Here is a 58,944-nt window from a genome sequence, read left to right on the forward strand (position 1 = left end):
TAAGTTCGGCGCGTAGCCATATGGGATATTATGAGGATTCCCAACCTTCAAGTTTGGCGCGTAGCCATACGGTATATTATGAGGATTCCCAACCTTTAAGTTTGGCGTGTAGCCATACGGGATATTATGAGGATTCCCAACCTTGAAGTTTGGCGCGGAGCCATATGGGATATTATGAGGATTCCCAACCTTTAAGTTTGGCGCGAAGCCATATGGGATATTATGAGGATTCCCAACCTTTAAGTTTGGCGCGGAGCCATATGGGATATTATGAGGATTCCCAACCTTTAAGTTTGGCGCGGAGCCATACGGGATATTATGAGGATTCCCAACCTTGAAGTTTGGCGTGTAGCCATACGGGATATTATGAGGATTCCCAACCTTGAAGTTTGGCGCGGAGCCATATGGGATATTATGAGGATTCCCAACCTTTAAGTTTGGCGCGGAGCCATATGGGATATTATGAGGATTCCCAACCTTGAAGTTTGGCGCTGAGCCATATGGGATGTTATGAGGATTCCCAACCTTGAAGTTTGGCGCTGAGCCATATGGGATGTTATGAGGATTCCCAACCTTTAAGTTTGGCGCGTGGCCTGACGCGCGCATGCACGGCGATGGAGTGGTGACCAGTGAGTGCGCGTGCATGGCGGAGGTCTCTTGCGCAAAACCCAGATGGTGGTTTCCGTGGCGGCACATGCGCGGCTGCGGAGTGAGAATCCGCTGGCGCGCGTACATGGCGGCGGAAGTCTAGTAATTTCTGGATCTGCAATTTTAGAGTCAGATCTGCAACTTTAGACCTAAAATCCAGGTCTGTAATCTAGACCTAGATCTGTAAATCAGATCTGGACAGATCTGAAGCCCGGAGCAGATTTAAAACCATCACAGATCCGGAGACCTGATCATTCGAATCAGGCCGTTTCTTATTGCCCAGATCTGGAAACCTCTTTTTAGATCTAAGGATCTTTTTGAGCTTTAATAGAACAAGCCTTGAAGCCTTTTTCTGTAAACTTCCAGATCTGGGTGTTTCCTGGGAGAGATCCGACAGCCGAGATGAAGATCGAAGGGCAGTTCGTTGCCGTCCCACGGATGGCGCCAAAGTCGAAGCACGAAATGAATCTAACCTGATCCATGACGATGTTTCCACGGATTTTCGAGATGAACGAACCGCGTCTTGATCTTCTTCATCAGCTGCGCCTGAGACCTGCAATGTTGAGACCTGCAATGTTGAGACCTGCAATGGTTTTCGGGGGTGTGGAGGTGACTGCTAAGATATCCTGAGGATTTCTTGTTTACAGACATAAAAAGTGGTGGTGGCTCTTATTGAGCATGACCCCTAACAAGGAGGTGGAGACCTCCTTATATAGAGAGTCTCATGGCCACCATCATGGTACCCTAATGGGCCTAGCCCAATTAGGGTTACCTCCACAAAACCCCCTCAGCCCAATAACATTGTATTAGTCCATATAATAAAATAAGCCAAACATAATAGATTTAGGGTCGTAGAACCGGGTTTTAGTACCATACCCCTACAATTAAAACTCGTGAAAACCAGTTTAAAACACTAGGTTTTTAACTTTTATTTATTTTTAATTCTTATTATGTGTTATTAATCTTTGCTAAAATTTTAAGAAAAATATTAGTAGTTGGTGAAACGAAGATCATGTTCAATTCACGTTGTTTAATAATATGCTCAATATCCAATCTCAGCGATCGTGATAATCGTGTACTTGTTTTTATAAATAAAATTTTAACAATTCATGGGCTGCAATCAAAGTGAAAGAGGACGATTATCATTAAAATAAGAATATTGTATCTTTTAGATGAGTCATGTCTGCCCAGAGTCACTGTTCGTAATAAGTGAAAGGAAATTCTTAATTAAGGTGAGGATGAGAATTGCACAATCTAATATTGTATAAAGTCAAAGTTATCATGGTGTATGTAATTTATGTAAATATGAAAAACGAACTCGATTTGGATACGATCAATTCGTGCACAACTTTCATGTGGAGCCAAATTATTATCCTCATGACTGAACCGACTTAAGTTAAAATTGATCATTTTAATTTTAAGTTAAAATCGAGTTAATCCCTTTACAAATTGCTATGTGAAAATTTGAAAGGGTCACGACTTGTTAGTAACAAGCATCATGTTTAAAATACATCATCATGGCGTATTTGCAAATATTGGGAACATTTTAGGTTAGGTTGATAAAGGATGGTTTACAGGGACTATTATATATAAGAGTTAAGTGCCATTTTAGTACTCGTGGTTTGTTTAATTACGCGACTTTAATATCGGTTTTGAATTTATTGCAAATGGCTACCTTACTTTTCTAAAACTTGCAATTTTAGTACTTTTTCTAACATCGTCTATTTTGTTCGTTAAGTCAGAGACAAATTAGTAATTTTGATTATTTTATTTATTTTCTATTTTGAGCTAAGTGTTATTTTCATACTTGTGCTTTGCTCAATTATGCAATTTTAATACCTTTTTTTGAATTTATTATAACTGAATACTTTGATTAATTTTAAATAGATAGATAAACCAAAAAAAAAGACATATTACAATTAAAAGGTATCAAGGAGTAAAAAATAAGGTCATGTTCTAGGATCAATCACTTAGGTCGTTTGTTGAATTGTGTGAATCTTATTTAATTTCCCAAAAAACAAGGTTCACACTTGCATGCAACTTGAACCCTTGAAGCTTGCACATGAGTACCATGAATAGATGGTTGGGATCGAAGATCAAGAACACTTATCGCGTAGCATAAATGCATGGAAGAATGAAGAAATCATAGCCGAGAGAAGAATGATACTAAAAAGTCATTATCTTTAATTATATTCTATACTAGGGTATAGCCCGTATAATACACAGTTGATTAAAAAAATACTACAAAAAAGTTAAATTTAATAATATACGTAATAGCATATCTTGCCGTCTCAAAAGTACATTAAAATATATTTATATGTCTAAAAATATGTTTAATATAACATAATTTTATCTTGTGGATTCATACTAACATACCTTATGAAAGAATGATTTTGTTTTATTAATATAAGTAAGTAGATTAAAATTAAATAGCTTATTATGTGTAAATTATAATTTTGAAAATTGTTGAGATGAAATCTTATGTGAATAGCTTAATTAAAGGCCATGTGAAAACCATGTTACTTTAATATAATAGTTAGATTGGATTAGATTGCTATAACATTAATCAATAGGTTCTCTTCACAAAATTTGCTAATTATAAAGAATTATATAGAAGCAATTTACATCTACAAAACTTTGTTATAAACCTTTTTTGAATAGTCAATGCACTTTGATAAGTTAAAAAATTAATACAAGACAAAATCTTATAATGTATAAAAATACATATGAAAATAAGACAAAATATTATCATGGCATTATGTAATTAACCAAAATATATATCGATCTGAATAAATCAAAAACAAAATTAAGACATTCAAAATATTAGATGGCTGAATTATTATCTTTGAAATGTTAATAAACTCACTATCAAAAGGACAAGGCTTCGATTATTATTCGTAGGAGCCTTGTCATATTTATATTTTAATTAATCATCCAACATAAAGAACTAATTACTACATATTCTTGTGGTCCTATATATGGCGGTTATTATACCCTTTTGAAAAAACAATAATAATTTAAATATAATTTAACAAAAATCTTCATTTGACTGTGTGATGTCGTACCTTATGCTTGCCTGGAGTGTAAAAGGGGGACAAAAAGTCAGGTAAAGGTGCGCCTATTATATTGATTAGCTCCCTTAAAAGTGTATATGTGAGGGCCATTTGATAGTTTTTTAATGATTTTATTCAAATGCCTTTTAATTAATCTGACCTTCCAATAATTTAGCACAAGATTAGCAAGTAGTCCCTTGGTTAATTGCGATAATTTATTTAGTTATACAGTTAGAAAATAATCATTATTAGTTATATATGGGTGAAGATGAGTGTGTTTATCTTATAGTTTACCGTTTGTTTATTTGGTTTGAATTTCGTATAAGGGTTTAAGGTTTTGGTGAGAATGTTATTGTTTTAAATTATATATGTATTTTTTTCAATAACAAAGGCCCGAACATCTGAGATCACCCTGCCAAATGAATCACACCTTCGTCGAACAGAACATGGTGACCCAGCCCACCCACCCAGGAGAAAACCCACAACTAGAAAAACCCAATGTCTGAACCTGAATTAAAATGCTCCAGACAAGGCTCGGATCATAGAAGGCATCCAACCAAACTAAGGGACCTTCACTTAATTGTGGTTGTAAATTGTAATATTGTGTATCTTTATGTTATAATATAAGGATCTAGGGCTATATAAAGTCACCAACCTTCCACTACACACATCATAATTCATAAGCAAACACTAGTTTCCCATTACCACAACCTTAACCAACTCAATCATGGGCTCCCTAACATTGCCCAAACTCCTTGTTGTAGACTTCACAAATGAAAGCCTAAAGCCTGGTTCAAGTGCTTGGTCTTCCACATGTAATGATATCAGGGTTGCCCTTGAAAACCATGGATGTCTCATAGCACTCTATGATGGAGTTTCTTCCAAGCTCGAAGAGTCCGTTTTTCAAGCCGCAGATGAGTTGTTTGATCTCCCTACTGAAACAAAGATGAAAAACATCGTCGAAAAGCCTTACCATGGATACGTAGGGCAAATCCCCTTTGTTCCGCTTCATGAAGGCTTAGGAATTGACTACGCAACCGAGCTTGATGGTGTACAAAGTTTCACAGATATCATGTGGCCAAAAGGGAATCCCTCCTTCCGGTAATTAAGCACACCATCATGTGTCTCCGTGTACTAACTTTGAGGGCTGGCCCCATGCAAGGGTGAGCCGGACTCCCGTCCTGGGCACATTTTTCCTGGAGGCAGTAATACTTTTTTTTATGTATACATATATTAAAACATAAAACCGAAAAACTTATTGAGCCATCTTCATAAATCACTAAAACCTCATAAGTAATACTTTGATTTTGATAAATATCTTAATCGTTGTTTAGAAAAATAGTTTATATATAATTCGTTAGGGCACTTGAATGCTTAGGACCGGTTTTGCTAACTTTTGTATTTTGTTTTCTATTTTGTAGTGAAACTTCCTTGTGGTTTTCAAGGGCAGTGGCAAAATTAGAACATATGGTAATAAGGTTGTTGTTTGAAAGTTATGGTGTAGAGAAGCATAGTGAATCTCATATCAACTCAACGACATATCTTCTCCGGTATCTAAAATACCGAGTACCCGAGATGAACGAGACCACAATGGCTTTTCCTTCTCATACGGATAAAAGCTTCTTGACCATACTTCACCAGAATCAGGTCTCAGGTTTGGAAATAAGATCAAGAGATGATGAATGGATTTCTGTTGAATTCCCTCCATCGTCATTTGTCGTCATGGCAGGCGATGCTTGCAAGGTGATCTATTTGTGTTTTACGGCTCTAGGATTATTAGTAGGTCTAGTTTAATGTAGTCGGGTTTTTCTTGGTTCAGTTCTCCACCTTAACGACAAAAAAAAAAAAAAAAGGATTGATAAAATTTTATTGAGTTGTAAATTTTAAGTGCATGTTCTTGGTGTAACAGGCTTGGAGTAACAACAGGGTGCTTTCACCAAACCACAAAGTTACCTTGGACAAGAAAGGGAGAAAAACAAGATACACTATTGCACTGTTCTCATTCTTGAGTAAGAAGGTCCAAGTGCCAGATGAGTTTATAGATGATGAACACCCTCTTCAATTCAAGCCATTTAATCATGTTGATCTCCTTAATTTCTATGACACAGAAACTGGTAGGAAGTCACAAAACATACTACAAGACTTTTGTGGTGTTTAACTTTAACATGTCTATCTACTTCAAGGGATGGTGGACAATATCTTGTGGATACTGTGTGCTTGGGCTTCTATATATTGCAAATATTTGGTGTAACATCAAGTGTGTCATGCCTCATGTGTTTTAAGAAAAAGTGAATGTTCTCTGTGATTGATTTTCTTTCCTTGTATTTCTGGTTTGTAATACACATATTTCCATGTCTACGTACTCAAGTAATTGAACTGCTGTTAAGTTATGGCTTTATCATATTCAACAGAGAAGCCCATTTGTTCAAGCTTCTTTTTATTTATTTATTTTTTTGGAACAACCCAATTGGTCAAGCTAGTGTGACATAATACAAGCAGAGAAACGGCTTCTGTCTCTCTTAAGAGAAAACATCATCATCATCATACTCAGTAAATCCCACAATTAGCAAAGCTATGTTAGGGTCTGAGGAGGGTAGGATGTAGACAGCCTTGACTCTACCCGTAGAAATAAAGAGGCTGCTTCCGGTGAGACCCCCGACTCGATTACCTCAAGAGAAAACATGGGGACTTATTTATCTACGTAACTGAGATGGATAAAAACTCGATTACAACATGTTCCCATAATATTTGTTGAGGAAAAAAAAAACATAAAATATACAAGGAGAAAGAAAAGCAGTTTATACTTGGAACCAATCACATGCTTTCCTTTTATTAATTTTAATTTTATTTAGTTAATTTAAATGCTATTTAATAATTACATAGGTTAGAAACCCAATACGCATAAAACTAGAAAAAGCCTTTGGTGAGTATATTTGCAAACCGACGACTCAGAGCATCCACACCCATAAACCAATTCAAACCTCCACCTCATTGTCATATCGTACTCTAACCATTTCTTTAAAAAACCTCACTTTTTACTCCGCCCATAAACCATTTAAAACCTCCACCTCATCTTCCACGTCATACATATATATATGGGAGATTTCAAATGAGAACTCCTTTGAGTTTTAAGAACTCGAAAGAACTCAGTGTAATAATTTTTTTTTTCGAAATTTTTTTACACATGTGTAATATATGTAGGTTACATATATGTAAAAAAAATTACATAATTTTTTACGCGCCGAGTCGACTTATTACACATGTGTAACGAACGTAAAAATTAGTGTAATCACTTACAACTTTATTCTCTCTCCTACTTTGACATTTTAGTCAGATTTAATCTTAACCACACAATCCAATCTATTTAATAAAAGTGTGGCTAAGAATTGAGTTCTTAAGTTTTTAAAACTCAACATGGTTCTCAAAATATCCCTCCCCTACACACACACACACACACACACACACACTAGCATAGGTGCTCGCGCGTTGCTGCGGGTTTGCGCAAATTATTCCTCGTATTTGTTTGTAGTGTTGGGTGTGGTGTTTAATGGGTTACCAGTGCGAGCGCACTGCCGCATGTGTATATGGTTTGTTGGATGTTGTTTTTTGTGTGTGTGGGGGGGGGGGGTTACTAAACTATTGACGTATTGAATGTGTGCTTGTGAGGATTCAACGGGATTTCAGTCGATAACGGTTGCGATATAGTTTTAAGACACAAAATTAACGAGTGAACATGATTTAAAAGTAAATGCAATATATTGGGTTAGAAAATAAACAAATAATACTAACCTAATTGTGATACTTCATTTGATAGAATTAGTTAAACTATAATGAGCATAAATATTTTAAATAAATATATAAACAAACGTAATGGATGTAAATGGATGAACCAAGACAAACATAAATGGACGTAAACAAAAAAAATGTTTATTAAATTATACGGTGGTAAGTTTATTTATGTTACTTTATTTATTAAATGAGCGATCATAAAAGCATGGCTATTTCGTTCATTTATGTTTTAAATATATGAATACACCTCTTCTCCTTCAAATATACTTGCGATGTTAACAAAATATGGAATCAAAAATAAACAGTTCATAGTAAATGAGTTAGTAAAATAAGATTTTGGAATAAACAAACAAATGAATTTGTAAACCGGTCTAATCGCTGGTCCGATTCCCGGTTCAACTGTCCGACCCATAACCGACTAACCAAATATGGCAGTTAAGAAGCACTCAACCAGACCAGTAATGGTTTCTGGGCTAACTTTAAATCACAATATAATTAGTTCAACTATCATAACAAACTAAATTTGGATTTTTCAAGAAAAAAAGTACAAAATTGTGATTTTTCAAAATTTTCAATGCATGTTTGCATCTTCTGCATTAGTTTCAGTTCTCTTTCGGGGCTGGTTTTGAGATCAGGAGTCCACTGTGTTTGTTCTCGCTGTTGTTTTGCAGATTTAAGTTTGGGAAGTTTTTGTTTTTGGTTCTTGCGACGTGGCAAAACAATTGTCCAGTCATCATCTTTGACCACTTTGTGCAGGTCAGATATCACGGTTTCTGCAAAAGCAATTATTGTCTTAATCAAGAGGACCATAATAATCTGTAACATTCAGTGACCACAAAATTAGAAACAGATCAAACTAACATAATATATTATAACTACAGCAAAATTAAAAGCATCAGGCGCCATAGGCATTTTGGTCTCAAAAGCCGATGCATACGTTTCTGTGTATAACCTAATAAGCTATACGTAGCGCGAGCAATAACCGGAAACCAATGAAACCGAACAAAAATTAATCAAACTGAAAACCAATGAAACCGAACCAAAAATAACCAGTAACCGATTAACCGAAATCAACTGAACCAAAAACCAATGAAACCGAACCAAAATTAATCTAAAACCAAATTAACTGAAAATCAGTTATTAGTTTTTTTAGTACCCTCGGTTAACCAGAATTAACCGAACCAAACAAAAACCAACGAAAGCGAACCGGAATTAACCATAAACCAAAAACTAAATTAACAGAAAATCAGTTATCATTGTTTTTGTACCCTCGGTTAACCAAAACTAACGGAACCATTTCATGTATTACAAAGCAAAAAAAAATTAGCCTAAGTTTGGTTTTGGTTATTAACCGAACCAAACAGACGACCGACAAACTAACCGAACCAATTAACCAATTACGATTGGTTAATACGGTTGAGGCTAATAGCGTAACCGAACCGTGCAGCTTTACCAATCCGAGTCAAGGCCTAATATGAAGAACGCAAAGTATTGAAATGGTTTGTTTATCTTCTTCAAAATATTAATGTTAAAAAATTAACTTTCATAGTTACTAAAATAAATTACAATAAATGGTAAAAAATAATATACATGCAACTGAGATTTACAAACCAAAGATCTCTGGTAATCACGGACATGCTTGGAGGAAGCCCGATATCATCCCATTTGGCTGTGATCTCACGACTTACAGGATCGCGGGTCACCAGGAGTACAACTACTCTGTAGTCGGAAAGTGGTCCAGCCCAAACCAGCGAAAAGAGCAAGATCAGTTGAAGTCTTAATTAGAGGTGTGGTTGGGTAACTGGGCAAAACAGGTTATGCTTTGATAAACTCTTTTCTAATATGAGTTGATACATGCCGGGTTGACCACCAAAAACTTTTTCGTATATTTTGTGCTCTTTTATAGTTAACGTGTCGATTATTTGTTGGAAAATAATTTTGTTACGATAATAATTTAAAATCATTTATTGAAACAATTTAAGATCTTTTGGTGACTTTGATTTCCTTATAGCTAAATATATTAGTTATGTTTGAGATAACATGGCCCAAAACGAGCATATGGTTATCCTAAAAACGGGTTCAGTGAGGTACCTCGACATCGCCTTCCATTCCAACCTTTTTAGCCCGAACACCGAGTCTATATCTGGAGATCGATCAAAGCAAACCATTTGGCTTTTAAAAACTGTGATAAAATAGATTCAATTCTAAAAGAAAGCATATTACTTCCTTGATAGGAAGTTTATAGGAGTAAAACTTATAAAAATTTGGCCTTTTAAGTTATAAACCAAAACAATTTTGACTTCAAAAGCTAAAGACGCATACCTTGGTTTACAACCATGAACTCCTTGTTCCAAGGATATTGAGAGTGTCTTTCGTGATAGTTTTAACAGCACAACCAATAAGAAGAGGAGCCTGCAAGAACTCGAGAGCATTAGCGCACATAGTACAACAGTCGCACGTTTAAAATAAAGATAATTAAGGGAAAATGTGTTTTACTTTTGAAATAGCCCATATGCTAAAATGGACAGTGTATATGTGTTTTGTCATGCCTCCATTTCCAACCCCAAGCATGTCTAGTACAAAAATATTAATTTGATGTAAATGCATAACATGGTATTATAAAGTGTGTTCACAAATTCAGAGGATAGCAACCAGGTCTTGCATAGTCTGCATTGAAAAAATAAATGAGTAAAAGTCGGTCACCTGAAGAAGAAAACATAGACGCGGAGGAGTTGTTTGGGGTTAGGGTTTCGCCTCAGATTCACACACCTTGTTGTCGATGTGATGGACTTGATGATCAGGAGGAGGTTTGTATTTCAATTATAGGATGGCTAGGAAGGGTAAGCGACGTATGGATTCAAGAATTGATTGCAAGTGAAAGAGAAGAGGAGATGGACGGGAGTTGAAGGGGACAATTGAAACTGAAGGCGTTGTTACGGTCACCGGAAATCATAAATTTACGGTGGGGTTAAATTATCATTTTGTCCTTCTTATATGTTTTATATGCAGTAGTAATAATAATAATAATAATAATATAGATATGATTTGTGTGTAGTGGTTATGGTGGGGCCACTACAAACCCAACTTTCAAACGTTTGAGAATACAAACAAAAACCTTCACAAACGTTTGTCTTCATCTGTAAACTTTGTTTGCACCATTCCAAGTCAACAAAAACCTTCACAAACATATCGGTGGAGATGCTCTCAAGGGAACATGTAACACACGAACTTGACTAATTCCAATAAAAGCTACCTAATTTTGTTGATGCTATTGCTAGTTATGATTCATCTTCGTATGACAGAATGCCTAGTCTATTATTATTTTTCATACCAAGAGGTGCTGGCTTGTTTTTTCTTAGTTTGTCTTGTATATCATAGAAAGTGTCCCATTTAGATTTTATAAACAATAAAGTGACTAAAAAACTTTTGGACATCTTAGTTAGATACAAAGCCCATCAAAACCTAGACTTCTACGTAGTTTTAATAGATTTCCCATTTAACTTAGATGAGAGCCACGTTCACCTAAAAAAGTTTTGTGTGAAGTATAAGTTTTTTATGCAAATTATATAGAATATCATGAAAACTAATACGTCTGTGTTTCTACAAATATTGTAAAGACAAATCTATTTGGAAAAAGAAGAAAGAATGCGATTTATATTTTAATGCGGTGATCATATATTATAACCTCACAAAAACCAATAATTGAGAGTCAAGTTTTTTAATGTTGCTACCTTTTCTTTGTACTTTTTAATAGTTATGTTACCATCGGAGACTACTAGACAAAATTTTGATTTAAAACCATTTAAACACCATCAAAACTGACTCAAGACATATTTCTTCGATAGTTCGATCATGACATAGTTAATTGACATTAAACGTTGAACATTATTTTGTTTTTTGAATGATTATATTTCTTATATCGTTTTTCTTTCTCTTGCGTATATTAAAAGATGGCTAAGACATCCTTTATTGAAAAAGTAGTTTAAATTTGTAACCTCGTATTTATAAATGTATAATCGAACTAAAAAACAAAGTTGTGAAAGGCCTTGATCAAAATTGAAATAGATTTATAGAATAAAATAGTTTGTTTGATGAATCATGAATCAACATATCCAAACACAAAGAAACAATCATCAAGAACCACCATCACATCCTAAATCGTGTATAGAGTTAGAACCATAAAAAACAGGCCCGTCTCCGAGAAAGATAAAAAAAAAATTTAGGCCTCGTACGAGACAAAATTTAGGCCCTTTCCCTATAATATAAACTTATCAGTTATATATCAGAAAACCACAATACGAATGCAATTGTTATAAAATAAACAACAAAAATAGTGTGGTTTTCAATGCATTCGATGTATTGGCATCATTTGGATCCACTTGTATAGTTGTATCGGCAGGTTTGATAAATTTTTAGAATGTTACCCTTCAATACATAAGTGTCTTAATGCTATGCTAATATTAATTTATTATACGTAATTTACGAAAAATGAAAGGCTTATTCGAAATTTCAAAGTCAATTAAGAAAAATCATGCCGCTATGTTAATTTACTTGTCGAATACGCCAAATAACTTTTCTGTTATATACTACATATTGTCTTTTGAATTATATAGAAAAACCAATTATAGATAATTTAGTGAGGGTGCAATGAAACAAATATGGAAAAGTAAGGGAGGTAAGTTGTAAAATGTTTACTTGTAAAACATTCACATGGACAATTAGTATGGTAAGTTAGAGGATATAAAATGTAAATATAAGTATGCACCTGGAGAAGAATAAATAATCAATTTTTAATAACCTTTGGACCCCTATGAGTGTTTGGGCCTCTTGCAGTGGCACGGTGTACACAGCTAGGGCTGTTCACGAGCCAAGCCTAATCGAGCGAAGGGTTGCTCGTTGCTTGGCTCGTTTACAATCGAACCGAACCGAACGGCTGAAATTCGAACCGAGCGAAAAACGAAACGAGCCAAAATCGAACCGAGCATTTTTCGAACGAACATCGAGCGATTTCGAGCATTTTTTTAATTTTTTTTACTTTAAAATTTTTAATAAGAAACAAGTTTGAAAACTGTAAATAATATATTTTGTAAACAAATTAGTAGTTTTTAGACAAACGTATAATAGGTTGTAAATTTTTAGGCGAAAGAAGTTTGAAGTGAGATATAACTAACATGTAAACAAACTTTTAGTATTCCGAAAACTTGAATCGAACTAATAAAACTATAAAATTGACGGAATAAGAACAATTTTAAAGGGTTTAAAAAACTGTATACCTATATTTTAGGTTTGTTGTCTGTATATTTATATATTTGTTCATATATAATTATATATAAAATAAATTAAAAATATTCGAGCCGAACCGAACCGAACCGAGCAGACCTTTACTCGTTGCTTGGCTTGTTTACAAATCGAACCGAGCAGAGCGGCTCGTTTACAATCGAGCGAAAAAACAAGCGAGCATTTTTCGAGCAATTTTCGAGCGAGCGGCGAGCGAGTTCGAGTGTCGAGCGGTTTGGACGGCCCTATGCACAGCCCAAGAACTGCCTCTGAATTAAAAAACATACACAAACTTCATGTCGACCTAGATTGTCACACCCCGACCAAAGGCGGCGGAACATGCCGAGGTGTAACGATTGTCCATAAGCACATGACACTAATTAAAGTGACAGTATTTAATAAACTCATTTCATTTCACAACATCGAAAATGTCACATAACAATTATCCATAAAATAACCATAAACAAGATATCACAAAATATGACAAATTTGATATTGTTTATTTTTACTAATATCCTAAGGTCTTTGATGTCGTTTTCGTCACAATCATAAATCAACCAAGATGCAAACTTGCAACATTTCATAAAATAAAGTTTGTCAACACAAAGGTCGCTGAACAATTCATAAGTTTAATCATATTAATATATAATAAAGATAGCCACAAAACTTGCATACGAAACGATAAATAAAAGTGGTAATTTGGATAAATAGATATCGCTAAACACATTAGCGACACCTAGCTATAAGGGGATGCCAAATAGTCTAAGATTTTATAGTTATCGTTAATTGCATTACGTTAACGACACCTATCTATAAGGGGATGCCAAATAGTCTAGGATTTTATAGTTCCACCAACCAAAAGCGATAAACACATAGGCATATAAGCATAGAACATCAAATCGAGCAATTATTTAGGTAAAGTATACAATTACGTTTGTGGTTTAAGATTCAAATATAAAGCATTTTGTTGAATAAGTATGAAATGTCACCCCCAAAATAAAAGATGGAAAATGGGGTATGAAGTACTCACCTTCAAGTAGTAAACTTGAAAGATGATAATTTGGAGATTTGTCGGAACGACGAGTTTAACGCACAATGCCTTGAATCTTTGATGTTTGAGAGAGGTTTTTTTTTTGGAGTTGTAGCAAGGGAAAATGAAGAGGAAAGGTGGTGTATATATAGGGTATTGTTGGTGGTCAAATATGGGTGTGAGACACAAGAGTTTTCATGCAAAATGGATCAAGACAAAAACACAAAACAAAAAAAAATAAAAAAATAAATAATAAATAATAAATAAATAAAAATAAAAATAGGATGTTTTCAAGACTCAACAAGTATGAAACAATATTGTAACATAAATCCATCATTTTGATTATAACATAAGCTTTGGTTTATAAATCGGGTCGGTTTATATAATAAACAAATATAAAAACGAATACAAACAAGACCCGAAATTGACGAATGTCACATAGATCATCAACACTCCCTAGTCAAACCAAGTTGAGAAAGATAAACATATATTATATCAAGAGAAGATTAGGGAAGTGGTTTTAGAGAGGTGGACCGGCCGGTGATGTAGAGAGGTGGAACAATGGCAGTGCATCCTTCATAAAATCACATTGCATTTTGCCCTTCTTTTAAATACAAGTTATTTTTGCAAATTGTTTCTAAATTAACTATATACTCTATTTCATTTAAATTTAATTTCATATTTTAGTAACCATTGAACCCAACAAGTGTCGATATCCTTTGAGCATATTTTGGGTTTTTCATCACACTTACTATAGCGTGTGCATCGTTACTGCAGATAATCAGACAAAGCCTACACTCAATGAGTGATCCTTGAACTCTTTGGTCATGACTATCACATACATGTCATGGACGTCCTATTACTGATGACCGGTCTAAAATGTACAATAATTATTCAATTTGTTGTTTATATACCAGTTGTAGAAATTTATAATAACATCTGCATCCACAATACCGACTGATTTTTGTATCACTAGGTAATATTTTCTGATTGTACGTCATATTAATTAATAAACATAAATAATTTGCACAATCACAAAATAATACATAAATACATGAAAAAAGACGACAAATTAAAGGAATCAAATTTGGTACGTCAAGACATTTTATGATTAATATTTTATTATATTTTTGAAACATCAATATCAAATGATATGCAATCAAAGTACTTGATCTTCTTATAATATATCACCAGATGACAGTGATAATGAAATGCTAAATTATTATTTATGAATCGCGAAAGCAACATTTATAGATGAATTATTGTTATTATCGCCTAGAAATTGTAAAAATTGAATATAAAATATTGGATGGAATCACCATCTCTTTAAGCTGTCTATATATGTTGGTTGGAAGTGTTACAAACTTGCAGCCTCGTAGTTATGGGTTCGGAGAGTACAATTAAACTTCCTTTCATCGACTTCTTGAATTTAGACCAAAACACAAAGACAATTGAGTGGAATTTAACGAAATCCCAAGTCCATCGGGCCCTTGAAGAATTTGGTTGCTTTGAAGCAAGGTTTGCCAGCATCCCACCTAAGCTTCAAACGTCCGTGTTTGAGGCATTGCATGAACTTTTCGATCTGCCTTTGCAAACTAAACTCAATAACCGTTCCAGTAAACCCTTTCATGGGTACGTCGGTCAGTACCCAATGGTGCCACTCTATGAGAGCATGGGTATTGACGACGCATCCATTATTGATAAGGTTGAAGACTTCACCAAAATCTTGTGGCCCGAAGGCAACCCAAAATTTAGGTATCTAATTTACTTCGTCTGTTATTCCTATCTAGCAGAGGTCCCAAGTTAGAATCTCGCTTTCAATGGTTTTCTACAAACTACGGTTTAGATAGTCTCGTGGTTACAAAATAAATTACATTATTAAAGAGTGTGTGACATAAGTGTGTGAGTTGTTTTAATAAAAAATTGATTGATTTTGTGATATGTGAAAATTTCCCAAGCATTGTTATTCTTTAAATCCTATTTTGTCACTTAACATGCAACTTTCGTTATTTCACAGCAAAACAGTACAAGAGTTCTCAGAGAAACTATCAAAACTGGACCAAATGGTGAGGACTATGGTGTTGGAGAGCTTGGGATTAGAAAAATATATGGATGAACATATGGGTTCCACAAATTATCTGCTTCGGGTCATGAAATACAAAGGACCCGAAACAAGTGAGTCCAAACTCGGACTCAATTCTCATACAGACAAGAACATCGTCACAATTCTACATCAAAATGAAGTTGATGGGTTGGAGGTGCAAACCAAATCCGGAGATTGGATCAAAGTTCAACCATCACCTAATTCTTTCATTGTCATGATTGGTGATTCCCTCTATGTAAGTTCTACTCATAAGTCATAACACAAAGTTTTCTTTTAGGAATGGAATATTTGGCAAACTTTTTTTTTAATTTACAATTGTAGGCATGGACGAATGGACGACTGCATTCGCCTTATCATCGAGTGATGATGAGCGGAGACAACGCAAGGTATTCTCTAGGATTGTTTTCAATACCGAAAGCTGGTTATCTTGTTAAAGCCCCACCGGAGGTTGTGGACGAAGAACACCCTCTAATCTTCAAACCGTTCGATCATGTTGAGTTCCTCCAGTTTTACTACACCGAGGCTGGCCAACGAGCTCAGTCTGCTCTCAAGACGTATTGCGGCGTCTGAGCGTCTGACAATCCTATATTACTTGTTTTTTTTAGCTCCTTTTTCTTCTTGTACGCATTTCAGTTTAAGTGCCTCGTCCGTGTTTGTTACTGTTGCCAAGTTCTAGTACTTCCATAATCGCTTGTTATATGAAACATGAAAAGGATTTTAATTACTTTCATAGTAAAAGACATGATAATTTAGCAAACAATTAACCAAAATGTTTTAAGTGAAATAACATGTATAATTGGTTGGACGGATGGCCATGCAAAGTGTATTATGATAAAGAAAAAGGTTAGATTAATAATGTAAATTGGGTCGGATGAACGAGTTGGGTCGGATTATTTAAACTGCTCGGGTCAAGTTCATTTGTTAAAAAACAATACGATACAACAACAAAACCAACGTAATTAAAAGTTTAGAAAAAAACTACATAGCATATAGTCTTACAAATTAAAGTAAAAAATAAAAGAACCTAAAGTTGTTCACTACGAGTTTTTAGCTTTTGGAAACTTTCCATAACATCTTCAACCGGAACTTGTTCAAAAAAATCTTTTTCAACGTAACAAATGCAACAATCGCTCGTGTATACATCGCCATCACCTATCCAGTTGCACAATTTCGTCTTCACATGCTTCATTGAAGGAAAAGTTCTTTCAACATTTGTTGTCGCAACAGGTAAAATGAGTGATAACTTTATTTAATGATAAACCAACGGATAATCAATGTATTTTCTTGTTTCCACCATCCTTTTGACAAGATCACTTATCCCTTTCATGTTTGCAAATCATGCATCTTCTTTCAAATTATCAATGCAGTTACTGTGCTCATACTTAAATTTGTCTTTTTCATCTAAATCAAAATCATTAGGATACATCTAGAACAACTATGCAAGTCTTTTTATTAAAGGCTCTAAAATTAAGACACGGACTCAAAGAATTCATAAAACGTAAGCAGCTTGGTGGTTACCTCGCTCATACGGATTTTAAGCTCTTGAATTTGTATATCAAGAACCATGTTAAAATTATTAACCTTGGTCATCAAATTCCTTAATAGGCTTGCGCTTCTAGTTATAGCTAGGCTTTTAAGTATGACTGGGCTCTCAGCTCTCTATTTACTACTAGATATTTAAAAAAAATGGCTTGGGTTGTTTAATTAGGACTGACTAACTGAGCTCTTTATAATTGGGTTGTTTAATTAAAATTGGGTTGTGTAATGAGAATTGTGATTAAAAATTGAGTGGGTTCACCCTAAAAAATCATTATAATCACTCAGCAAACCGCTATCTGTTACTCTATTATGCACCGAAAAATCATTGTAGTCATGTGACTACAGTATTAGTATGGGGAGTCCGCCTCTATCCACATGTAAATAATTAGATTTTTTGGAATAACAAATATTCTACTCTTAAATTACACTAGATTATTCTACTCTTAAATTACACTAGATTTCTTTTTTATATTTGAAATTGAACCCAAGACCTTTTGCATAAGAGCCTTTTTATTCTTTACCATGAAGGCTAGTCCATTGTCCATATATATATGAAAGCAAGAAGTTTGGTTGGTTGTGTTTGAGCGGTTCTAACTTGTTCTACACTAGACAGGGCTAGGGTCGGGTTCGAGTTGGGTATTGTTAATCTCATACTCATATCTAGTTGTAAAATTCAGTTCCATACCTGGCTTATTACCTGTCGAGTATGCGTCGGGTAAATACCCACCTAATATCGGGTATATCCGTTAGTTTGTTAAAAAAATTCCGTTAGGATTTCCAAGCATATATTTTTCATTATAATTATCGTATATATTGTTATCTATATGAACTATTACAAATTAAAATATGACACATTACATGCATATATATGTTCTCATAAATAAATAATATTACAATAGTTATTATATAACTATACGCATAAACTTGATAACATGTGAAATATAAACAGTATTTTTTAAATACATATTTTAAATACAAAATAATTTTTTTTTTCATATAATGAACCTACAAAAATGAAGTGTTATTAGACAAAGGTTAAATAAAAATTAAATTAATAATATTTTTTTTATAATTCGCGTATATAGTTCAGGTAAACGGTATATGTTTTTGGGTAATCGGGTCGAATATCACCAAAATTCCATACCCAGCACGTACCCGCGAAAAACTTTCAAAAGTAATCTCATGCCCGGCCTAATACCTGTCGGGCTTCGGGTATATCAGCCCCAGATGCTTTGGGTTTATGGTATACCCGTCAGACTCGGGTTATTTTGTTACCCTAGACCGTGCTGAAGATTTCTCATTTCTTAGACCCTCCGTAGTGGGCAAGTTATGCACACGTTTTGAGGCCAAAACGCCGGGTTCCCCTACATCGTATGTTGTTTGCAATCCAACGTTATAGATAAACGAAGTTACCCAAATATACATATAAATTTGCCTATTTAAGGAATGAAATTCATTTTTACATCATAACAATAATTTACATATCTATACAATATAATAAATAAAGGTTTTCAAATGCCATATGTCATCACATTAGAATGATCTTTACAAAAATTTCCACCCTCTCCCTCATATTAAATACATTTTTCTTTCTTATTAATAGTTTTATATTTCATTTTTTTTTTACTTTTTAATCTATCATTTTCTCTTTTTAATAATTATTTCCTGATTTTAAAACTTTAATACCAACATAAGTATATTTGTTTTACATAAATATATTGTATTAATTATTAATATTGAGCTTATATAAGTAACCAATTTTCACGTTGATTTTGAATAATTATTTCAAAAATTAAGGTTTTAAATATATTATATTAGTTAATTAATATTAATATTAATATTTTATATGAAATAATATCATTGGATGAAGAACAAGCTAATTTAAAATTAAAAACTTTAATAAACTTTAACCTATTAAATATATATGATTGTTTACTAAATTACAAATTTTTTCTTTCAAACCCTTAAAAGATAAATTCACTATTTATGTATTCTTATTGTTTATGTTAATTTAAATGAGCGGGTTTAACCGATTAAATGATCAAGCATGGTTTAGTACAAAACAGTCTATAATTAGAGCGAGTTTCGGTCCACGAATTGGTTTAAAAGAGTATCCATTTACAATTTTTGCACTTAATTATTTAATCAACTCGTCATTTATGTTAAGTTCATCATCTTAAAAATCCACAAAAAAAATATAAACACTAGACTACATGTTTTAGTTTTTCAGATGGATAAGACAATTCTTACCCGAGGAATACAAATGTTAGACTTAAGTACACTATTAAGCATATGATAAATTTACATTGAATATTCTTTTATTCTTGAATATTTCAAATATAAATTTCTTTAATGAACGAGTAATACTTGCACCAAAAATTAAGTTTGTTCAAAAAACTAACTACCTTTTGTTATCCATGTTTTTCGAGAGATGAAAAATATTACCATTGATCAAATGGTACAGAAATAAAATTATGTGTTACAAGAAAGTTGTACTTTCGCAATATTTAAATGGCTTCAAAATCAATGGTTGCCAAGTCATAGGTTAGTCCAAAAAGTCGATGTTGAAGTAATACTGCTTAAAATATTAAATAGAAAAGTGGCCTATGCAACTTGTGAAAATACATTATGGTAGTCGGGTGGGTTCGGCTTATGGTGTCGCAAGAAATTAGGGTAGGAATAAGTCAATAAAAAAAGGGATAATTTGGTTCGGGTCGAAGTGGCTTCATGTCGAAAGGGGTCAAGTCAAAACTGGCTTCGGGTTAAAACGTTGTCGGGTTGGAACAGGTTTCGCGTCAAAATGGGTTGGGTTAAGAAGTGTTTTATTTGAACTTACATGTACATTTCGTGTTTGCTTCTTGATTCTCGCCTCCGGGACGCTAGTTCAGACATCGGTTACGCAAATGACATTTTTTATACGTACCAGATTGCTTGCGTATATGCATTGTGTGACGCACTTTCCAACATGACAACATCAGTTACGCGTCTGATGTCATGTTAAACGCATACTATCATCAAGTTACGCAAGAACCACTACGAGGTTATGACTTATGAGCTTACTGACGCGGATCACATTTGCGCGTACTGTGCCCATCACATGGCTAGTAGCATGTACAATAAAGCTTATTAAAACATATAAGTAGTTTCATGTCGCGAAATTGGAAATTTTATATGTTAAAAGACCACGATCAACGACTTGTTTCCTATTTTCCAAGTTTCATTTTACCTCTTTTTATTGACAAGCATATCCATTCTCTACTTGTATTTATATAACTAGGTGTTATCCCAACTTATTGCGTCGGTGTACCTCGGTGTAGTTGTCTCTCTGTTTGGCTGGGAGGACAGTTGCGTCGGTGTACATTCGTTATAGTTGTTTCTCTGTTTAGCTAGGCAGTGGGTGCGATTTATTAATTGTTACAAAAGTTCCTTTCATTTATGGTGCTACGCTTAGCAGGCAATTTGGTGTATGTCTAATATCAACGCTTATCGTCTATTTCCCACCTTGCAACATTTGCGCCGGTCACACGATTCAAACACACATAAAACATAGTGCGTTATAATAACTTTACCACCACACCACCTTTTCCATTACTTGATTTAGTAAGAAATCTATAAATACAAAAATATATTTCTAAAAATACAAAAACAAATAATTGAAAAAAAAAACCATGCTTATAAGCAGGATTGAACTCATGACCAGCCATTCATTACAATACTACGCTACCACCAAAACAACTTCTGTGGGTGTTACATTTGTTGCTTTCAAATATTAAATACTAAAACAGATTTCAAAAAGTAAAAAAAAAAAGAAAGAAACATTTTACAGCTACTGATTAGACTTCACCAAAATCATTGTAGCAATCAGCTTTGCTTTAATATATAGTATAATTATATTAAATTAAATTTTACTATATATTTTTTTCATTTTAATTTTTTTAGAACGACGACTTTCTTGTATTTAGGCTACCGCACTCCACAAATTTTGGAGAGCCCCGTTGCCCCTTTATGATCAGACTATGTTGTCTTAACTGTGCCGATGCTGGCTTTCAGAGTTTGGCTTGGGCGTTCCCCCGAAAAACTAAACCGCCGACTGCCACTTGACAGTCATTATGCCACTGCAAGAACATAGCTCTCTAACGTAACACACGGTGGGACAAAACCCCGGGTGGGCTCGGAGTTCAAACTGATAACATTTGTACAAGGATTGGCTCAAATCCTTCATTGTCAATATCCACCCAAAGTGACACAAGTGGGATTCGTTGAGTCTTCATTAGAGAACCCAAGCCTCCGGTCCCAACTAACGAATTGGCTGCTGACGACCCCAACTTTTAACGTATTTGTTCCTAACGGTCCGTGATTAACAGAATCCTAACGTCGTTAACTTTAGGTCGTCAGAAAAACGTTTTTGGCTAGAAAACTCGAATTTTTTTCCCGAAAACTCAACATTTTCATCCCAAACGTCTTGGTAACTCTGTATCGGACCTTTAGGAACCTTTTTCTAGTAAAAGCCCCAATTATTGAGGTCGCCGGAAACCCTAGAACCATCGTCGAAATCAGTTGCTGGTGCTCAAGTGGTGGTGGTTGGTTAGCGGTGTGTCAATTGGTGGTGGTTGCGGTGTTCAAGTGGTGTTTTCGGCAACAAATTTGACTTTTCCGGCCAAAAACGTTTTTTTGACGATCTGAAACTAACGGTGGTAGAATTCTGTTAGTCGCTAGCTATTAGAAACAAATACGTTAAAAGTTGGGACATTCAGTAGTCTGTTCATTAGTTAAGATCGACAGTGATCAAAAAATAATAATCAGGATTAATGAAAACCAACATACCTTAAAAAAATTGATCATCATATTCTCATGCTTAAAAAATTATTTTTATTAATTATTGTTTACAAAGTCGATATGTTCATCAGACAGTTTTTTATAGTTTAAGATATTTCAAAGAATTGACAAGTTAATTAGTATTTGGCAAATTATATGCCTTGTTTGAAAAATAAAGTAACTGAGAGAGATGTGTGACACTTGTACCTGTTAAAAATACTTGCGGAATCACATCACATAGACAATAAAGAAACAAAATATCTTGAACTAGTGTTTTACGTGGTTAACCCAAACAAATTTGATAAAAGAAACAAAACAAGTTGGTAAAATCCGAGCGATGATAAACTCAAACGCTATCGATCTCGGGCGTTAGACGGTAAGTAAACACAAATTCGGTTGGTTCGGTTAAATGCGTTATGATACCGGAACTAAAAACCTAAAATAAAATGAAAACATATAAAATTTGTCAATTAAGTGACGTCAGCCAGTAAAACTCAAGCTATGTGAAGATCTGAGGATTGTCCGTCCCGAAAGTTGAGGCAGTAAGTCTAAGCAAATTCGGCCTATTTCCGTCACATTGGTTACGGTACCAGAACTAAAACAAAAACAAAATTGACATTCAGTACGTGTTCTTTACATTCATTAAGGTATCAAATTAAAACCAAATCCAAGCGCTGTCAATTCCGGGCTTTGAAGCGGTAAAACAACACGAGTTTGGTCAGTTTCGCTTACTTTCATTACGGTACCGGAGCTAAAAAAATGAAAAAAAAATATTAAAAAATGAGGTCAGCCAATGGGACAGTGTTGGTTGGTAAAATCAGACGTTGATAAAACCCGAACGTTGTCGGTTCCGGTCATTGAGGCTATAAGTCTACGCGGATTTGTTTGATTTCCGTTATGTTCATCATGGTACCGGGAATAAAAAAACCAAAATTCAATGACCAATACGATGCAGCCAAGTGGCCTAATCAACACCAAGCGGCACCAAACTTTATAATTATTATATATAATAATAATTGCGGACCATAAACTTTAAATAAAGATTTAAGTGGGGAAATCATCGATATGGTGGGAGGCGTTTGGAGGAATCGATCAGTGGTTGCAAAAGCGTAGATATCAATCATGTGGGTGGCGGATGTTTTTTCTTTGTTTGAGCATACAGATACCTATAATCACAAGACATGAAGTTATGTTTAAAAAAAATAGAATGTGTTAATTAAATCTGCATATATTATTAAAGCAACACAATCATTTCACATGTCATTCAACTAGACTCTCCATATAGATTGTTAAGTGTACAAGTTTCAATTTTTACAATTTCTACTTTATGAATGATAAAATCTCATTACTTTGCTTTTAAAATGTTTATGGCTTACCAACTCAACTAAAATGAATTGGTGGTAACCTTCTCTTTTTCTTAATTGGTAAAGATTCACAACATTACATTTTTATTTTCTAATACAAATACAAATTCTTTTTTACTAATCTATGTATTTTAGAAATTTATTTATATCTTATGAATTTATAAGATATGTTATTATACATATTATTCAGTTTAACTTTTTTGTTGAATGTTTTTAACCTCCCGTCCCATATAAAACACGGACTATATCCTAGTTAACGTAGTAAATAGAAGTCAGAATTCCAATCTCACATCAATGGTTGAGACATAATACTAAAAACAAGGAAATGTCAATACATTGAAAAAACATTTTTATATGGTGGATACATCATACATCCCATTAACTTGGTATAATAAACTGCTATATTATATTATTATTACTAGCTTTAAAACTCATTTAATGCACGAGAAGCGTAAAATAAATACAATTAAACTATATTATTTAAATAATTAAATTAAAAAAAACATATATTTTATTAAATTAAATATTTTAATAAGTTCAAACTATATTTTCTAATGGAATATTCATATGAATACGTGGTGCATTCTCACATAATTTCTTAATAATTACGAAAAAGATGCACCTAGTGATTTTATAAGTTGTAATTATATTTTTTTAATGGAATAACGAATTCAACAAAAGGTGATAAGATGTTTCCTTATAAATGACATAAAAGAGAACATCATATATATAATTAGCATGACTAAACACACTTTTGTATTACGGATTTGAAAAAGATTGATGAGAACTTCATGGTCCATGGATCCATAGAGGTTGAATGAATACATGAGAATAAAATTGATATTTATTCATAATTTCTTCTTGTTTTTATCTTCTTAAACCTATAAATATCGTACATGAATTTTTACCACATTTATCTCTTACACTGAAAAGTGTTTATCAATTGATTTAATATTTAAAAAAGGTAGATATGATTTCATTAAGCATATAAATATTTTTATTATACTAACATAAATATCCGTATATTTTTATTATTTATAATTTAGGTAATTAGTTATTTGATTAAATGATGTATTGATATGTTTCGATTACATTAACATAAATAAGTTTTCATTAGAAAAAAACAGTAGTTTGAACGGGAAATTTTGGCTAAAAATGAATATTCAAGTGATATATGTCACCAACTATTTTACTTTATTAGAATATGTAGAGTTATTAGAATAGGTAGATTGCTGAATATAAACTAATCACGAAAGCAACATTTATAGATGAATTATTAGAGCATTCCCAATGGATTCCCTAAATTATGTGAGGGGGTTCTCTATTTTGTAGAGATAGTTAAAAATGGCTGTGGGAGTAGGAAAGAGAAAATGTTACTGTTCATGGTTAAATTTGAAGAAACGCACTGTTCATCTCTATAATTTTTAATGTTTTTGAAAGTGGTTGTGAGTGAATGAGAGAGAAAAGATAATGATAAAAGTATAAAAAAGTATTATTTAATTAAAAATGAGAAAGAAAAGATAGTGTTTTTAGTGTAATTATAGAGATGGAGATAGAGAATTAAATGGGAATGCTCTTATAGCAAGAAATTGTAAAAAGATGAATATAAAATGCTGGAGGGCATCCCTAAGCTATCAATAAATGTTGGCAGGAAGCTAGGAAGTGTTGCAAGTTGGAACCTGGCAGTTATGGGTTCGGATAGTACAATTAAACTTCCTTTCATCGATTTCACGAATTTAGACCAAAACACAAAGAATAATGAGTGGAATTTAACGAAATCCCAAGTCCACCGAGCCCTTGAAGAATTTGGTTGCTTCGAAGCAAGGTTTGCCAACATCCCGCCTGAGCTTCAAACATCCATGTTTGATTCATCGCAGGAGCTTTTCGATCTGCCTTTACAAACCAAGCTCAAAAACCGTTCCACTAAACCCTTTCACGGGTATTTCGGTCAGTATCCACTGGCGCCACTCTACGAGAGCATGGGTATTGACGACGCACCCATTATTGATAAGGCTGAAAGCTTCACCAAAATCTTATGGCCTGAAGGCAACCACGAATTTAGGTGTCTAATGTACTTCCGTTAGTTATTCCCATCTAGCAGAGGTCTCAGGTTAAAATCTTGATTTCAATGGTTTTCTACTTTAATATCTTGAAGGCCGCATGCCCTGTACAAACTATGGTTTGGATGGTCTCATGGTTACAAAATAAATTACTTTATTAAATGATTAAGAGTGTATGGCATAAGTGCGTGAGTTTTTGTTTTAAAAAAAATAATAATTTTGTGATATGTGAAAATTTCTCAAGCATTGTTAATCTTTAAATACAATTTTGTCACTTAGCTTGCAACATTTGTTGTTTCACAGCAAAACAGTACAAGAGTTTTCAGAGAAACTATCAAAACTGGACCAAATGGTGAGGACTATGGTGTTGGAGAGTTTGGGATTAGAAAAATATATGGATGCACATATGGCTTCCACAAATTATATGCTTCGGGTCTTGAAATACAAAGGACTTGAAACAAACGAATCCAAGCTCAGACTCAATTCTCATACAGACAAGAACATTGTCACAATTCTACATCAGAATGAAGTTGACGGGTTGGAGGTGCAAACCAAATCTGGAGATTGGATCAAAGTTCAACCATCACCTAATTCTTTCATTGTCATGATTGGTGATTCCTTCTATGTAAGTTCTACTCATTACACAAACTTTTCTTTTAGGAATGGAATATTGGCAAAACTTTCTTTTGGTATATTGCGACTAATATCGGATTTTAATTTACGATTGTAGGCATGGACGAATGGACGAGTGCATTCGCCTTATCACAGAGTGATGATGAGTGGAGACAACGCAAGGTATTCTTTGGGACTGTTTTCAGTACCGAAGGCTGGTTATCTGATTAAAGCCCCACCGGAGGTTGTGGACGAAGAACCCCCTTTAATCTTCAAGCCGTTCGATCGTGCTGAGTTCCTTCAGTTCTTCTACACCGAGGCAGGTCAGCGAGCCCAGTCTGCTCTCAAGGCGTATTGTGGTGTCTAATAATCTTATATTACTTGTTTTTCTATCTCTTCTTTCTTGTTGTACATGTGTCAGTTTAAGTGTTGCGTCTGCGTTTGTTACTATGTTGTCAAGTTCCTGTACTTCTATAATCGCATGTTTTATGAAACACAGAAAAGGGATTTAAGATCCATCGTCAATGACATGAGAACTTGACAAACAAATAACCAAAAGGTTTTAAGTAAAATTAATAACGTATATAATTGGTTTGATGGATGGTCATGCAAAGCGTATTGATTTGCATAAAGCTCAAGGATACAAAACCGATTGTGAAGTGACGCGAGAACGGTGATCAAATTCTCTAGCTATTAAGGATACGTATGATCGATCGAGAATCTAGGTCATTCACTTCCAGCTACTCTAAAATATTAAGCGTTGATGAATCTTCTTCTAACACTTATTTTCAACTCACCAACTAATACAAGTATGCTTGTTTTCATCTTTTCTCTTAATTTATTATTGTAGTTTTGGCGAATGACGTCTAATATAATCATTATATATTATACAGTTCATACATAGAATCCTATATAACCGATTACGCACATTGTTGAGGATTAAAAATTCAATCATTAACTGATTAAAAACCTTATGTTGAGGAATATTGAACGATTCACATGGTTGAATGCAATGTTGTAAAACTCCCTAGTAGGCGGCCGAGTACTCCCCGCCTAGATCGAGTACCCCCCGTCTCGGCCGAGTTCTCCTTAGGTATTTTCCAATTAATCCCCCACTACTCCCTAGTACTCGCAACTCCCCAGTCGACCGCCTAGGACCGCCTAACGACTTTTACAATCTTGGTTGAATGCGTGATTATTTGAGCAAATGATCGACGAACAAATGAACGTATGCAAACCTTTTGTTGAGGAATACGTCCAACAAATTAACGATCGACACTGGATAGTAACATGTATTGAAGCAACGATCGGGTTGTTGATCGATCGGGTTAGAATAGCTGCGGGTGAGGGAAACGATTGGGTGGGGGGATAGCGGACTAAATAAAAACCACCTAGAAAAAGAAGATACAAACTTAATCGGGTTAATCAGTTATGCCAAAGTTTCCTTTTTTACACCCATAATCTCAACAAAACTTGATTTTGTTTCAAACCTAAAACTCATATTACCCAAACCAGACTACTTATTTATACTTTAGGTCGGTTGAGTTAACCAGGATATGGCTAATTTTTGAATCTGAAGCCAGTATTACATAAACTTGTACATCTCATTCCCCATATTTCTCTATTCAACTAAATAATACTTCTTCATTCTTTTTATTTCTCTTTCTTTCACTCACATTCATTAAAATATTGAAAAAAGATAGGGCGGTGAATAGAAAGAGCCAAATTTGGGAAATTGGTTTAGTTTCTCATAAAAATATGGGGGATGGGATGTAAAGCTTTCTCAATGGTTTTGATCGTTTTCGCTAAAATTTAACAATGGGGTTAGAGCTTTCACAATGGAATCCCCATCCTCATCCATATAATTTAACTAAAATACACATTTATGCATAAAATGTGTTTATTTTTTAAAAATCCTCCACATCCAATTCCCCATATATATTTATAACCATTTTGATAATACTTCTTGCGCTCACAACCACATTATAATATTGGATAGAGGATGAGAGTCGAACCCCGAGAATTGAGGATTACTTTAGTTTCCAATATAATTTAGGGTATGGGGATGAGGATTTCATTGTAGATCATTGAAAAAAAAAAAAAACTATAAAAATCATAATTTCCTTATAATTTATGTTGACTCGGAAATGTATGTAGAATATTGTGAATGCTTTAAGATGGGTGATGATATGTGAATGCGCCCTTAGTCCCTTACTAAGTTACTATTGCAGTTTTTGTCTTGGGCCGATTCCTGGCTGTACCGCAAGCCCACAACTTTCTAGATTTGATTCAAACTTAAAAAAAAGTATTAATTCTTATTTTAATTATTTAACTACTTTGTTTTTACGTCAATACAGATATTATAATATTCTCTTGTTTAAATTATCTTTATTCACGACTACTTTCCACAGTTTGTCCTTTAGTTAACGGGGCTTAAAAGTTTATTATTTTTGTCAACGACTTCGACGTGTTTATGGAACGTGTGACCTAACCTAAAATGTTATAAAATCACCTGGGTGGCAGTTATTAATTATTTGTTTTTTTATTCAAGGCGGTTGTTCATTCACGATTAGAAGAAAAGATATGGTATGTTGTTTATTTGTTTGCAATCAATAACGGATTTAGAAGAAAAGTTGAGGGGTAGCCTAAAATATTTGTTCAAAGGTACTTGATACATAAAATGAAGAAGAAAAAAAACATTACACAAAAAATGAATTTCACCAAAAAAGTTAAGTGACGACACATGCTACCCCTCAACCATGACTAGCTCCGCCCTTGTTTGCAATCCAACATTATTGATAAACGGAATTACACAAATATACATGCATAAACTTTGTCATTTAAGAAATGAAATTCGTTTTAGTTACATCATAACAATAATTTTCATACAGTATGCAAAATATAATATATAAATAATTTCATACAGCTTATAAAATATCAAATATATATATATATGTGTATATATTATGATACTCTATAAGGAATTTTATACATGATTTTCTCCATACAATAAAATATTACAAGTTTTCAGTTGACTGCAGGCCACAATACTTCTCTAATGCATATTTATCATTAATATTTTCTTCCTTGATGAAGAATTTGAAAAACTCTCCATAATCAAAAGGCTTGAAGAATAAAGGGTGTTCTTCATCCACCAGTTCCTCAGGTGCTTTTATGATTTTGTCCCATTTCGGAACCGAAAATAAACCAATCGAATATCGATCTTTATCCCCGTTCATCACCACCCTATGAGTCGCTGCATGTAACCGTCTGTTCGTCCAAACCTGTATCGATCGATCCACAATATGAAAACAATGAGACGTAACTTACTTTGAAGGTTACTTGTAATATAATGAAATAGCTAGAGTTAACTTACTTTGAAGGTTTCTCCAGCCATAATTACACAGCTGTTATCTGAGAATTTCACTTTGTACCACTCTCCATCTTTGTTTTGCACTTCTAGTCCTTCAACTTCATTTGATTGCAAAATTGTCAATATATTCTTGTCCGCATGATCAAGTAGTCCCATATTGGATTCATCTTTAGCAGGAGGTCTATATTTCATAACCCTAACAAGATAGCTTGTGAGTTCCATATGTTCATCCATGTATTTCTCCAAATTCAAGCTCTCTAGAACCATCATCCTCACAACCTCATCTAGCTCCTTTAACTTCTCCGAGTAAACTTGTACGATGTCGCTGTTCAAAATTTAGTAATACCCCATATTTAGAAAATTCATGAATATCATACCAACGTGCGTGTTACACTCGTATAGTCTTGCAACTGTTTTGCGAGCGGATCTTGTTCGTTCGCAAATCAGTTGCTAGTTTTGTGCTGGTTTTTGGTCACAAATTAAATTTGGTTATATATATTAAATGTCATGATGTTTAATTGACAGTTGACTAAACTTTATTCAGTTTTTTCTAACGACAAATGTTACTGCTACTAAACTTTATATTCATACAGGTAATTAAACAATTATAGTTGACTTACCTGAATTCAATGTTGCCTTGAGGCCACATGAGATTAGCAAAACTTTCAGGATCTTCGATTCCTAAGCTCTCAAATATCGGAACCTCTTTGGCTTGTCCGATGTAGCCGTTATAAAGCTTTTCGGTAACATTTCTTACCTTTGTTTCTAATGGAAGATTGAACAGCTGTTTCAAGGAAGAAAACAATGAGTTTCGAAGATCAAGTGAGATCCCATTGAAGACTGCTTCAAAACAACCGAATTCTTGTAGGGCTTTGAAAACTTGGGCCTTTGTTGTGTCCCATACGAGGGTTCCTCGGTTGTGTTTGTTTATTTCGGAAAGATCTATGATGGGAAGTCGAAGAGGTGCTTCAGAACCCATCTGTGTGTTGTTTTGTGTTGAAATCATTAGGTAAACGAATTTATAAGGTTTTGAATTTGTGAATAAAAAACAAGGAGCAGAAAGAAAGTGGAGAATATTCACACATTTTACAAAGGTGTACAAGAGGGATTACATCAAAACTTGATTGATAAAAGTGTCAAAAAAACCAAAAAAAAAAAATGGATTATAAGATGAAACCCTTTCGTAATCAAATAATAATACTTATGGGTCATGGGTCTACCAAACTATATAGCCTTTAAAGGGTTTATAATATCTATTTATTTGTGAAACAACTCGTTAATTATCAAACAATAAGTTTCGCGAATCATATGTCTCACTAAACCCGGATAGCCTTTAAACGGGTTTATAACATCTTATATTTATTTGTGAAACACTTTCATCATCAAACCCTTATTTAATTTCTCTCATTTATATATTCTCTGTCGTCGGTCTATCTTATCCATCATCGGTTAGCTTCGATTACCACCCACCATCGTCAACCTCCCCACTCATTCATCAACCACGTTTTAAACTAGCTAGCCATGTTCAACGTTTTAAACTAGCCAGGTAGCGTGTCCTGCATATTGTACGGAGCCAGATTTGTATCAATGTTTGGTTTGCAATAAAGCAAGTGAAGCCCTCGCAACGGCATAACGCAAATTCGTTTGATATAGGCTTCCAATACCGTAACTAAAAAAAATAAGTTCGTCATCACCCAAATAAAATAAATTAACAGTTTAAAACAAAACAAAAAAAATATTCGAGAGTTGTGGCGGTGAACCGACTCGAATTTAGTCTGTATCAACGGTAAGAAAAAGGACTCACGCATTGCAGCGTCGATGCGAATTTGGTTGATATCATGTAACACCATCAAAACATATATGTATATATATATATATATATATATATATATATATATAGGGGAGGCATATTTTGAGAACCATGTTGAGTTTTAAAAACTTAAAAACTCAATTCTAAACCACACATTTAATTAAATGGATTGGAATATGTGGTTGAGATTACATCTGGCAAAAAAGTCAAAGTAGGAGAGAGAATAAATATGTAAGTGGTTACACTAACTTTTACGTCCGTTACACATGTGTAAAAAGTCGACTCGGTGCGTAAAAAATTCTATAATTTTTTTACGTGTATGTAACTTACATATATTACGCATGTGTAAAAAAAATTCGAAAAAAAATCGTTACACTGAGTTCTTTCGAGTTCTTAAAACTCAAAGGGGTTCTTAATTGAAATCTCCCCTATATATATATATATGATTTCATATAAGAACCAATTTCTGCCGTAAGAACTTGAGAACTCAATTTATGAACCAAATTACAAAACATCAACAGTCATTTAAAATATTGCAAGGGTATTTTGGTCTCTCATTTTATTTATCTTTCTTGCAAGGGTGTTTTTCAAAGTTATTAATTTAAATTATTAAATAGATCATTTGAATAAAAAATAAACAAGTTTTATAAAAACGGATAACTTGTTGTACATAAAGTAAAACTTGTTAAGACTTTTATACTAGATGATATGGGGTTAAAGTTTTAAAACAAGATCTGATCTTTGTTTTTTTGTGAAATCAACTTGGTTCTTCTTTTATTATTTGATATTTTATTATTTTAAAAACAAATAACTTTTATTTATTTATTTATTTTGTTAACTTTGGTGTCTTTTGAGTGTAGAGCAGACTAGTTTTAAGTAACTCCACTTTTTGATTAAAATTATTTTTCTTTTTTAAGAATTATAGGATTTATCATGTTAAATGTATATTAATACTTTCTAACAGTTTTATAGTAATTCAAACAGTTTATGTGTTTGGAGATGGATATGTGGGTATGCGCATATCTTCTATTTTTATGTATTCACATATAATTTATGTTTGTGTGTTCAAGTTCTTTTTATTTGAATTTTATTAAAACTGAAAAATAATAATAGATACATAAAGTTTGATTGTTTCTAATTACTTAATTAAATTTCATTACACAATTTATATAGAGTTCATACGATGGTTATTTTGTTTTTAGTGTTTCAATATTGTGATGCAATATTACATTTGAGGTTCAATTTGGGTGATTTGAGTAATTTGTGTATTTTGTGTTGTGTAATTTATGTATCTTGTGTAGTATGTGTAATTGGTAATTTATGTAATTTTTGTATTTTGTGGTTGGATAATATATGTAATTGGTGTAGATGCAATTTAGGTAATTTTTGTGGTTGAGGTAAATTATCTAATTTGTCTAAATTTGGGTAATTTATTTAATTTGTGTAATTCAGGCAATCCGGGTAATCCAAATTTTGAAAATTTCCCAAAATAAACCAACCAAAACTCACATCGCCGCTGCTTTTGGATTCTCACAGATGGATTTTGGCCACCACTAAAATTTTGACACGTGTTAAAAGTCTGACCATATCCGATAATTTTTTAACGAAAACCACCAAGCTCGTTGATTTTCGTGTCATAATCGTCTCCACGAAAACCATCTCCTACGTGATGTTTGATCCTATTTTCATCTCCTCCATGAGTTTTTCAAAAACGTTATTTTTTTTTGAAATTCAACTGACCAAACGAATTTTATTTGATCATCATCATCATCATCATCATCATCATCATCATCATCTTCTTCTTCTTCTTCTTCACGTAATCATTACATAATCTGCCAACAACACCACACATCCTTCCTCCGCTGCCGCCGCCCATCTCCTTCCCCGATAAACTCCAAGATCTCACCCTTTTCCGGCGAGCCACCGCCACCATCGGAAAATTCATATGAATTTGACTTGGGAAGGAGGATGTGTGGGATTGTTGTAGATTATGTGAAGAAGATGAAGAAGACGAAGATGATGAAGATGAAGAAGACGAAATTCATTTGAAATTCGTCTGGGCCGATGAATTTCAAAAATATATATGATTTTCGACATTTTTTTGGAAAACCCACGGAGGAGATGAAAACAGTATCAAACATCACGAGGGAGATGGTTTTCATGGAGATGGATTTTCTACTAAAACTCACAGGACCGACGGATTTGGTTAGAAAACTACCAGGTGAGGTCAGACTTATAACACGTGGCAATATATTATTGGGTTATGAAATCTATCGTCGCCAATGCCAATGTGTCGCCCCTGCGAGTTTTCGTAGGGACTTTATGGGAAATTTTTCAAACATTAGACTAAACTAAGAATCTTTCTCCCACAATAACCTATTTTAGGAATTTTCTCTTAATTGAATGTATGGTCATAATTGAGTTCTCAAAGTTCTTACAAATCAACTAGTTCTCAAAATATCCCTCCCCTGTGTGTGGGATAAACCTAATCCTATATACATATGAATTTCGTCAAACACCCATATACAAGAAATTAATATATTTAAAATAAAAAAAATATGAGTGTTGCAACCATAATCACTAATTGGATGGTGTAAGTGGTAACAAAGAAAACTACATTTTATAACCGACGCAAATTCCGTCTATTGTTAAAAACAACACAAATACCCTAAAAATAGAATAAAAAAATTAAAATAAAAGAGAAATGATTTAAAGAAAAAGGGGGGGGCGGGGGGAACGGGACCAACCAGGTACCACCACTTCTTCCAATTAAGATATTGTGACACCAAACAATGGTTTTTAATATATATATATATATATATATATATATATATATAATATGATTTATAATTATAATTGAATAAAGGTATTTTCGTGATTAAAACAAAGATTATGGATATAAATATATTTTTTGAAAGACACCCGTTTCAAACATTTTCATCAAATTAAATCAATTTACATAGAAGGCTAAACTGCACATTTTAATTACACAATTTCGTTTATATGCGTATTGATAGTATTATTATACTCGCTTTAAATCACCAACATGCAACGTCATCTCTATTTCTATGGAGTTTTCATTTGTAAAAAAATGAACTATCCTGTTTTGGAATTGACGAGTTGTTCGTCATACGTTTAATACCATTTCAAGTAATTGCCAGCTCACATCAAACTCGTAGTTAAATTCATCACCACATGTTAAGATAGCATTTTCTTTTGTTACGTCATGAACTTGATCGAATCCAAAATTACTGTGCATTAAAGTATAGTTAAAAACAAAGTGTGATTGTTATTTTCTCTGGCAATGTGCAAAGTGATGGCCATGCCAATGTCTGAAAATCCTTTTGCAAAAATAAGGGTAAAATTAGCCAGTTGATAAGTAAATATTAATGACATTAATAAATTAATACCTATACTACAAGTTAATAAATCCTTGGGGTGTTCACATAAAAATAATAATAAACATCTAATATATATGTATTAGGAATGAAAAATATATATGCAATTGTTTTTGGTCTTAGGTAAATATGTAACCAATGATTATAGTAAGAAGATACATATAATTTAGAAAAGGAAATATACAATTGAGCTTTTGGGTTGGGAAATATGTAACTAATGACCTTTGAAAAAGAAAATATGTAAATGCCCAACTTTAAATTATGATATTTTGTAAAGTTACGAATTTGTAGTTGCGAACTTGGGATAGCGTTACAACATTTACATTTCAATATAAGTTTTATACAACACCTGGTTGGCACGTGGACATAACCCGGTAGTTAAAACACTTTTTATTCACTAATGAATATACTGTTAAGAACATTAAAAACTTTTAGGTTAAATGTGTTCATATTATAACTAATAATAGTATATTGATCTATATGATTTATGAAGTAAAAACATGGTAAAGTTATAAAATTAACACGCTAAGTATTTAACTTTAAATCACAATGGAAAATGCGTAAGATTTTCATTAAAACGATTTTTTAGCTATTTGACTCAAAAAATAACCTATTTGTTTATGAACTATTTTTTTTTTAAATCACTATATTCACAAACGTTCGTATCCTCTTTGTAAGCATAATTTGTTCTTAATATGGTTACCAGAATAAAATCATTTCTGATGTCAAATTCTTTAATTAAAGATGATAAAAATGTATTTTTTTTATTAAAAACTCATGGGTATTAACAATTCCAATTACACATACATTTATATGCATGGTTGAATGCAAAGGCGTGTTTGACCCTTTGCTACAGTAACATCATTTCAGACATTTAATTCTTTAAGGGTCCTGCTAATAAGACCTCCATCTTCAAAATTCAGACACCGTCTATACGACTCGTATAGCTTATACGAGTCATATAGACTTTCGTACACTGACAACCACTAGAAATTTCTAGGAAAAGGTGTTTGACCAAATTTTTAAGCGAGTAGTATGACTTATACGAGATGGTGCTGGTATTTATACGAGTTGTATGGCCTATACTACTCGTATAATACACTCTCTATAGGACTAGTATAACCTATACGAGTTGTATGTGGTATGCTATGTTATGTGGTATCATTACTTCTATTATTATGTGATTTGTATGCGTAATTATAGATTCAAAATAATATAGTTAAACATGGTAGCATTACATAAATTATATATATTAGATAAATAGCAAATGACGGTGTCGTAAAATATTTTTGTTGTTTATTTATGTTATTTTTAGATACAATCACTTTACAATAGATTAACAAAATCAATCTATCATAGTGGCTCTTTTACATTTTGCATTGATTGTTTCACATGATGTATGGGTTCGAATCCCTGTTGATTCAATTTTTTGTTTTCCTTTTTTTAGTTTCTCATTTTTGCAAATAAAAAATTTTGTAATTACTTTGCATGTGCTCCGGCATAAAGTTGTCATGTCACATGAAAATTCAAATTCATCTTGTATAGCCCATACAACTCGTATGGGGGGTTAATCGTATAGCCCTCCTCGTATTAAAGGGTCAACGGGTTCTGACATATATAAAGCTGACTTTTATACGACTAGTATAAGCTATACGAGCCATATAAGTAGGGAAGAGTGTCCAAACAGTAAAATGGGTGTCGGAATAGAGAAAGCCTTCTTTAATTAAAGAAGACAATAATAATAATTTTTATTAAAATTCATGGGTCTTATCATGTAGCTAGCTAGTTTTATACACGCATGATAACAATCAATACATTTTAAATCACTCTAAAATTTCTCATATTCAATTAAATAATAATGTCAAAGATCATTATATCTAAACTTTATTAAAAAATTGATCATAATATTCTCATGCTTAAAAAATAATTTTCATGAATTATTGTTTACAAAGTCAATATGTTCACAAGATAGTTTTTTTTATTAGAATTATAGTAAGCATGATATGGTTATGGAGTAATGGAGCTTCTTGATGTCTTCTATGTGCAGCCCTATAAGCTCGTGCTCGTCAAATACGCGAATTTCAGGCAGATCTTTGCAGTGTATGACGGCTTCCCCTATTGTGTTGTCGATTCCCAGCCGATGAAGTCTCGGAGGATGTTGGGAATAAAAGGCTCTCCATGGTAGATGATATGACAATTCTTTGGTGCCCTGTATCTCCACATTGTTCGTGGCTCTCCGGTGGCTGGGTCTATCTCCCTTGGGTTCTTGTACTTCTGACTCTTATTCGGCTCAAAATCTTTGTAGTCGACCTTCAACTGACGATGAAGATAATCTGGAATCCAACTGTCCAACGTATTTCCAACCGCACCATGGCCTAGAGCTTTTCGAAGATAATTAATGTCAAGCTCTGGTAAGGACTTCAGCTCATGGTGGTTGAGATAAATCAGATCACCACTATATAGTCTAATCGCCCAACACGCGTTCTCCTTATTATACTTCGTGTATACAATCAGCGAATCATCGTGGTAAGGATAGATGAGATCGCGGGCGCATGCACGACTTGACAAAATATGATTCTTCCTCTTCCTTTTTGGTGGTTCCTGTGTCAAGTCGTCAGTTGGATTGGAGATGGGATCAGCAGCAGGATTTTCTGAGGCTTGAACTTGAGCAGGAGGAGTGTCAGGATTGGGCGAGTAGTTGATGTGATTTGAGAAGGTCCAGGTTCGGTTTGGGTTGGTTGTTCGATTGGAGTTGTAGGTAGGTCTTGAGGTGGTGAGGGTGGTATTTGGGGTAGGAAGGTAGAAATTGGTTGGTCTGTTGGAGTGGTTTCGGGTGAGGATTTAAGTGAGCCGTGGAGCAAGGTTTTGGTTTTCTTGGATTTGGCTTTCTTTCTGGTCTTTGGCCTTTTATAGGTAGGGATTTGGATTTTGGTTACATCTAATGCTTTTAGGGCTTGGGCTAGGGCTTCTTTGGTGATTTTGGGTTGGTCAGATGGTTTGTCCTGTGAGGGAATCTTGACAAGAATCTTGGATGACTTCCGGGAGTCCCCAAGTTTCCTCAGACGCTTCAAGGGTGGCTGGTCTTCCTCTTCCTTCTCAAGCTCAATGATCTTGCCCTTCCCAGCCTCTTTCCTCTTCAAATAATGCTTGGCCTTTGTGCGGTCCTCAAGAGGCTCATCAGACGAATCTTGTTCTGCCTCGACCTCTGGCTCATCCTCCTCTTCACTTTCAACAGATGCCTCATCCCCAGCAGGCTCTGTTTCCTCAAACAATCCAAATTTAGGACCCGGCCTTGGTCCTATATACTGGTGTCCCCTTCCTTTAGTGCTAAGCAACACACCAAAGATTGACGTCTTTATCTCATTCACATGATAGGGCTCAGGAAATGACTTCTTGTCCTTAGCTTTCTTTGATCCTGGCCTATGGACATCTGGAATTAGATCATCAAGAAGCATCTGTACAAATCTTGGGTACATAAGCCATGTCGCCCCATTCCTAATATTTCCCAACATGCATAGGAATATCCTTCGAGAGTAATTGAACTTCTCTCGAGTCGTCAATGCAAACATAATGCGGACCCAGTCAGTACTCATGCTATCAACTCCTTCACGAATATCAACAAAGCAATGAGTGACTATGTGGAATAGAAACCTCCAGTATGGTGGAAGGTGTTTCTTCTCGAGGCTCTTCCACTCAGTGTCGTATTCCATCTGTGTAACAAAATCACCCAACTTCTTTCTATCACCCTTCTCATAAGTATAGTTTGGTTCGTCAACAATCTTCAACACTCGTCTAATATCTGCTTTAGTGACGGTCAACTCCCTTCTGGAAACCTTGGTTGTAAATGAGAGAGAATCATCAGCAACATTTGCAAAAGCCCAGAAATCCAGAACCTACTTGTAGTAAATAGCTGGGTCAGCTGAGATGGCATGTGCAAGGGGTGATTGCTTGAGCCCCTTGACTATAGATGTAAATACTTTATCTGCCTTAGACTTAGGCATCCCGAGAGCACAAAAGTTATTATGACCCTGAAATTAAACCATAAGATTATGAGAATCATCATTATAAAGGAACAAAATAAATTATATACATATATCTTAACTGTTTACATAATACTTAATCTAATTAATTAATTTTAGTTAATAAATATTATGTACATTTAGTGTTAATAGGGTAAAATAAAATTTTAGTCTATTTCCAAGTTACTAAGTCCAATATGTACTAAGATTAAGTCCAAATCAGTTTATAAGTTCAAACAGTCCAGTATCTTCAGTTTGAATTTTTCAAAAATTTTGTAAAGTATAACTTTTTCGCATGACACTCATTTCGCTTCGCATGAGCCCAAGTGAAGAGAAACAGATTTGTTTCGCTTCACAAGATCTCAAGCGAAGCAGAGACTTCATTTCGCTTCGCATGAGCCCAAGTGAAGCGAAACAGATTTGTTTCGCTTCACATGATCTCAAGCGAAGTGAAGCAGAGACTTCATTTCGCTTCGCATGAGCTCATGCGAAGCGAAACAGAGTGGAAGTGTTTGGTGAACAGTGCTAGATATTTTGGGTTTCCCATTTATATAGGGTCAGCCTATCTCGCGATAAGGTCAAAACATCGCGAGTATTCACCAAAAATACACTCTTGGTCCTCGGTCTTTAAAATTTTTGCATTTTCAAACCCGAAAAACATTTACCCACCGAATCCAAGCACTTGTTTAGTTTTTATAGTTTTCTTTTGTTGGTCTGTTACTGTTAAACTTTGCACAAACGATCTCTTAAGCATAAGCATAAGCATAAAAATAAAATAAATATAAAAAATAAAAATAAAAATAAAATAAAAATAAAATAAAAATAAAATTAAAAATAAAACTGAAAATATTAAACTATACAGGTACTTAATATTTTAGAAAACAAAAAGAAACAAAACAAAATAAACTAAAATAAAAGAAAATTTAAAACCTTTTGAAGTTAAAAAATAATATTGAGTTAATTTACATAGCATTGGTTTAGTTAATTTACAAAGAATGATCGCGACGTGGAATCATATTGATTTGCAAAGCCCTAGATCGCGTCTCCATTTTGAAGTTATTGTGACACAAATTCATCATTGACTGTAGATATTGTCCACCTTTTTAACTTGATAGGTGTTTCGATGTCAAAGTGATACATTTGAAGTTCAATTAGGCACGGTGCTTATGTGGTCTCCACTTAATCAGACATGTTACTGATTCCATCATATCTCGGGTTTACTTAGTGTTAACATATCACCTCAACTTGACTTAAGCCTTTCTTAGTTGATCACAGTACTCTTATTAACACACTTGACTTACTGTACATTGTACGCATAACACTTTGTGCATTGCACACTTGACTCGATCTAGAAAGATTAAAATACGGCAGAAGTTCAGGCTATAACAATCAGGTCGGATAATACCATATTATCGCGCAGAGAAAGTCCAAGGCTTGAACAAAAAGAAAGAAAATAAAACAAAGCAGAAGACTCAGGGCCTTAACAATCAGATCTTGTATGACTACAAACGTAGAAAGTCCAAGGCTTGAGTCGAAAATAAATGAAGAAATAAAGCAGAAGTTAAAATTCCTAGGACTGACTCCTTTTCTGACTCTTTTTCTTTTGTTTTTCTGGCTCTTTTGTTTTTCTTTTTCTTGCTTTTCTTGATATTTTACTTGACTCAATGAAAATTAAAATTGACATCAAAACACTCATAAGACTACTGTGATCAGGTAAAGAGAGGCTTGGGTATGACATGAGTAATTGCATTTCATCCTTCATTGATATGACTTAAATGGAATCATGCAACCACTTCTTAAACGTGTAGCCACTAGCAATGACAGAAAATTGAAGTTTATATCGCCCAACACTTACTTGTTTGTCAAGCCTATCTACACATCAATGAGTGATTTTGTAGCCTTTTGTTCTATTCTTTTGACTTGCTAGGTTCAATACATACCAATGTACTATCACTTTCCATTTGGTCAGATCAAGTTCTTCATTTAAAATTTTAAATATCCGACTCCCTCTACGAAGGAGCTCCCTCTAAGCGGGACAACACTTTTTAGAGTTTTCTTAAGATTTTCTTTAATAAGAGTAAAGTGAAATTAATATTATATAAAGTATAAAATCTTTTTGTTAAGTCAAATGATTTGATTTTTGTTTCGCTAAAAGTAAATTTAAAATCTTTTTGGTGAGTTAAGGTTAACTCATTTTCTCCCTCTAAAATTGTGACATATTTGAAAAATATTTACTACTTTAAAAAAAATATATAAAAAATTTACTCAAAAGAAATCATGCCCACTGACTCCACGAGAAACAAAAATCGGGCACGACTAAAAGCTTTAGTAAAGAGATCTGCAAAGTTATAGTCAGTATGGACCCTTTTTATGTTGACAAGCTTACAATCATAAAAATCACGAATAAAGTGTATTCGGATGTCAATGTGCTTGGTTTTTGAGTGCTGGACCGGGTTTTTAACAATAGTTACGGCCGCCTCATTATCACATTTGATCGTGGATCCATAGAAACTCAAACCGTAATCCAGCAGCTGATGCTGGATCCCAATCACTTGAGAGTAGCAGCTGGATGCGGCGATGTACTCGACTTCTGTTGTGGAGGTAGATAAGGTGACTTGTTTCTTGCACTGCCACGAGATCAACCGATCACCCAAGAATTGACATCCACCAGATGTTGACTTTCTGTCCAAGTTGCATCCTCCATAATCACTGTCAATGTAAGCATGAAGTTCCAAGGGTGACTCCTTTGGATACCAAAGACCCAAATGTGGTCTACCCTTCAAGTATCTGAAAATACGCTTGACAGCCGTCATGTGAGATTCTCTCGGGTCAGACTGATATCTCGCACACTGACAAACAGGGAACATGATGTCCGGTCTGTTTGCAGTGAGATACATCAGGGAACCAATCATTGACCTGTAAAGGTGTTGATCTACTGGTTTTACTGATGGATCAGGAGCGAGAATAGGTCGCGTAGCGATTAGAGTCATGAAAGATGTTGAGTCCTTGAAACCAAATTTCTGAACAATGTCGTGAACGTACTTCTCTTGGTGTATTAAAGTCCCGTCCTTTTTTTGCTCAACTTGTAAGCCCAGGAAGAAAGTCATCTCCCCTAAGGAACTCATTTCAAATCGCTGTTGCATAACCTCAGAGAACTCATTGCACATATCCTCATTCGTGGACCCGAAGATGATGTCATCAACATAAACTTGGACCAGAATCAGATCACCGTTGACTTTCTTGAGAAAGAGAGTTTGATCAACGATTCCTCTCTTGTATCCATTCTTCACTAAATGATCAGCCAGTGTGGCATACCATGCACGAGGTGCTTGGTAAAGACCATAAAGTGCTTTGTCAAGGCGGTAAACGTGATTAGGATGACTTGGATCTTCGAAACCTGGCGGTTGACTGACGTAGATCTCTTCCTTTACTTTCCCATACAAGAAAGCAGTCCTCACATCCATTTGATACACTTTGAAGTTCATGTACGAGGCGTATGCCAGAAAGATGCGAATTGCTTCTAGTCTGGCTACCGGTGCATAGACCTCATCGTAATCAAGACCTTCACGTTGCCAAAAACCTTGAACAACAAGCCGGGCTTTATTTCTAATGATCACCCCTTATTCCGGAACATTCCGATCGGCTTCTTATTCTCTGGTTTCTTCACTAGCCTCCAAACATTCAGCTTCTTGAATTGCAACAGCTTTTCTTGCATGGCTTCAACACAGGAGTTCTCCTTCAGTGCAAGCTTATAGTCCTTGGGTTCTACCTGTGAAATAAAACAAGCAAAAAGACATATGTTAATGTTACCGGAAGTACTGCGTGTTTGGATGCCAGCGGACGGATCTCCAATGATGTTCTCAGTCGGATGTCTACGATGAATTGGTAGCAGTGGAATTTGGTCGACATGCTCGACTGGTGTGGCCTCAAGCTGGATAGTCAGGCTCTCTATGGGATGAAAAACAGTGGTCGCAGGGACAGCAGCACTTGGTTGAGGATCAATTTCACCTTCTTGCGGTTCGACCAAGTGTTCTGGAGCAATGGGATCTTCCCATAGGTTGTCATAAAATGGGACAACTACTGCTGGAACAGAGGTAGTGTTGGTGTTATCAGAAGCATCATTCGGACTTGGTTCAACCTGCACATCTGATGCATTGACCTCCATTGCAGGTCCTTGATTGTCTTCTTCTAAGGGAGGTGTGGGGACAGATTCCACCACACTTGGTTCTGCAGGAGGTAGCTCTGCTTGACCGACTTGAACATTTTGATTGTTGTCGGCTGACACATATGAATCAGAATCTGAATCAGTCATGTCTTCAACAACTGGCATTTCAGTGGAGTCAGCAGAGGGCTGCTCATCATTAACCGGGGCTGGTTGATTCGCCACGGGTTGTATATTAATTATGGGTGTAGCAGCAGCTATGTCAACATGTCCAAGATCTTTCAAAACAGCATGCATCATGACAGACTGATCATCAGCAGGTTGAACCAGTGGAGAAACAACAGGGGAAACCATTGGTACAGCGGGTGTCATGTACATTCCACGAAACTGCTTAAACAAACTTTCATAATCAAACATCCAGTCCGGACCATTATGTGCATCAGTAGGGTTCAATTCTTGCCAATCAATGTTGAAAGACTCCAAGATTACCCTACTTTTCTTGTTGTAGACCCGATAAGCACATTTGTCGGCAGCATACCCAACAAAATAGCACTCATCTGCCTTTTCAACAAACTTGGAGGTTGTTCCAGTATTAGTTTGGAGTATGGTACAGGGACATCCAAACGTTCTGAAGAAATTTACCCTTGGCTTCGTTCCATAGAAGACTTCATACGAAGTCTTGTTCAGTCTTTTGTTCAGAAGCACACGATTCTGGGTAAAGCAAGCAGCGTTGATGGCTTCACCCCAGAAAATCAATGGTAGTTTGGAATATGAGAGCATTGTTCTAGCGGCTTCTACCAACGTACGGTTCCTTCTTTCAGCCACCCCATTTTGTTCTGAAGTGTAAGGTGCGCTGAGTTGATGAACAATTCCCTTGTTGTGACAGAATTCATTCACCAACTTGTTGCAAAACTCTGTACCGTTGTCACTTCTGATACACTTCACCTTCTTGTCAGTTTGATTTTCAACCAACACGATAAACCTGAGCAGAAACTGTGATGTCTCGTCCTTGTGCCCTAACAAAAATGTCCAACTAAAACGCGAAAAGTTATCAGTAATAACCAGACAATAGGATTTTCGACCTATTGCCATTGGTTGAATTGGACCGAAAAGATCCATGTGCAACAGCTGAAGAGTGGAATTTACAGAATTTACGGTTTTGGGTCTGTGAGGGAGTTTGTGCTGTTTGCATTTAGAACAAGATAAACATTTTTCAGCACAGTAAAAAGATTTTATTGGTAAACCCCTCACGTGATCACCTTTAACCAACTTATTCAAGTTCTTAAAGTTGACGTGACCCAACTGTCGATGCCATAAAGATGAATCATTTTCTGAGGCCTTGGACATCAAGCAAGAAGCAGAACGCATGGAATAATTGCTTCTCATGTCCAGAATGTAGGCATCATTATGCCTCGGAGTACGCAACATGATCCACTCTTCAGGGACCTTTAAACCTGGTTTCAATATAAAACATTCATTTTCTGTAAATAGGGTTGAGAATTTCTTATCACAGATTTGAGACACGCTGAGCAGGTTGTGGTTGATTTGTTCCACCAGATTGACCTGATCGAATGTCAAAGTACCATTCGAGACCTTCCCTTGTTTGGTTATCTCTCCTCCAATGTCGCCGGCAAAAGAAACGTGTCCACCGTCGAATAATTTGATGTCGAACAACAAGGACTCGTCTCCTGTCATGTGTCGGGTGCAGCCACTGTCCAAGTACCAAATACTGTTGACAGGTCGTTCTGGCTGACCCTACACACACGAAAAACCAGTTAGTGGAGGGTTTCCCGAGACGTACTTGTCTCAGGAAAATTAAACACAAAATCACCAAGTTTAATTTTATGATTTCTAAAAATATAATCTTTTGGTGAGTCAGAGTCTGAAGAGAAATCCCTTGAGAAACAAGAATTTTGATTTCCTTGGTTTTGAAATGGTTTTCTTGATTGCCTTCATTTTGGTTTAGGCTTAACCACAAAATCTTCTTGATTAGCCTTTGAGAAAACCTTTGAAGGGTTCTTGGGGTTTTCAGCTTCAGATCCCTTAGCTAACCTCTTCATTTCTCTTCGTGTTAGCCAGAAAGGTTTCTTGGGTTTTTCGGTTCTTTTGGGTCTGAAATTCGTCTCACTGGCAGAAGTGTAGGTTTGGTGAGGCATTTTCTTATGTTAAGCAGGAAATTTAGAAAATGTCTAACCAAACTTACTGTTTAGATCTCTTTGTAGCTTATGCCAGTTTTTGCAATGTTTTGCAAGATGAGACGGATTCCTGCAAACAAAACAACATTTTCTTTGGTTGCATTTATAGATATCTTGGTCATTGAGATATGTGTGATGGGGTGATGTAGTTGGGTTAACATTTCTGTAACATGTATCTGTTTTATAATGATGAACATTTGAAAATTTTGAAGCAAAATAGTTTGAATGTCTATGTTTCTGTTGAGAATAATAATAGTCACTATCAATCTGATCATAATATTGAGCACTATTGTTTAAATTTGTATATTGGGTAAAAGAGGTTTTCTTTGGTGTCACGTATTTACAGGAGGTGCTTGGTTTTTCATTTTCAAATTTGGATTTCTCTTTTGCTAAGTTCTTAACATTATGATCAGTTGATGAGCAACTCTGACTAGTCTGTTCATTAACCTTGACTTCAATGGTTTCATCAAAAACAGTTTCACATTCTGAATCAGAAGAAGAACATTCACTTTCATTACAAATATTTGTACAACAGTCATCACTAGATGTTTCACAAAACACAACTTTTGATCCTGACATCAAGCTTCCTAACATTGATTCACACACTTTATTACAGACAGGATTGTTAATCGTTTTTGTTAGTCCTACACAAGATTCAAAACGTGGTTCTAACTCTCCTTTTGGTTTACAACCCTGGTTAACCTTCCCACAATCACCACTTACATCACATGCTACACAAGACACGTTGACGTTAGACTTATCAAATGATGGAATTTGAGCTTTTGATGGAGAGGCAGCAGGAACCAATTTCACTGGTTTTGGTACCTTACCAATCCCATAGGCCATCTCTTCATCAGGAGAAGTATTATAGCTAAAATGGGGGTAGGCAAGTATAATTATTATTCATTGGTGGAGGCACGCTGAATAATCATAACCTAGCCCTGACTTAACTTTAGTACTTCTCTGAGCTCTAATAAGATCATCTAATTTTTCAAATGATGCTTCAAATCTTTCAACTTGTTTTTCTTTTTCTCGTTTATCAGAAAGATCAAGTGTCAACTTTTCAATCTCATCTTTTAAGTTATTAATTATGTTCTTGTAATAGATGACATTGTGCTCTTCTTTAAATATTTTAAGTTTAATATTTGCAACATCATCGTGTTGAGTTTTAACTTTTTCAACATAGATCTTGTCAGCCTTTACATATTCAGCATTTAGTTGACGAAGTTTTGCATTTTCTTTCAAAACTTCGTCCTGAAGATATCTATAATATGTAACTTCATTCACGCAAGCTTGAGAGCAAAGATTTTTATTTACCTCATCAGAGGGTGATGCATTAGAACTTGCAGCAGCGGATGAGGATGCTTCATCATTTGTCGTGAAAGCCATGCCAGCTATGTTGAGAGGATTCTGCAGCTCTTGGAATTGATCATCCCAATCCATACCTGTTTGGACCTCCGATTGGGAGACAAGGGCCTTTGAGTGTGTACTTGAATTGGCCTTGTGTGGATGATTCCCAACTCTTTGAGCTGAGCTGCTTGGCTTCTGCACTTCATGCCTCTTTCCAGCAACTTTGCTGTTTTCTTCCTCTGTTACCTCGATCACACGAATATCATTTGCTGGCTTTGAGGGATTCGTGCATTCTCGTGAAAAGTGACCCATCTCACCGCAGTTGTAGCATCGTAGCTTTGACTTGTCAAATCCAATCCATTTCTTGTCAGAGTCATTGAAGCTATCCTTCCCATACGTCTTCATGAAGTTTGTAGCTCTTTGCACAGCCATTGCCATTTGGTACTTGATATCCATATTTTCAAGATCCTTCTGATTTATATCTTTCAAATCCACAGTCTCAAAGTGTGGTGGCAATAGATTTCCCTGCAATAATTCTTCATGACATGACAGAAAGGCATGAACTATTGAGACATTTGAATCATTCAACAACGGAAGAGCTTCACAGTAACTTGAAGGTTTGCTTGGTTGAGGTTTTGAAGATGAGGAAATCCCTTGAGCTTTCAATGCTTGGGCAACCGCACTATCGACTGCCTTCTGAATGAACTTGTACTTGAAGAGTCTGATTGATTGCTGGTTGAGATGAAAGCAGATGGTTGTGATGGCACACTTGGGGAGTACTTAGGAGTGGTTACAGGATACACGTTCTGTTGAGTCTTGCTTATGAAAGCAGTTGGCATTAAGGAAGCACTACTCACTCCAGCTTGATTCAGGGAACTTAGATGATTGTTCATTCTCATCTGCTCATCCATTTCAAATGACTTAATAGTAGAAATCAAATCACTATTTGTCATGGCATTCAGATTGGTTGTTCTCCTGATCGTGATTGTGTTGTACTCCAACTATAGGGTAACGAATTCATCAACTTGTGATTGATCTCAGAGTTGGTTATGTTGACACTAGCAGCTCTGACTCTAACCATCAACATCTCAAATCTCTTTACCAAATCTAGCACAGCTTCACCTTGTCGATGGTTGAACATATTGAACTCTTCCTTCAATAGGGCCTTCTTGTTTTCCCTAATTTCAACATTGCCTTCAACCTTTTCAACAAGTGCTTCCTACAAACCCTTGGCACTTGTGTGTTCACGAAGAGTCTTAGTGATCTCATTTGAAAGACAGACAGTTAAAATGAGATATGCTTTCTTGTCTTGTGCTAATAAGTCTCTGTCTGCTTGATCATAGTTTTCAACAGTCTTAAGTTGTTCCCTAGCATCAGTGTGAGTCACAGAAATATGAGGACCTTGTTCAAAACATCTCATTAGGTCAGTTTCAGTCATTGAGATGTTGTTCATGAACCTCCATTTGAAGTCGGCAAAGTTGTCATCTAAGGTCATAAACTTAGGAGGCTTCTGAGGGGTTCCCACTTGGTTTTCCAACAGCAAATAACCCTTTAACAACTCAGAATCAGTGCTCGTCATGGTCTTGGTGGTCTCAAACACTTATCCAACCTTAAGAAAACTTGAATTTTAAAACAGTCAACTTTTTCGCACGAAACAGCTTTCAAGCGAAGCAAAAAAGATGTTTCAAGCGAAGCGAAAAAGTTAAGCAAGCGAAGCGAAAAATATTCTATGCGAAGCGAAGCGAAAAAGGTTCAGGCGAAGCGAAAAAGTTCCAGGCAAAGCGAAAAAAGTTCCAGGTGAAGCGAAAAAGTTTTAAGCTTCCAGAAGCAATCTTTCTCGGGATCCATTCCACCTAACTTGTCAGTACAAGGTCAAAGGTTGATACACTGATTTTGATGCCATGAGAAGCGAAAAACTTAACATTTTTTAACACCTTTCAACAACTCATAACACCAAATTTTACCACCTTTTAGCCTAAAAATTTTTAGATCTAGAACTTGAACACATGTTATCTTCACCAAGAACACTTTCTAAGACATCTTGCCCAATTTTGTTTTTGTATTTTTTCTTATTTTTGTGAACTTTCTTTTCAAGAACACTTGTTTTCTTCTACTCAAGATCAAAACCCAAGGTTGTGATCCAAAACCCTCAACTAGTGAGCCGAAGCTTTGATACCAATTGTATGTCCCGAGGCGGGTGGATCTAACAATGATCTTGGATCAACCGAGCTTAGTGCTAGCGGAAATCACACTAAGCCACCTAAGCGATCTCGAATCTTGAGCTGTTATTTTCGGGTGGTTTGAGAGAAAGAAAGAAAGCCGAGAGAGAGAATGAGAGTTAGCAAAAGGTTTTCTATTGATCAACCATGAACAACCACTTCTCATGGCATGCTTCCTATTTATAGGGAAGCATGCATGAGAAGTAGGTCGCATCAAATACCCAATGAGCTTTACAACATTATTTCTCTTAGGCCTATCATATGCAATACAAACAACTAAAGCCCAAAACATATAATTACAATGTAAAAGACTAAAACAAAATGGGACCAACAAAGATTAAACAACGTTCAAAGAAGTGGGGTTGTTATAATTTATATATCCATAAAAGAACAAATACTTTTTAGTTTTGACCCAACCAAAACCCTAAAACACGTTATTCGTGTCTGTGCCTCAAATAGACGGGTTCAGTTCAAGCTACAGACAAAATACGCCCATAACCATCTTTGGAATAATAATAATAATAATAATAATAATAATAATAATAATAATAATAATAATAATAATAATAATAATAGTTATTATTATTATTATTATTTATTTCATGATTTAATTTGATATAAATATACCAACTATAAACTCAAACTCAAGCTCTTCGTTTAACAATGGTATAAATATGATTGTTTTTTAGGTGGAAAAACATGGACGTACCTTTATTCCTTTAATAATGCCGACCAAAGTAAGATTTTGATCATATGTTTAAATCAACTTCCAGAACATAATATCAAATTATCAGTGCACGTACTGACATACATACACACATACATATACATACACTCATTTACGTATCCAAAAGGGGTGCCAGAACAACCTGTCCCGCAAAAGGGTATGCCTAGACAACCTCGTCTAACTTTTTTAACGATTACAAAAAGAAATGTCTTGTGACACCCTTGATACATACGACGTCGTTCATCATATCAATTAATCCAAAAGGTAAAAAAAATGAAAAACAACTGTTTTACGATGACATGTCATCGATCAGGATAGACGTTTGAGATGGCGCCATAGTATAACTAGTACGCATTATTTGTAAAATAGAGTAATTGAGAGAGAAATAACACGAGAAAGAAAGGATAAAGAAAAAAGAAATGACATTTTTGAAGAGTTGACTTTGTTGCTAGCCTTATGGCCTCAGAGGTGCACATACACGGACCGAAGACAACGCCTTGTTGAAGTGTTTTGCCTTGGTGCCAAGATACTCACTCCATGTAACCGGTCGGTAAAGTGGAGGGTGCACTTGATCTGTTAGTTTTGAAAGAGGTGAGATTTGAACATTAGATGGTGGTCCATAAAGATATGCAACCGACAACCGGTATTGGGTTCGGTTCACCATGGCTCGGTGCAGCACACTTGGGTACAAACCGTTGGATAGTATGTGAAGGAGGTCTCCCACATTGATCACAAGGGCACCTGGTATTGGTGGTACTGAGACCCAACCGGTTCCTTCTTTATGAGCCTGGAGTCCACTTGTGTTGTTTTGGTGAAGGATGGTCAATAGGGTTGAATCGGTGTGAGCCGCAAGACCCATGGCTCGATCAGGATCCGGACAAGCTGGGTATGAGTTTAATTGTAAAGCTGGACATGATCTTTGTGTGCCAGCCCATTTTACATCTTCCATAGTTACACCCAATGATCCCAACATCAACCACATGAGTCTTTGAGCTAATTTATTCATCTCTTCTTTATAGTTTTCAATTACATCACTGCAAAAGATCAATTACACTGTGATCAGTGGCGGATCAGTGACGGATCAAGAAGAAAAGTTTCAGGGTATCAAAGAAAAAAATTGCATATCAAGAAATGGCTTGTAATGTGAAAATAGCGGATCTTAAAGTCTTTGGGTATACGATATATAAAAAGTGCACTTTGCCAAGAAAGTTAAGGGTATTCCAGGCACCCCTGCCCCCCACACAGATCCGCCACTGACTGTGATTACAATTTGTTCATGTATCAAAATTTTAAAATACACATCAAATCATGGAATTAAGGATTAATTTTTACCAGAATCGACTGTATCGGTTGGGCCAGAGTTTACGCGCATGCTCATACGGGGAACCGATTATGGTGAACCCTTCAGACCACATGAGTTTTGGGAAAAACGAAGATATTCTCGCAACACCATAGCCCGAAACACCATTTGGAGATCGAGCCGCTTTGAGCTTTTGCTGAGTAGGAAGTGCAAACAGTTTTTTACCAGCCGCTTCGATTTCGTCAAGAAGTTTTATAGGGACACCATGGTTGGTGACTTGAAACACACCCCAAGTTTTGCATGCATGGCCAACAAGTTTCATGGCGTTTGGATCTTTGAGATTGATCACAGGCACTGGATCGCGAGTATCGGAAGAGCTATGCGAAGGTTTTTGGTCTAGTGACAACCATGCATATGATTCTGGCAATTCTTTCATGGAGTTCAAGTCTAAATGCATGTTTTAGTGATGGTAATTAGTGAACACTTGGAATGGGTAGAATAGAAAGAAGAAAATATGGTGAGTGAAATGTGATGTGAGTACTGTATATATAAAGGAATGGGAGCTAAAGGCGACAGAAATGGTGGGGTATAATTATAATCGTTATCTTGTATTGTGTGTCTATGCATGGTGTCAGTTATTAGCCCTTCAGTTGTAACAGAATTTATTACACTAGCAATTAAATTATGTTCTAGTTTCATATCAATCATTATACATTAGTCTTCATTTCTAATGACGTCCACCTCACTACAGGCTAATGAATCCTTTACCGACAACTTCAATTCTATCTCGACGACATATTGTCGGAGAAATAGGGTGAATCAAAAAAATTTATCATATGGCTTCTACATCGACGACACATGCATCGTTGAGATGACTTTGGAGGATTTGGGAAAAATCTGCCAGCCAAAGTCAACCATTTTCTTGAAAACACCTTGACGAGATAAGGTAACTTATTTTATTCTCTTTTTCTGTATTTACCTTGCTTGATGCTTCTGAATAAAGGCAGACAACGTCGTTTGTGTGTACCTGTTGCGTCGAGAATGAAATAGCCAAGAATTTTTTGTATTTAGGATACCAAAACAATGCATGCATTATAAGGTGTTATAAACTCAAAAGATCGTCATTATTGATAACAACTTCTCCTTGTGAAAGATGGTAAAGATTTTGCATTCATGAAAATGGAGGTTAACTCAAATAATAAAAAAAAAAAAATCATGAATTTATCAGTTTAGTGAGTATATTGGTATATATCATTATATACAATAACCAGCTCAATGATATATACTATCTACTGGTTTCTTTTGATTATATTGTTTATAATAAGATAAACCTATTATTTCCTTAAACAAGCATATACTAAATTAATTAGTTACGCTCTTAAAACGTCTTGTTCTAGACAGTTTTTATCCCTTGGTTAAACAATGTCGGATTGCTAGTTGTTAGTTTTACATATTCATCGTAGGGACATAAGTTGTTCTCTAAAAAAGATTTTATTTGTTCCTTATTTAATTTTAGTGTGTGATAAGGGTAAATTTTGTGTTGGATGGTAGAGGCTAAAAATAGAAAGGACCATCTTGTCATCTTATCAAGATGTCAGAAGTAAGAAAGGAGAGTCTCTCTCTTGTTCATGTGGACTTGTCTTGTCCTGAAGCAGAAACACTTCTGTATCATTCATTCATTTGGTATTATAAGGCTAATTAGAGTCGTCTCATTTTGTACAAAACCCATTTGTGGGCTCATAATTATCCCCTTTAATGCAACATCAACTTAAATCCTGTTTAATCTAATCCTGTTTTTGTTCTCTCTTTAGGAACCCCCTCTATCTTATGTCCCCTTGAGCAAAGTCTATGTCCGATTGACCGAGATTCTAGCCCTTTTGACCGTGAACACGTAACTAATGATCACCAATCAAGCAATACTCACAACTTATCTTGAATTTAAGACCTCTAGCTTTGGCTATCTATAGACTATGAGAACCTAAACTACTCTCCATTGACCAGTACTACATTTCAATAATGATAAGTTAATACCTAGAAGTAGTGTTAGTTGTAGCCTTGTAGGATAAGGTTATCCTATTACAAGTGGAATAGCTTGCCTTTTGAAATTGCATGCAATGATAGATTAATAGAGATGTTACACCAAATATATCTAACCCTGACTAAAAGAACGTGTTTTAATTGATATTTCGTTAGATCTTTATTTCAAGCTCGTTTTAGGTAGAAAAATGGAGATGATTGGTTGTGAGCCAAACAGACAATAATAAGCAATAAAGATAGTAGTTCCTTGATGGTGACTCACAATATAAAGAGTAAATTACGGTTTTCATTCATATGGTTTGTCTAAATCTTAAGTTTTAGTCTAATAGTTTCAAATTTGTGATTTTCGTCCATGTGGTTTCATTTTATTTGCAATTAAATCTGAATTCAATAATACCGTTAACCATGGTCGTTAAACCCATCAGCATGTCCTTTACGTGAGGGGTAGCGTTTGTCTTTTTTTCCCCCCAAGATGCACCCCTGTCCTAATTCGCAAGCCCACTCACGTGAGGGGCTGCAGTGTAACAAAAAAAAGGACAAAACTGTCCTTCACCTGAAGGACACGCTGATGGGTTTAACGACCAGACTTAACATGATTAATGAATTCGGGTTAATTGTAAGTGAAATGAAACCACAAGGACAAAAATCGCAAATTTGAAACTACTGCAGATTTGGACAAAACGAAAACCGCAATTCACTCAAATATAAATTACATAACTTTCTTCAAACCACCAGATGGTGGCTCACAATAATTACCAACACATACAAATAAGGGCCTAAAACACTATTTATAGTTCCTTGAACCTTGATCTCCATCCAACGGCCTCTGCTAAAGAACCGTGAATTCAAAGTGTCGCTAGTGATAGTAGGAAATGCCGCAATTTGCCTCAACGACCTTTCAAATGTCGCCCAAACTCATAAAGTATCACAAGTGCCGGGGCGACACCAGTTATAGTGTCGTTAGTACTTTTGGATACACTACTAGTGTCCCTATAAGTGCAAACCAATAATGTGAAGCAACCAGACCGTTTAATTGATAATGTCATTCTTAAATTTGGACCTTACACTAATGTTTGATTTTCGTGAAGGATTAATCTTGATAACGGTTTAAAGTTTAAAGAGTTTTAGTTTGAGTCAGTTTAGTTTTATTAATTAGGAATAAGATTGGTTATTTTTATTTATTTATTTGGTTTCCTAGTTTGAGTCTAATTAGGTTTCTTGGTGAGCAAGTTAAGGTTTTAGTATAAATAGATGGTTTAGGGTTATTGTATTTTGTGTGGTTTTCGTTCTTAATAATATTGAAAGAGTCGTGAGGAGTTCTCACAAAATATCGGTATTGTTCTTGTTGCTCGATCCAATTAAGTCCAATAATTGGTATCAGAGCGGGAGTTCGAAGAGACCTGTGAAGACATTGAATTTTTGAAGGTATCTATCGGAGGGACGGATTGGCACCTCTAATATTTTTCTGCCGGCAATTGATGAACAAAAGCAGACGTGGCGAATTAATTCAAGAATCAAGGTAAAATAAATTGCAAGGAGGTTGCAATTGGGAGACGTGGTGAATTCATTAAAAAAAGTAGGCACCTCTCTTTGTGTACGGAATTCGAGAAAGAAGAAAGCTTGGTGAATTAATTAGTTTTAAAATGAAATCTTCCTAGCCACAAATTTGATTGAGAAACCAGAAGCAAACAAAGCATGTTGTGAATTAATTATTCTACCAAGCAAGCAGAAGTGTCTAGCAACCGAACCGAAGACTTGAGTAACAAGGAAGAAGATCAAACCCACCTGAGAAGACGGATTGCAATAGTGTAGCAATCAAACAGTGAAGAAGACGATCGTATCTGTGTGAACGATCAAGGAGAAGACGAAGACGGTCGTATCTGTGTGAACGATCGAGAAGAGACAACGTCAATCTGTGTGATTCGTTGAAGGAGAAGAACAACGTTAATCTGTGTGATTCGTTGAAAGAAGAAGCAGCGTAAATCTGTGTGGTTCGCTGTGATCGTATCTGTATGAGTGATCAAAAAGGACGATCTGTGTGACGTTAAGAAGATTCGAAGAAAAGAATGGCTAATAATCCAAACAATGTAGGGAATGGCCCGGTTCAAGAAAACAACACCGCCTCGTTTCAAGTACCAAGGTTGATAACAACGAACTACAACACTTGGACAATTCTAATGGAGTCAGTTTTGGATGCACAAGGGTTGTGGGAGACAATTAAGCCAGTAACCGATGGAGCCCTAGATGAAAAGAAGAACAAGATTGCAAGGGCGATTATCTATCAAGCTTTACCAGAGGATATACTCCTTTAAGTTGTTAGGAACCGAAGTGCGAAAGACATATGGGAAGCCTTGCGTGTAAGGTTTCTTGGTGCCGAAAGGGTCCAAAGGGCACGTTTAGCAAGTTTAAGAAGAGAATTTGAGCAACTACGAATGCAGGAGACAAATACGATTGAAGAGTTTGCTGGAAAGTTAAGCGGATTTGTTTCAAGATATACTAGTCTTGGTTCAACTCTCGAAGATGAAGTGTTAGTGCAAAAGCTGTTAGATTCGGTGCCAAAGAAGTATCTTCAGATTGTTGCTTCTATTGAGCAATATTCAGATCTGGACACCATGCCATTCGAAGAAGCAATAGGTAGGTTGAAGGCCTATGAGGAACGAATCAAGGAGCAAGATGAGACGGGTGATAGCGGACAAAGTAAGTTGTTGCTTACTAAAACTGATGGACAGGAAAGTTCGAAGAAAGAAGAGAATGTTTGTGAATGTTGTGGACGAGGGAAATGCGACCTTGGACGTGGCCGAGGTAGAGGACGTGGCGTTGGACGAGGAAGAGGTGGTCGGTTCCAACCCAATGAAAATCAAAAGGAGAAAGGTATGGGTCGAGGTAAAGCTCATATCAGATGCTATAATTGTCTTGAATATGGTCATTTTGCATATGAGTGTCCCGGACCAAAACCGAAAGAAGAAGCTACTAATTTGGTTCGTGAAGATTTAGATCTAACACTATTTTGAAGAGTAACAAGTCCATATCAAGATTAAGGGGGTGAATGAAGGATTAATCTTGATAACGGTTTAAAGTTTAAAGAGTTTTAGTTTGAGTCGGTTTAGTTTTATTAATTAGGAATAGGATTGGCTATTTTTATTTATTTATTTGGTTTCCTAGTTTGAGTCTAATTAGGTTTCTTGGTGAGCAAGTTAAGGTTTTAGTATAAATAGATGGTTTAGGGTTATCGTATTTTGTGTGGTTTTCGTTCTTAAAAATATTGAAAGAGTCGTGAGGAGTTCTCACAAAATATCGGTGTTGTTCGTGTTGCTCGATCCAATTAAGTCCAACATTTCGTACTTAAAACACATGCAACACGATTCCTTTGTAAAAAAAGGCTAGCTATGCGAAAATAAATTTGAATTGGGTTTTGATTTGGTTACTGTTCTCTGGACATCCCTTAAAAACCAAAAGAAATAGACTATGTTTTCTAGAAACAATCTTGTTTTTTTTAAACGTACTAATCAATATGGTTAAAATCCGGCATTTTGTAAAAATCATACTCTATTACACATTCTAATGAACTCTAATTTATAATTTTTCCTAACTTTTGTCCTTCTTGCGGTATATAGAGTGCACGATATTTATAATATATATCATTTTCAAATTGAACCATTAATTGTTTTTAACTTGTACTTTCTTTTTCTCTTACGACTTGTTATGAAGCTACCTATTCATTTTTGTACGTATTAGTGTTTATTGCGACATCTTATGCATCGTTTTCTTTCCAAGAAATCCACGTACGTAAAAATGACTTACGAGTGATAATATTTGTTTGATTTTCCTCTTGGTTGTTAGGAACTTATAATACTTATTTTGGTAAATTTATTTATTTGGAGATAAATATTTTTGTTAATTGCATTTCATTACTTGGTATTTTTATCTATCAAATAACGAAAAAGTAATTATTCATTCTATTCACATAGGTTAACCAAACTAGACAATAGAATGACAGGGCAGCTTTAAGGGAGGGTCGAGTGATCGACGGATCCCGACCCAACACCTCGCTAGGCCGGGATTTTATTTATTTTTTAAATTATATATATTTTTATAAAAAACAATATGTATATTTAATGATTAAACTTAATTACATAGCCACTAGCTTGATTTAGTGGCAAAAGGTTATGACTTTTGTATAGAAGGTTATGGGTTCTAATATTATTTGAGACATTTTAACACTATTTTTCTACGAATATTTTTACACGACCCAATTTATTACCAAGTAAGCTCATTTAAAAATTAAACGGTTTAAACCCAACATAATACTCCTTAAGGCCCAAAGTTTTTTTCGCCCTCGGCCTAAATTTTTTTTAACAATTCTCGAAGACGGCCCTGTAGAGTAATAATAATCTATCTCATTCACTTGTTCATTCCATTTCGAAGGATATTTTATTACCCAGCAGTATTACCATTCTAGTGGAAATTACTTGGTTGGATTTTCAAGATTATATTACCTATTTCATCCGTATAATTTCTACTGCACATGTAGTAGTGACTAGTGAAAGATGCTTAATCTTGCATTAGCCGATAACAGAAGCGCCATTAGTGCTAAGGATATGTTTGTTATGTCGTTTATCATAAAGAAAAGCTAATTAATCATTTGGAAGGGTGACAAGTAGTACTGTAGAAGATGTTGGGTTCACACATCCAAAGACATTAGACATGGGACAATTCTTAATAATGTTTTTATAATTACATTTTCACATGGTTAACGGGTCCTTATTGTCTTTTGTTTATGCTCATGTAGCTTAGAGCACTCCAGGGACGGCTGCGAGAAGGAAAAAAAATTGATTTGAAAACGAAAAATATTTTGGGCCTTAAATAAAAGCAGTATTTTGTTGTATTTAAACAATTTAATTTTTAAATGGACTTACTGGGTTATGATTTGGGTTGTTTAAAAAACTTTTATATAAAAATTAGCTTAAGCAAGTCTGAAATAAGACTAGAACCCACAACCTTTTGGTTGGAAATTATACCCCCTTACCACTAGAGCAAGCTATTTGTTATGTAATTGAGTTTAAACGTTTAAATATACATATTGCTTTATATAAAAAAAATATATTATTAAAAAAAAATTTCGGGCCTAGTAGGGTGTCGTGCCGGTGGCCGTCGACCACCCAACCCACCCTAGGGCCGGCCCTGGAGCACCCACAACCCATGATTTGTGCTTGCTCGTCCGTCCCATATGGCGCCTAGCGCACAAACCGGGGGGGGGGGGACGAATGGCGTTGTGAAGCAAGTTTGTGAGCTCAAGTTTGTGGCAGGTTTGTGTCTTTATTCTTTAAATGAGAGGCAGGGGAGAGGTGTAACATCCTAGAAAAATCTATATTTATTTTTGGACTAAAAATGTCAACTTTGAAAGTTAGAGGATTAAAATAACCTCAAAATCAAGTAATGGGAAAAATGAGATAAGAAAAGATTAAGCATCTTATGTTTAAGGAAGTAGGAAAATCCATCCCACATGGATAGATGGAAGAAAAAGGGAAGCATTCCATGGGTATAAATAAGGAATGAAATTTTCATCCCACATAGAAACAAACAAAGAAATGGAAGCTCTTTATAAGGAAGCAATTTTCCATAAAAATGTTTTAATGTGGCTAACCACTCTCAATAGTCCTAGCGGAGGGTGCGAAGCACCCAACGTGCATGGACTCGGACTCGGACTCGAACGATGACGATGACGATGGGCGTAATGTGGCGTTTTGATGGCGCACTTCGCAATCTCGCATCGCCGTAAGCCGCATAATGGCCGCTTTAATAATTTTGGAAAATGGAAGTATGATCAAAAAGTGGCAGGTTATCAAAGACGACGGACCAAAAGTTAAAAATCTAATTTCAAGACCCATCGCGCTACGTGATGAGCCCAAGAACAAAACCACCGCGCTACGCGATGGTGCACGATGACGCAGGAACACGTGTCGCGATCAGGGGACACGTGGCAGACACTAGGGCTGAGTCAGCAGCCACGCGTCACTTGTCTGACATCGCGCTACGCGATGCATTAAGCAAAGGGACCATCGC

The 58,944-nt window shown here is 35.2% G+C and overlaps 6 protein-coding genes across 6 annotated transcripts; 4 read left to right on the forward strand and 2 right to left on the reverse strand.

Moving 5' to 3' along the window:
• Positions 1–4,428: 4,428 nt before the first annotated feature.
• Positions 4,429–5,928, forward strand: LOC143557572 (putative 2-oxoglutarate-dependent dioxygenase AOP1). The gene is made up of 3 exons (XM_077046612.1): positions 4,429–4,802; positions 5,123–5,444; positions 5,611–5,928. Exons 1-3 carry the CDS (start codon positions 4,429–4,431, stop codon positions 5,857–5,859), a joined length of 945 nt encoding a protein of 314 aa, XP_076902727.1. The 3' UTR covers positions 5,860–5,928.
• A 9,212-nt stretch (positions 5,929–15,140) lies between these two features.
• Positions 15,141–16,495, forward strand: LOC143557573 (putative 2-oxoglutarate-dependent dioxygenase AOP1). The gene is made up of 3 exons (XM_077046613.1): positions 15,141–15,552; positions 15,815–16,136; positions 16,223–16,495. Exons 1-3 carry the CDS (start codon positions 15,179–15,181, stop codon positions 16,469–16,471), a joined length of 945 nt encoding a protein of 314 aa, XP_076902728.1. The 5' UTR covers positions 15,141–15,178; the 3' UTR covers positions 16,472–16,495.
• An 8,806-nt stretch (positions 16,496–25,301) lies between these two features.
• LOC143557575 (putative 2-oxoglutarate-dependent dioxygenase AOP1.2) lies at positions 25,302–26,658 on the forward strand. Its single transcript, XM_077046614.1, has 3 exons — positions 25,302–25,681; positions 25,983–26,304; positions 26,410–26,658. The coding sequence occupies exons 1-3, from the start codon at positions 25,308–25,310 to the stop codon at positions 26,656–26,658; spliced, it is 945 nt and encodes a 314-aa protein (XP_076902729.1). The 5' UTR covers positions 25,302–25,307.
• A 2,647-nt stretch (positions 26,659–29,305) lies between these two features.
• On the reverse strand, positions 29,306–30,712 carry LOC143557576 (putative 2-oxoglutarate-dependent dioxygenase AOP1). The gene is made up of 3 exons (XM_077046615.1): positions 30,285–30,712; positions 29,668–29,989; positions 29,306–29,575 (listed from the first exon to the last, which is right to left on the reverse strand). Exons 1-3 carry the CDS (start codon positions 30,668–30,670, stop codon positions 29,309–29,311), a joined length of 975 nt encoding a protein of 324 aa, XP_076902730.1. The 5' UTR covers positions 30,671–30,712; the 3' UTR covers positions 29,306–29,308.
• Positions 30,713–49,998: 19,286 nt separating this feature from the next.
• Positions 49,999–51,425, reverse strand: LOC143557586 (gibberellin 3-beta-dioxygenase 1-like). Its single transcript, XM_077046624.1, has 2 exons — positions 50,877–51,425; positions 49,999–50,578 (listed from the first exon to the last, which is right to left on the reverse strand). Exons 1-2 carry the CDS (start codon positions 51,299–51,301, stop codon positions 49,999–50,001), a joined length of 1,005 nt encoding a protein of 334 aa, XP_076902739.1. The 5' UTR covers positions 51,302–51,425.
• Positions 51,426–55,313: 3,888 nt separating this feature from the next.
• Positions 55,314–55,892, forward strand: LOC143557587 (uncharacterized). Its single transcript, XM_077046625.1, has one exon. It carries the CDS (start codon positions 55,314–55,316, stop codon positions 55,890–55,892), a length of 579 nt encoding a protein of 192 aa, XP_076902740.1.
• The last annotated feature ends 3,052 nt before the right edge of the window (positions 55,893–58,944 follow it).

This window comes from Bidens hawaiensis, unplaced genomic scaffold (assembly GCF_021521415.1).
Source record: "Bidens hawaiensis isolate Kalapana, Puna unplaced genomic scaffold, B.hawaiensis_p1.1 tig00019071_1, whole genome shotgun sequence".
In the NCBI taxonomy this organism is placed as follows: domain Eukaryota; kingdom Viridiplantae; phylum Streptophyta; class Magnoliopsida; order Asterales; family Asteraceae; genus Bidens; species Bidens hawaiensis.

Bases quoted from the DNA above. Each gene is read 5' to 3' on its own strand.
- LOC143557587 (XM_077046625.1), top strand. From the start codon at position 55,314: ATGCAGGAGACAAATACGATTGAAGAGTTTGCTGGAAAGTTAAGCGGA.
- LOC143557572 (XM_077046612.1), top strand. From the start codon at position 4,429: ATGGGCTCCCTAACATTGCCCAAACTCCTTGTTGTAGACTTCACAAAT. The intron at 4,803-5,122 runs GTAATTAAGCAC...TCTATTTTGTAG, and splicing joins AAAGGGAATCCCTCCTTCCG to TGAAACTTCCTTGTGGTTTT. The intron at 5,445-5,610 runs GTGATCTATTTG...TTGGTGTAACAG, and splicing joins TGGCAGGCGATGCTTGCAAG to GCTTGGAGTAACAACAGGGT.
- LOC143557576 (XM_077046615.1), bottom strand. From the start codon at position 30,670: ATGATTTCAACACAAAACAACACACAGATGGGTTCTGAAGCACCTCTT. The intron at 29,990-30,284 runs GTAAGTCAACTA...AATTTTGAACAG, and splicing joins CAAGGCAACATTGAATTCAG to CGACATCGTACAAGTTTACT. The intron at 29,576-29,667 runs GTAAGTTAACTC...CGATCGATACAG, and splicing joins TGGCTGGAGAAACCTTCAAA to GTTTGGACGAACAGACGGTT.
- LOC143557573 (XM_077046613.1), top strand. From the start codon at position 15,179: ATGGGTTCGGAGAGTACAATTAAACTTCCTTTCATCGACTTCTTGAAT. The intron at 15,553-15,814 runs GTATCTAATTTA...GTTATTTCACAG, and splicing joins GAAGGCAACCCAAAATTTAG to CAAAACAGTACAAGAGTTCT. The intron at 16,137-16,222 runs GTAAGTTCTACT...TTACAATTGTAG, and splicing joins TGATTGGTGATTCCCTCTAT to GCATGGACGAATGGACGACT.
- LOC143557586 (XM_077046624.1), bottom strand. From the start codon at position 51,301: ATGCATTTAGACTTGAACTCCATGAAAGAATTGCCAGAATCATATGCA. The intron at 50,579-50,876 runs GTAAAAATTAAT...GATCTTTTGCAG, and splicing joins AACCGATACAGTCGATTCTG to TGATGTAATTGAAAACTATA.
- LOC143557575 (XM_077046614.1), top strand. From the start codon at position 25,308: ATGGGTTCGGATAGTACAATTAAACTTCCTTTCATCGATTTCACGAAT. The intron at 25,682-25,982 runs GTGTCTAATGTA...GTTGTTTCACAG, and splicing joins GAAGGCAACCACGAATTTAG to CAAAACAGTACAAGAGTTTT. The intron at 26,305-26,409 runs GTAAGTTCTACT...TTACGATTGTAG, and splicing joins TGATTGGTGATTCCTTCTAT to GCATGGACGAATGGACGAGT.